This window comes from Chiloscyllium plagiosum, unplaced genomic scaffold (genome assembly GCF_037043375.1).
Source record: "Chiloscyllium plagiosum isolate Xiang-an unplaced genomic scaffold, Cpla_swu_hap1 HiC_scaffold_7, whole genome shotgun sequence".
Classification (NCBI taxonomy): Eukaryota; Metazoa; Chordata; class Chondrichthyes; order Orectolobiformes; family Hemiscylliidae; genus Chiloscyllium; species Chiloscyllium plagiosum.
In genome coordinates, this window is record NW_028270145.1 from 103,455,441 (window position 1) to 103,527,529 (window position 72,089).

Sequence of the window (72,089 nt, forward strand, 5' to 3'; positions counted from 1 at the left end):
TCAGGATGGATGGAACTTGTTTATGTTTGGGGAATAAATGTTAGGTGAGATTTTGGATCCAATAATAGGAATTTTGCTCTGATGTAGGCTGAGCCTAGTTTGGACATGGAGGAACACTAAGGGACAGGAGCATGAATTGAGGCAAAACACCTTATTTGTACTGAATGGTGAGACAGGGTCAAAGGGTATCTAGTTCTGCACTTATTTCTTGTCTTATTAGCATGAAATTCCTTAAATAGAACAGAATCATTGAAGCATTCAACATATCTTACCCTTGTTAGCTTTAGAATTTTTTTTTGCAAGTGATAACAGATCTATCTCTTGCTATTCCTTTAGATGTGTTGGTGTCAGTGATGAAACTCAAAATCTAACCAATAGTTTTACAGGTAGCACTATACTGATAGTGGGAGATTCAGCGATCGTCATGTCATTGAATGTCAAGAGGTGGTAGTTAGATTCTCTTCTGTTGGAGATTGACATTGCCTGGTATAAAGGTTAGTTGCTACTTACCACCCCAAACCTGAATGTTTGTAGAATCATAGAATCCCTACAGTCTGGAAACAAGTCATTTAGCTCAACATGTCCACACCAACCATCCAAGGAGTAACCCATCCCAACTCTATTACTCTAGATTTACCCTGAGCTAATGCCTCTAACCTACATACCCCTGAACTCTATGGGCAACTTAATATGACCAACTCATCTAATCTGCACATCTTTGGATTATGGGAAGGAACCGGAGCACCCGGAGAGAATCCACACAGCCAGTTGCCCAAAGCCAAAATCGAAACCAGGTCCCTGGTACTGTCAGGCAGCAGTGCTAACCACTGAGCCACTGTGCTGCCCCAGACCCTGTCCAGGCCTTGCCAAGTCTCCCAATAAAAGTAAAATGACTTCATCCCAAAGATGCACAGTGTGGAATACAATTACATAACATTACTTGCAGGTATTAAATTATGTCAGTGATCATGATTTGGAGATGCTGGTGTTGGACTGGGGTGTACAAATTTCAAAATCACACAACACCAGGTTATAGTCCAACAGGTTTATTTGGAAGCACTAGTTTTCAGAGCGCTGCTCTTTCATCAGATGGTTGGACCAGTGATCCGAAAGCTAGTGTGCTTCCAATTAAATCTGTTGGACTATAACCTGGTGATGTATGATTTTTAACTATGTCAGTGATGAAGATATTGGACACCTGGTTTGATTATTGCAGGACATTACCTAATCATCTCCATTCTGGATTGGAATAATATTAATGTTGGCAGCCTTGAAACTGTCAAAGTTAATTATCTACTCAAGTCTCCCATTGGGCCTGAACTCTACTATCCCCCACCTCAGGGAAGAAACCATATCAAGATATCAATCCTGATAACAGCACAACTGGAAATTAAACAAAGCACTTGTCCAAGAAATACATGAACTCCAACACAAAATATTCTAGTGCATAGGCAAGTGCTGGGTGATATATCTCTGTAATACCAATGTTAATAGTGAACACTGACCTAATGTTGCAAAAATGGACCAATGTATACCAGAGGGAATGGTCCTTGCAGAAGGCTGATAAGCGAGGGGAGGAGAATATGTGTTCAGTGATAGCATCTCACAGGAATGGTAGCCAATGATCCTTTGGATGCTGGTGGGGGTGTGAGTACAGGGAGGATACGATCGGTATTGGGAATGGGAATTAATTAAATGCAAACTTGCTTTCAAGGAAGCAAGGCAAAGGTATCAATTTACAAGGCGTAACTGCAATTGTGATATTTTGTATTGAACCTCACTAATTTATTATGCACTTCTAAATTTGGAGTGTGCGATCCTGAACTTTGCATCGAACTAGGTTTTTTCTTATAATTCAAGCCTTTCCAAAGTGAATAACTTAACGGAGTCATTAAAAAAAATAAAGTTCAAAATCAAACAAAAAACACAACATGCCATTTCCAACAGGACCACAAATAGTTCCTGGTCTGAATGCATAAAGCCAATGCAACATAACTTGCTTCTTTTCATATTTGAGTTCCTCCCTCAATAGTCAATCCATCCACTGTACCACAAGGACACTCTCGACCTGAAGGTAGTCAAGCTGTACAGTAATTATTGGTGGGACTACCTGTGCCACTCACTTCTCTATTTACTTCTTCAACAGAGACAGTTCAAAGAAGGTTCAGTAGGATGATCCCTGGTATCGAAGGATTGTCTTATGAACAGACTAAACAAGTTGGGCCTCTTTTCATATGAGAAAGTGAGCACTGCAGATGCTGGAGTGTCAGAGCCAAAATGTGTGGCAGTGGCAAAGATTAACAGATCAAGTAGCATCCAAGGAGCAGGAGTGAGGATGTTTCGGGCGTAGGCTCTTCATCCATTCATCGGAGTATAAAAGAATGAAACGTGACATTATGGAAACCTGTCGGTCTCTTAAGGGGTTAGTCAGGGTAAATGCTGAGAGGTTCTTTTCCCCCATGGAAGAATCTAGGACCAGTGGGCATAGTCTCAGAATAAAGAGTTGACAATTTAAGACTGATATGAGGAAGAATTTCTTCTCTCAGAGGATTGTGAGTCTTTGGAGCTCTTTACCACAGAGAGCAGTGCAGGCAGAGTCTTGTGTATGTTTAAGGCTGAGATAGATAGATATTTGGTGAGTAGGGGAATCAAGAGTTATGGGGAATTGGTAGGAAATTGAACATGAAGAACATCGGAATCAGTCATGATCTCATTGAATGGTTGAACAGGTCCAAAGGGTTGAATCCTGTTCCCATTTCCTATGTTAGGGTCTTATAGAAAATACTGCAGGAAATGATTTATTTGCCTGTCATTTCACTGTCTCCATGAGAATTTCAAAATGGCACCTCCAATGCTTCATATCAGGACAGAATTGTATAGATCTAGAACTCATTACCGATAAAGGGGGTACAAAGAGATATAATAATAATTTTACAAAGTAAGTTAGATACTGACATAGGATGCACAGTGATTTTTACAAGGTCAAGATTAGAGTGGTGCTGGAAAAGCACAGCAGGTCAGACAGCATCCGAGGAGCAGGAAAGTCTTCAGTGCATCTCATCCATGTCCCGCACCTCCGCCCTCAAACATTACCCTCCAACCGCAACAAGGACAGAACCCCTCTGGTCCTCACCTTCCACCCCACCAACCTCCCCATAAACCGCATCATCCACCGACACTTCCACCACCTACAAACGGACCTCGTCACCAAGGATTTATTTCCCTCCCCACCTCAATCCATTTTCTGTAAAGACCATTCCCTCTGTGACTATCTGGTCAGGTCCACGCCCCCCAACAACCCACCCTCTCCTCTTGGCACCTTTCCCTGCCACTGCAGGAATTATAAAACCTGTGCCCACACCTCCTCCCTCACCTCCATCCAAGGCACCAAAGGAGCCTTCCACATCCATCCAAGTTTCACCTGCACATCCACAAATACCATTTAGTTTGTCCGTTGCTCCTGATGCGGTCCCCTCTACATTGGGGAGACAGGATGCCTTCTTGCAGAGCACTTTAGGGAACATCTTTGGGACATCTGCGCCAATCAACCCCACTGCCCCGTGGCTGAAAATTTCAACACCCCCTCCCACTCTGCCAAGGAAATGCCGGTCCTGGGCCTCCTCCACCGCTGCTCCCTCACCACCTAACGCCTGGAGGAAGAACACCTCATCTTCTGCCTCAGAGCACCTCAACCCCAGGGCATCAATGTGTACTTGACCAATTTCCTCATTTCCCTCCCCCCACCTTACTCCAGTTCCAACCTGCCAGCTCAGCACCATCCTCATGGCTTGTCCTATCTGTCAATCTTCCTTCCCACCTATCCACTCCACCCCGTCTTCTCCAACCTATCACCTTCACCCCCACCTCTATTCACCTATTGCACTCTTAGCTACCTTCTCTCCAGTCCCACCCCCTCCCATTTATCTTCCCACCCCCGAGAATCCCAGCCTCTATTCCTGATGAAGGGCTTTCGCCCGAAACGTCGATTTTCCTGCTCCTTGGATGCTGCCTGACTGGATGTGCTTTTCCACCGCCACCCTAATCTTGACTCTGATCTCAAGCATCTGCAGTCCTCACTCTCGCCTTGTTACAAGGCAAGACCTGATGGTCCTCATAAAATAAGAGTTCCCTGATTGGGGCTGTTAATCTGGTCCAATCAGGGATCCCTGGCTGACAGATAAGAACAGGAGTGTGTGGAGTGCATCATTTCTCCCTCCAACTCTATTTTGATTTAGTCCCTACCCTCCCCCTCACTGTTTTGATCACACAGCACTGCCCTTTGATGTGAAGGGCACTGCTTGTCACTGGCCACCCGGGTGTTTTCCTATCTTCCTGGTGGTGTAATTTGAATAAAGATTCATGCACTTTGTGTCTTTCACTGTGTCTCACACGTATACACACACACCATGGGTGCTGGGGATAAAATAAGCACTACCGCACTTAGGTGGTAGTGTGGGGGTTAAAGAAGAAAAAAAAAAGAAAAAAAAAAGAACAGGAGTGTCTAGGCCAATAACCAGCTCGGAGGAAAGCGGCCCGGGTAGTCCGATCAGTACGCAGGGTGACTAGGAGCTGGGTGGTCCACGACCAGCCTGGAGGAAAGCAGGTCTGGAGAGGGTCGGTCAGTATGCAGGGCGGCCAGAGACCAGAAGGCTGGCGACTGTCCTGCAGGAAGGCTAGCCAAGGACGGTTTGATCAGTATGCGGAGGGGTGTCAGGTATTTGTTATTAGCTATATTGGGTCTGTGTTCAATGCACTATTTCTCATTCAATTGGACTGTCTTGTCTGTGTTTGTTATTGTTATCTTTGTGATGAATGAAAGTGGGATTTGAGGTTTGTCCTCATCTCCCTGAAAACTGGTTGAACGATGGGCTTTGGGGTTTGGCTTTGCTGCCCTTTCCCCAGTATATAGTGAGTTTTTTTGTGAACTGCTGCTTTCTGTTTATTGTTAACTGTATTTTGTACAGTTTAATAAAATAAAGAAAAAAGGAACAGGAGTGTCAATTCTTGGGTAAACTGAGACTTTAGCCCTGATCATTTCGCATGCTAAAAGTGAGCATTCAATCTATTATTTCACACTTTAATTACTCGAAGCTGGACTACAAGTCATCAAACCATTTAGTGAAAAGAAAGAAACCCAATGATTAAGTTTAGAATTTTGTTTTTATTTAATTCCCAAGTCAATTAATTTATGCAAAATTACAGGAATGGTCACAAAGCAGAAAAACCTGTCATTAACTGCAAATGTTGTGAACTTGGAACCCAAGTGGAAATGCAACATCTGGTTGATTGAAATCATTGTAACCAAAACAAAAGGAGTTTCAGACATCCTGTTCACTTTGAACGCTGGCTCGGAGGCAGCTTGGATCAGTGTCAAGGACTCTCGACAGATAAATACAGGGTGACTTGGCATTGGGATGCTGGCCTCTGCAGAGTCCTTTTAATATATATTTGCAAAGCAATAAACACAGAGCCGCGGAGTTAGAATTAATTGGGACAGTTCTTTCAAACAGTCAGCAAAATTATATGATTTAGGATGGACAAAGTTACAAATCACACAACACCAGGTTATAGTCCAACAGGTTTAATTGGAAGCACTAGCTTTCGGAGCGCCGCTCACGCACTCCACAACCACCTGATGAAGGAGCGGCGCTCCGAAAACTACTGGTTCCAATTAAACCTGTTGGACTATAACCTGGTGTTGTGTGATTTGTAGCAAAATTACAATGAGCTAAATGATTCTCTTCTGTACTGTACCATTAAAGTCAATAAGTCATAGAGTCCTCCAGCAGGGAGACAGGCCTTTTGGCCCAAACTGGTCCATGCTGACCAAAATGTCCATCCACACTAACCCTATTTCCCTGCACTTGGCCCATATCCTTCTGAACTTTCCATGTATTTGCCTAAATGCCTTTTAAATGTTGTTAATGTACCCGCCTCAATCATTTCCACTGGCAGCTCATTCCATACGCGTACCACCACTGGGTATCAAAGTTGCCCCTCAGTTTCCCATTTATTCTTCCCCCTCTAACCTTAAACTGCTGCCCTCTAGTCCTTGCTTCACCAACCCTGGGAAAAAGACTGAGTGTATTCACCCAATCCATGCCTCTCATAATCTTATACACGTCTATAAGATCGCTCCTCAGCCTCCTATGCTCGAAAGAAAAAGGTCCTAGCTTGTCTAACCTCTCCTGATATCTCAGACCCTTGAGTCCTGGCACATCCTTGTAAACTTCTTCAGCACCCTTTCAAATTTAATAACATTATTGCTATAGCAAGGTGACCAGAACTGAAAACTATATTCCAAGTGTAGCCTCACCAAAGTCTTGCACAACTGCAACATAACTACCTAACTTCAATATTCAGCACTCTGGACTGATGAAGGCCAGTGTGCCAAAAGCCGTTTTTGCTGCCCTGTCTACCTGTGACTCCACTTTCAAAGAACTGTGTACTTGAACTCTAAAGTTCTGCTATTCCATTACATTCCTTAAGGCCCTATTATTCCACACTGTAAGGAATCTAAACTAAAATTACCTACCACGGATGTGAAGCTCACTGGTCTATAGTTCTCAGGCTTTTCTTTGCAGCCCTTCTTGAATCAGGGCACAATATTCGCTAACTTCCAATCTTTTTGGACCTCACCTCTGGCTAATGATGATGCAAAAATATCATCCAGGGACCCCACAATTTCTTCTCTAGCCTCTTGCAGTGTTCTTGGATATATCTGGTCAGGATCAGGAGATTTATCCATCTTCATACATTTGAATACATCCAACACCTCCTCTATTGTGAAACAGATTGTCCCCAAAATATGACCACTAGCTTCCCAAGTTCCGAAATCTTCATATCATTCTCCATGGTAAACACAGAGGAGAAATATTCATTGAGGACCTCGTCTATCTCCTGTGATTCATGTTCACTTTAGTCCTTGAGGGGTCCTTTTCTCTCTCTCGTTATTCATTTTCCTTTAATGTGCTGAATGTGCCTCTTTGGATTCACCCTAATCTTCTCAGTCAAGGCTATCTCGTGACTCCTTTTCACCCTCCTGACTTCCTTCTTCAGTAAACTCCTGTATCCCATCTATACCTCCAAGGATTCCCTTGATCCCAGCTACTTGTACCTGAGCCAAGCCTCCTTTTTTCTGGTCAAAGCCTCAATATCTCTTGTCATCCAGGGTTCCCTATTCTTGTCAACCTTGCCTTTCATCCTCACAGGAACATATAGACCTTGAACTCTAACTATCTCACTTTTTAAGGCCTCCCACTTACCAGAAGTCCCTTTGCCTGCAAACAAACTGCTCCAATCAACCCCCGCAAGCTCCTGTCTAATTCCATCAAAATTCACCTTGCCCTAGTTTAGAACTTGAACTTGTGGATGACCATTTTAAAATTAATCGAACTCTGGTCACTGGTCCCAAAGTGTTCCCTCGCTGTCACCTCTGTCACCTGTTCTGCCCTATTTCCCAAGAGTAGGTCAAGTTTTGCCCCTTCCCGAGTAGGGCCCTCTATCTCCTGCTTGAGCAAACTTACCTGAGTGCACTTAACAAATTCCACCCCATCTAAGCCATTAACTCTATGGTAGTCCCAATCTATATTAGGAAAACTAAAATTCTGGACGATGACAACCCTTTTGCAACTCTCCCAGTTTTCCTGCATATTTGTTCCTCTAATTCCCATTGACAATCTGAGGGCCTATAGTACAACCTCAATAATGTCACCATCCCTTTCTTATTTCTTAGTTTCACCCACAAAGCCTCACTGGATGACCCTCTAGTTATTTTGTTTCTGATTACTGCTGTGATACTCGCCTTAATCAAAAATGCAACTCCCCCTCCCCTCCTTCCATCACCTCTGTCTCGCCTAAAGCACCAGTACCCTGGAACATTAAGCTGTCAACCCTGTCTCTCCCTTAGCCATGTTTCTGTAATGGCTATAATATTCCAATCCAAAGTACCTATCCACACCCTGAGTTCATTGGTATTATCTGTCAGTCCTCTCACATTGGAATAGTTGCAATTTAATCCAATTCACATTCCTTGCTCCCTGTGGTGTTCCAGCCTGACCTGTCTCTTTATTTTATTATTTCTAATTATCATATCTGTTTTCAGCATCACACATGCCTCTCTGCTGTTGAGGATCCCACCACCCTGCCAATCTAGTTTAAACCCTCCTTTGTAGCCTAGGCAAACCTGGCCACCAAGATATTGGTCCCCCTCCTGTTCAGATGGAACCTGTCTCTCTTGAACAGGTCACCTCTGCCCCAGAAAAGATCTCAATGATCTAAAAATCTGAATCACTATCCCCTACATCAATTCTTCAGCCACACATTCATCTGCCTGTTCTTACCCTCACTAGCACATGGCACTGGAAGTAATCTGAAGATTACCACCAACAAGGTTCTGGTTTTTAGTTTTATTGTAGCTCTCTATAATCACTCCGCAGGACCTTATCCCCATTTCTATCTATAAATATGTATATGTATATAAATATTAATCTAATGTATGTGGAGTACTTGCTTCTGAGAGAATTAGCTCATTATAACTGTGCAAACCATTTTTTAAGGGGAAGACAATATGACTTTCTGCATGTCATATGTTGCCATCAATAATACTTGGGAGCATAGGGGCAGGAGTAAGCTCTTCATCTCTTCATCTCTTCCAGGAGGAGAAAGTGAGGACTGCAGATGCTGGAGATTAGAGTCGAGAGTGTGGTGCTAGAAAAGCACAGCAGGTTCAGGCAGCATCCGAGGAGCAGGAGAATTGACATTTTGGGCATAAGCTCTTCATCGGGAATGAAGCTTGTGGGCCAGGGGGCTGAGAGAAAAATGGGAGGGGTTGGGGGTAAGGTAGCTGAACATGCAATAGGTGATAGATTGGAGAGGAGGGTAGATTGGATAGATGGGAAAGATGATAGACAGGTCAAGAGGGCTGTGCCGAATTGGAGGTTTAGGACTAGGATAAGGTTGGGGGGGAGGGGGGGTGGGTGGGAAATGAGGAAACTGGTAAATCCTGTGTAGTAGCAGGGCCCTAACGTGGAAGATGAGGCGTTCTTCCTCCAGGCGTCGCATGGTTAGGAGTTGGCGATGGAGGAGGCTCAGGACCTGCATGTCCTTGGTGGAGTGGAAGGGGGAGTTAAAGTGTTCAGCCACGGGGTGTTGGTGTTGTTTGGTGTGGGTGTCCCAGGGATGTTCTCTGAAACAATCAGCAAGTTGGTGTCCTGTCTCCCTGATGTAGAGGAGACCACATTCGATGCAGTAGAATCATAGAGATGTACGGCATGGAAACAGACCCTTCGGTCCAACCCATCCATGCCGACCAGATACCTTAACACAATCTAGTCCCACCTGCCAACACCTAGCCCATATCCTTCCAAACCCTTCCTATTCATATACCCATCCAGAAACCTTTTAAATGTTGCAATTGTACTAGCCTCCACCACTTCCTGTGGCAGCTTATTCCATACACGTACCACCCTCAGCGTGAAAAAATTGCCCTTTAGGTCTCTTTTATATCTTTCCCCTCTCTGCCTAAACCTATGCCCTCTAGTTCTGGATTCCCTGACCCCAGGGAAAAAACTTTGCCTATTTACTCTATCTGCAAACTTACTAACTGTACCTCTTACGCTCACATCCAAATCATTTATGTAAATGACAAAATGTAGAGGACCCAACACCAATCCTTGTAGCATTCCACTGGTCACAGGTCTCCCGTCTGAAAAACAACCCTCCACCACTACCCTCTGTCTCTACCTTTGAGCCAGTTCTGTATCCAAATGGTTAGTTCTCCCTGTATTCCATGAGATCTAACCTTGCTAACCAGTGTCCCATGGGGAACCTTGTCGAACACCTTACTGAGTCCATGTAGATCACACCTACCGCTCTGTCCTCATCAATCCTCTTTGTTACTTCTTCAAAATACTCAATCAAATTTGTGAGACATGACTTCCCATGCACAAAGTCATGTTGACTATCCCTAATCAGTCCTTGCCTTTCCAAATACATGTACACCCTGTCCCTCAGGACTCCTTCCAACAAGTTGCCCACCACTTGACATCAGGCTCACTGGTCTATAGTTCCCCAGCAATCACTTCTCTAGCTTCCTACAGAGTTCTAGAGTACACCTGATCAGGTCCTTGGGATTTATCCACCTTTGAGGAGAAAGTAAGGACTGCAGATGCTGGAGACCAGAATTGAAAAGTGTGGTGCTGGAAAAGCACAGCAGGCCAGGCAGCATCCGAGGAGCAGGAGAATCGACATTTCGGGCATAAGCCTTCCTGAAGAAGGGCTTATGCCGAAACATCGATTCTCCTGCTCCTCGGATGCTGCCTGGCCTGCTGCGCTTTTCCAGCACCACATTTTTCAACATTTATCCACCTTTACCCATTTTAAGACATCCAGCACTTCCTCCTCTGTAATATGGACATTTTGCAAGGTGTCATCATCTATTTTCCTACAGTCTATATCTTCCATATCCTTTTCCACAGTAAATACTGATGCAAAATACTCGTTTAGTATCTACCCCATTTTCTGCAGCTCCGCACAAAGGCCGCCTTGCTAATATTTGAGGTGCCCTATCCTCTCCCTAGTTATACTTTTGTCCTTAATGTATTTGTAAAAAAATCTTTGGATTCTCCTTAATTCTATTTCCCAATGCTATCTCATGTCCCCTTTTGGCCCTCCTGATTTCCCTCTTAAGTATACTCCTACTTCCTTTATACTCTTCTATGGATTCACTCGATCTATCCTGTCTGTACCTTACATATGCTTCATTCCTTTTCTTAACCAAAGCCTCAATTTTTTCAGTCTTCCAGCATTCCCTACACCTACCCGCCTTTCCTTTCACCCTAACAGGAATATACTTTCTCTGGATTCTTGTAATCTCATTTCTGAAGGCTTCCCATTTTCCAGCCGTGCCTTCACCTGCGAACATCTGCCCACAATCAGCTTTTGAAAGCTCTTGTCTAATACCGTCAAAATTGGCCTTTCTCCAATTTAGAACTTCAACTTTTCGATCTGGTCTATCCTTTTACACCACTATTTTAAATCTAATGGAATTATGGTCGCTGGTCCCAAAGTGCTCCCGCACTGACACCTCAGTCACCTGCCCTGCCTTATTTCCCAAGAGTAGGTCAAGTTTTGCACCTTCTCTGGTAGGTACATCCACATACTGAATCAGAAAATTTTCTTGTGCACACTTAACAAATTCCTCTCCATCTAAACACTATGGCAGTCCCAGTCAATGTTTGGAAAGTTAAAATCCCCTACCATAACCACCCATTTATTCTTACAGTAAATGACAATGGTGGTGGTACAGGTACATTTCTGTCAGATATGGAAGGATTCTTTGAGGCCTTGGATGGAGGGAAGGGGAGAAGTTTGGGCACAGGTTTTACATCTTCCCGTGGTGGCAGGGGAAGGTGCCAGTAGTGGGGTGTGGTCTGGTCGGGGCGTGGGTCTGACAAGGGAGTCACGGAGAGAGTGGTCTCTCCGAAACGCTGATGGGGTAGGAAGAAAAATACAACCTTCATGGTGGGGTCTGTTTGTAGGCAGCAGAACTGGCGGAGGATGATACAATGTGGACGGAGGTTGGTGGAGGTTGGTGAGGATTCTGTCCTTGTTGTGTTGGGAGGGGTGGGGTTCAAGGGCAGGGGCACAGGAAATGGAGGAGATGCGCTGGAGGGCATCGTCGACAATGTGGGAAGGGAAATTGCAGTCTATGAAGAAGGAGGCTATCTGGGATTTTCTATAGTGGAATCGATCATCTTGGGAACAGATGCAACAGAGGCGGAGGCGTTGGGAATAAAGGATGGCATTCTGATAGGAGGCAGGATGGGAGTAGGTATAGACCAGGTAGCTGTGTGAGTCGGTGAGTTTGTAGTAGATGTCCGTGATTGGTCGAGATGGAGAGTTCCAAGAAGTGGAGGGAGGTGTCCGAGCCAGTCCAAGTCTTCATTCCTTCCAGCCCATTCTGCTGCTGATAAGGACATGGCTGATGTTTGGTCTGTGGTAGAGAATTCAATTGATTTACAACTGTCTGAGAGAGAAAACAAACTTAGTCCTCTTCCTTGGAGTGCAGGTTCAGAGTTTCTTGAAAGTAGAGTCACAGGTAGATAAGATAGTGAAGAAGTCATTTGGTATGCTTGCTTGTATTGATCAGAGCATTGAGTATAGGAGTTGGGAGGTCATGCTGAGGCTATACAGGACATTGGTTAGACCACTTTTGGAATATTGTGAGGAATTTTGGTCTCCTACCTATCGGAAGGATGTTGTGAAACTTGAAAGGGTTAAGAAAAGACGCACAAGGATGTTGCCAGGGTTGGAGGATTTGAGCTATAGAGAGATGCTGAACAGGCTGGGGCTGTTTTCCCCAGACAGTCAGAGGCTGAGGGGTGACCTTATAGAGGTTTACAAAATCATGAGAGGCATGGATAAGGTAAATAAATAAGGTCTTTTCCCTTGGGTGGGGGAGTCCAGAACTAGAGGGCATAGGTTTAGGGTGAGAGGGGAAAGATATAAAAGGGACCTAAGGGGCAACTTTTTCACACAGAGGGTAGTATGTATATGGAATGAGCTGCCAAAGGAAGTGGTGGAGGCTGGTACAATTACAACTTTTAAAAGACGTTTGGATGGTTATATAAATAGAAAGAGTTTACAGTGATATGGGCTAAGTGCTGGCAAGTGGGACTGTATTAGATTAGGATATCTAATATATGGACAAGTTAGACTAAGGGGTCTGTTTCCGTGCTGTACATCTCTATGATTCAATGACTCTATGAATCTGTCTTGAAAGGGAGACTAGGAGAAAGTGAGGACTGCGGATCCTGGAGATCAGAGTCGAAGGTGATTCCTGATGAAGGGCTTATGCCCAAAACGTCGATTCTCCTGCTCCTTGGATGCTGTCTGACTTGCTGTGCTTTTCCAGCACCACACTCTTCAATCTTGAAAGGAGGACGTCTTACTCTTAAAATATGACCCGTAATTCTAGACAATGAGACTCCAGCTTATAATATGCATTGTGTTGTACATATTTCCTGACATTGATGTATAGAAAAAAGGCATTGAGAGAGGAAATGTGCAGGCATATTTTTAACTTTACACAGCAGACACAGCTTCAAGCAGTAATCAGAATTGTTTTTGCTGTCGGAATGAGCAATATCACTGTGCTGCAGAAACATTCTACTTACTACAGCAGGTTTTAGATCCAGACAATCATGGAATCAGTGACTGCCCTTTCTGTGTGACACTTTCCACTGAATACAAAAATATTATGACAAGCATTTCAGGCTGGGAATACGTGTACAAGGTAGGATTTAGAACAGTTTCCATCTCCATTTGGCAATTTGTTACTTCTAAAAGTTACATTGCTGTTTTGGCAGTGTGTGGGCTGTTGCAGTTATGAGATTTGTAACATTATTGTGCTCTAGAATTGTATCCATAAATTTAAAGGAGAAATGAAGTGTATCATGTGACCTGTTTTGCAATCTGTTAGAAGGGGTTTAGATTTTTGATTGGGACAAAGATACAAGATATTTACACTTGGAAATATTGGCAACATCCTGTGTATCATCAACGAAGACTCTGTCCCAAAGATGATCTGTTGAAAATTGTTGAAAAGGTGATGTGTTGAAAATTACCGGGTTGTAAGCTGTTGGTCTTTCTGTCCATTTATTTGCAAAATAAAAGAGACTTGGTCTTGAAGTGAAAGCTCATTGACACTTCTGCCTTGATCCAAGACTATGTTTGGATATTTTCCAAATTGAAAATGGTCTAATGAATGAACAAAGTCAACAGCTTAAGATGTCCTTAAGCCACCTGCTCTTTCCAGAGAAAGAAAAAAGGTGGTTTTGGTCCATAGCCCTTAATGTTTGGAAAATCTGGTTCTCAACAGGTTATGGGATATCTGCAATAGGCTAATAGTTGCCTCCCAAATCTTTCTGCAATTTTCTATTTTACAGATCAAAGAGTCAGTGAAGAGGATGCCACAATGTGCTTCAAGTCTCTCTCCTCAAAGTCTTCTCATAGAATTATACATTCCTGACAGTATGAAAGCAGGCCATTCAGCCCATCGAGTCCACACCAACCCTCTGAAGAGCATCCCACCCAGACTCATTCCCCCTCCTCACCCTGCTTTTCCCATGGCTAAACCATGTAGTCTGTACATCCCTGGATAACAAGGCAATTTAACATGGCCGATCTGCTGAATCTACACATCTTTGGATTTTAGGAAGGAAACCAGAGCACCTGGAGGAAACCCACGCAGACACGGGGAGAATGTGAAAACTCCACACAGGCAGTCACCCAATTTTGGAATCAAATTGGGGTCCCTGACGCTGTGAAACAGCAGTGCTAACCTCTTATCTACCATGCCACCTCAGTATTCTCAGTACACATTCCTCAGTACACATTTACAAATATCAGTATGCTTGGCTACCTTGTAAAAGCTGAAAAACTGGACTCCAAACACTTTCCAAAGAATCAAATCCAGGTAGATTGTAACCAGAACTAAATTGCTACCAACAGTCTACAGCTGTCAGTGGATGCATATGTATATGGGAAACCATGGGATGTTATCAATTTCTATCTTTTATTTTCAGAGCCTTGGCTCACTGGGGTCTTTCCTCCCCTTTTGCCCTTTTCCTTTTCAAAGAAGCATAATTTATGCAGAGACTGTTGTATTGTTTGTGTGTTTCTTCTTTTGGGAGTAAGGGGACATAGAATCTAAAATACAAGAGCAGGGATGTACTGTTGAAGCTGTGTAAAGTTCTGGTCAAACTGCATTTGCAATATTGTGTCAGTTTTGGGTCCTATGGTTGAGAAAGAATGTGTTGGCCTTGGAGGTGCTCCAGAAGGAGTTTACAAGAATGATTCTGGGAATGAAAGGCATGTCATTTAAGTTGCTGTTGAGGACTCTGGGTCAGTACTTGATGGAGTTTAGGAGGATGAGGGGAGATCTCTTTGAAACTTACAGAATATTTATGTTCGACAAGATCCCCTCATGGTAGAATCATCCAGAAGATTAACATGGGATCCATGGTGACGTGAATTCAGAATTGGCTCACCCATAGAAGGCAGAGGGTAGTGGCGAAAGGGTATTTTTTTGGCCAGAAGTCTGTGACTTGTGGTATTCTGCAGTGATCCGTACTGGGACTGCTGCTGGTTATGACATTTATAAATGACTTGGATGAAAGTGGGAATGGGTGGGTTTATGAGTTTGCAGATGATACAAAGATCAGCTGAGTTGTGGATATTGTGAAGGTTGTCAAAAGATCCAACGGGATGCAGATTAGTTACAGATATGGGCAGAGAAATGGCACATGGAGTTTAATCCAGTTAAGTGTGAGGTGCTGCACTTTGGAACATCAAATGTTAAGAAAAAGTATACAGTTAATGACAGGACCCTGAACAGCATTGGTGTTCAAATCCATAGTTCCCTGAAAATGGTCACACGAGTAGGTAGGGTGGTAAAGAAGATATATGGCATGCTTGTCTTCATTGGTCAAGGAATTGCATACGGGAGTCAAGATGTCATGTTGCAGCTTTATAAAACTTTGGTTAGGCCACACTTAGAGTATTGTGTTCAGTTCTAGTCGCTACATTACAGGAAGAGTGTGGAGCCTTTGGAGAGGGTGCAGAGGAGGTTTACCAGGATGCTACTGGGATTAGAGGGTATGAACTATAAGGTGAGGCTAGAAAAACTCAGGTTGTTTTCTCTGGAACTGCAGAGGCTGAGGGGAGACTTGATAGAAGTCTATAAAATTATGAGATGCATAGATAGGGTCGATGGTCAGAATCTTCTTCCCAGAGTTGAAATGTCCAAAAGTGGGGAGCATGTAATGAAGGTGAGAGGGGAAAAGTTCAAAGGAGATGTGAGGGGCAAGTTTTTATACAGAGAATGTAAGGGGTCTGGAATGTGCTGCCAGTGGTGATGGTGGAGGCATATACGATAGAGGTGATTAAGGGACTTTTAGATCAGCACATGAATATGCAAGGATTGGAGGGATATGAACCAAGGGCAGGCCTAAGGGATTAGTTTAATTTGGTGTCATGGTTTGGCACAACATAGTGGTTATGGTGGGGCATTTTAACTTTCCAAACATAGACTGGGTCTGTCATAGTGTTAACAGTCTGAATGGAGAGAAATTTGTTAAGTGTGTACAAGATAATTTTGTGATTCAGTGTGTAGATGTACCAACTAGAGAAGTGCAACCCCAGGGCATCAATGTGGACTTCAACAGTTTCCTCATTTCCCCTTCCCCCACCTCACCCTAGTTCCAAACTTCCAGCTCAGCACTGTCCCCATGACTTGTCCTATCTGCCTATCTTCCTTTCCACCTATCCACTCCACCCTCCTTCCTGACCTATCACTTCATCCCCTCGCCCACTTACCTATTGTACTCTATGCTAGTTTCTTCCCACCCCCACCCTCCTCTAGCTTATCTCTCCACGCTTCAGGCTCTCTGCCTTTATTCCTGATTAAGGGCTTTTGCCCGAAATGTCGATTTTGCTGCTCCTCGGATGCTGCCTGAACTGCTGTGCTCTTCCAGCACCACTAATCCAAAATCTGGTTTCCAGCATCTGCAGTCATTGCTTTTACCAAGGTGCTAAACTTGACCTACTCTTGGGAAAAAGGTTGGGCAAGTGACTGAGGTGTCAGTGAGGAGGCACTTTGGGGCCAGTGACCATAAATGTAATAGTTTTAAAATAGTGATGGAAAAGTATAGATCGGATCTAATATTGGAGGAAACCAATTGTGGCAGCATTAGACAAGAACTTTCAAAAGCTGATTGGGGGCAGATATTCGCAGATAAAGGGAGACTTGAAAAATGGGAAGCTTTCAAAAATAAGATAATGAGATTCCAGAGACAGTATGTTGCTATCAGGGTGAAGGGAAAGGCTGGCAGATATAGGGAACACTGGATGAATTGTAGAGAAATCGAGGGTTTGGTCAAGAAAAAAATGAAGCAGATGTCAGGCATAGACAGCAGGGATTGAGTGAATCCTTCGAAGCTTATAAAGGCAGTAGGAGTATACTTAAGTGGAAAATCAGGAGGGCAAAAAGGGGACGTGAGAAAACTTTGGCAAATAGGGTTAAGGACAATCCAAAGGGACTCTACTAAAGCATGAAGGACAAAAGAGCAACAAGGGAGAGATAGGACCGCTTAAAGATTAGCAAATTCACCTATATGTGCCACCATAGGAGATGGGTGAGATACGAATTGAGTATTTTGCATCAGTGTTTACTGTGAAGAAGGACATGGAAGATAGATAGAATGGGGAAATAAATAGCAGCATCTTGAAAATCGACCATATTACAGGGGAGGAGGTGCTGGCTGTCCTACTTGATGTCCTAAAATGTATAAAGCTGACTAAATCCCCGGGACCTGATCAAGTGTACCCTAGAACTCGACAAGAAGCGAGGGAATTCCAGCTAAGGATTGCTGGGCCTCTTGCTGAAATATTTGTATCATCGATAACTACAGGTAAGGTGCTGAAAGATTAGGGGTTGGCTAACGTGGGGCCATTATTTAAGTAAGGTAGTAAGGAAAAGCCAGAAACTTAACCAGTTCCCTCATTTCCCCTCCCCGCACCTTACCCCAGTTCCAACCTTCCAGCTCAGCACTGTCCTCATGACCTGTCCTACCTGCCTATCTCCCTTCCCACCTATGCGCTCCACCCTCCTCTCTGACCTATCACCTCCATCCCCACCCCCATTCATCTATTGTACTTTTTGCTACATTCTCCCCAGCCCCCCCCACCCTTACCTCTCCACCCTGGAGGCTCCCTGCCTCCATTCCTGATGAAGGGCTGTTGCCCGAAACTTCGATTTTCCTGCTCCTCGGATGCTGCCTGACCTGCTGTGCTTTTCCAGCACCACTCTAATCTAAACTTTGGTTCCCAGCATCAACAGTTCTCACTTTTGCCGAGGAAAAGCCAGAGAATTATAGCTCAGTGAGCCTGAAATAACCACTGGCAAGTTGTTGGAAAGAATCCTGAGGGTCAGAATTTACATGTATTTGGAAGGGCAAGGACTGATTAGGGATAGTCAAGATGTGTATGGGAAATCATGTCTCACAAAATTGATTGAGTTTTTTGAATAAGTAATAAAGAGGATCGATGAGAGCAGAGTGGTGGACGTGATCTATATAGACTTTAGTAAGGCGTTTGACGAGGTTCCCGATGGGTAATTGGTTAGCAAGGTTAGATCTCATGGAATACAGGGAGACATAGCCATTTGGCAAAGACCTGGTTTGAAGACAGAAGACAGAAGCTGGTGGTGGATGGTTGCTTTTCAGACTGGAGGCCTGTGACCAGCAGTGTGCCACAAGGATTGATGCCAGGTCCACTGTTTTTCATCATTTATATAAATGATTTGAATGTGAATATAGGAGGTATGGTTAGTGAGTTTGCAGATGACACCAAAGTTGGTGGTGTAGTGGACAGCGAAGAAGGTTACCTCAGAGTACAATGGAATATTGATCGGATTGGCCAATTGGCTGAGGAGGAACAGATGGAGTTTAATTTGAGATGTTGCATTTTCAAAAGCCAAACCGGGCAGGAACTATATACTTAATGATAAGGTCCTGGGGAGTGTTGCTGAACAAAGAGACCTTGTAGTGCAGGTTCATAGAGCCTTGAAAGTCCCAGATTGACAGGATAATGAAGAAGGCATTTGGTATGCTTACCTTTACCGGTCAGAGCATTGAGTATAGAATTGGGTGATCATGTTGGGGCTGTACAGGACATTGATTAGGCGACTTTTGGAATACTGCAATTCTGGTCTCCCTAGAATAGGAAAGATTGTTGTGAAACTTGAGTGGGTTCAACAACTATTTACAAGGATGTTGCCAGGGTTGGAGAGTTTGAGCTGTAGGGAGAGGTTGAATAGGCTGGGACTACTTTATTTGAAGTATCGGAGCTGAGGGGTGACCTTATAATGGTTTGTAAAATCATGAGGGGCATCGATAGGGTGATTCACCAATTTCTTTTCCCCAGGAAGGGGGGAGTCCAAAAATAGAAGGCATAGGTTTAAAATGAAAGGAGTAAGATTTAATAGGGACCTCAGGGGCAACATTTTCCTGCAGAGGATGGTGCATGCATGGAATGAAATACCAGAGGAAGTGGTGGGGGCTGATACAGTTGCGACGTTTAAAAGACATCTGGATGGGTATGTGAATAGGAAGGGCTTAAAGGGATATGGGTCAAATGCTGCTAAACGGGACTAAACCTATTTAGGATATCTATTCGGCGTAGACGAGTTGGAGTTAAGGGTCTGTTTCCATGTTGTCCAGCTCTATGTGTCTATGATTCTGGGAAAATTAAAAGAATTTTAATTCAACAATGTTAAATTAATGGTGATATTTTAGTCATTTGTTACAACAAAAATGTAAGAAGTTGTAATGTCATTCTTTCAACTCTTGAAGTTACCTGTCTCTACGTAGATTGCAGCAGAGCAAAACAGAGGAAATTAGAGCAAATAGACGATTAAAAAACCATCCACTCCTGAACAAGAAGGAAGAAGTAGCTTGCGTTTTATATAACACTATATCATGTCTAACTGTTGCCATGACATTGACCGCCTCAACCTGCCCATCCCTCTCACCCACTCCAACCTCACCCTCACAAAGCACAGCCCTCCACTCCCTCTGCTCCAATCCCAACCTCACCATTAAACCACCGGACAAGGGTTGTTGGGTGGGGGGAAGTGTGTGCACAATAGTAGTTTGGCACACTGACCACAACACCACAGAAGCCAGGCGCTAACTTACCACCTGCTGACGCCCCCTCAACCACGACTGCAACTCCCATCACCAAACTATCATCTCCCAGACCATCCACAACCAAGCTTCACAAACCTGACTGCACCAGTCGAGCCATCAGCATCTCCTGCTCCTGACCACCAAACCTATCTCCTCATATCTTGACACCATCCTGTCCCCCCTTGATCCAGGAACTGCCCACACCCATTCGGGACACCACCCACACCCTCCACCTCCTCCATAACTTTTGTTTCCCCAGTCCCCAATGCCTCATCTTCACCATGGACATCCAGTCCCAATACATGTCCATCTGCCATGGCAAAGGCCTCCAAGCCCTCCATTTCTTCCTCTCCTGCCGATCCAACTTGTACCCCTCCACTGACAGACGCATTCCATTGGATGAACTGGTCCTCATCCTCAACTATTTCTCCTTCAAGTCCTCCCACTTCCTTCAGATCAAAGGGGTAGCCATGCGCACCCGCATAGGCCCCAGCTATGCCTGCTTCATCATTGGGTACGTAGAATACTCCATTTTCTGCAGCTACACTGGCATCATTCCACATCTTTTCCTCCGCTGCATTTTGATGGCTGTATCAGTGCCACCTCATTCTCCCACGCAGAGGTTGAACAGTTCATCAATTTCACGAACGCCTTCTACCCTGACCTCAAGTTCACTTGGACCATCTCAGACACCTCTTCCCTTTCTTGGACCTCTCCATCTCCATCTCCAGTGACTGACTCTATACAGACATCTACTTCAAACCCATCGACTCTTACAGCTACCTGGACTACACCTCGCCACTCCTCCTCCTGTAAAAATACTATTCCTTACTCACAATTCCTCTGCCTCCACCATATCTGCTCCCAGAAGGAGCAATTCCACTCCAGGACATCCCAGATGGCCTCCTATTTCAAGGGACTCAATATCCCCTCTTATGTGGTCACAATGCCCTCCAACTCATCTCCTCCACTTCCTGCATGTCCACCCTTGAACCACGCCCCTCCAACCAAAACAAGGATAAAAACTTCATCGTCCTGACATTCCACCCCACTGATCTCCAGATGCAATGCACTATTCTCCACCATTTCCGCCACCTACAACCAGAGATATATTTCCCTCCCCATCCCTACCAGCATTCCACAGAGACCACTCGCTCCGCGACTCCCTCATTAGCTTCACATTCCCCACCAATCCACCTTTCATTCTTGGTAGCTTCCCTCACCACCATAAGAATGTAAAACCTGTGCCCACACCTCCCCCCTCACCTCTGCCCAAGGCCACAAGGGATCCTTCCACATCCAGCAGAGATTTTCCTGTATATCCAAACACCTCATCTCCTGTGTCCGTTGCTCTCGATGTGGTCTCCTCTTCATCAGGGAGGCAGGATGCCAACTTGTGGAAAGTTTCAGGGACTATCTCTGAGACGCAAGCACTAAACAGCCCCACCATCCTGTGGCCAACCACTTTAACTCCCCCTCCCAAACGCTAAGGACTTGCAAATCCTGGGCCTCCTCCACTGCCAAATTCAAGCCACCTGATCTCTGGAGGAAGAATGCTTCACCTTCCATCTTGGGACCCTCCAACCATCGGTATCAATATCGATTTCACCAGTTTCCCCATTTCCCCTGCCCCTCATCATTCCAGATACAACCCTCCAACTCAGCACTGCTATCTTGAATTTTCCTATTTGTCATCTTTCTTCCCATCTATCTGCTCCACCCTCCCCTCTGACCTATCACCATCATAAGACCATAACACCATAAGACATAGGAGTGGAAGTAAGGCCATTCAGCCCATTGAATTCATTCCGCCATTTAATCATGGCTGATGGGCGTTTCAACTCCACTTACCTGCATTCTCCCCGTAGCCCTTAATTCCTTGTGACATCAAGAATTTATCAATCTCTGTCTTGAAGACATTTAGTGTCCCAGCCTCCACTGCGCTCTGCGGCAATGAATTCCACAGGCCCACCACTCTCTGGCTGAAGAAATGTCTCCGCATTTCTGTTCTGAATTGACCCCCTCTAATTTTAAGACTGTGCCCACGGGTCCTAGTCTCCCCACCTAATGGAAACAATTTCCTAGCGTCCACCCTTTCCAAGGCACGTATTATCTTGTAAGTTTCTATTAGGTCTCCCCTTAACCTTCTAAACTCCAATGAATAAAATCCCAGGATCCTCAGCTGTTCCTCGTATGTTAGACCTACCATTCCAGGGATCATCCATGTGAATCTCCGCTGGACACGCTCCAGTGCCAGTATGTCCTTCCTGAGGTGTGGGGCCCAAAACTGGACATAGTACTCCAAACGGAGCCTAACCAGAGCTTTATAAAGTCTCAGTAGCACATAGCTGCTTTTATATTCCAACCCACTTGAGATAAATGATAACATTGCTTTCTTAATCATGGGTTCAACCTGCATGTTTACCTTTAGAGAATCCTTGACTAGCACTCCCAGATCCCTTTGTACTTTGGCTTTATGAATTTTCTCACCGTTTAGAAAGTAGTCCATGCTTGTATTCTTTTTTTCAAAGTGCAAGACCTCGCATTTGCTCACATTGAACTTCATCAGCCATTTCCTGGACCACTCTCCCAAACTGTCTAGATCCTTCTGCAGCCTCCCCACTTCCTCAGTACTACCTGCCTGTCCACCTAACTTCATATCATCGGCAAACTTCACTAGAATGCCCCCAGTCTCTTCATCCAGATCATTAATATATAACGTGAACAGCTGCGGCCCCAACACTGAACCCTGCGGGACACCGCTCGTCACCGGCTGCCATTCCGAAAAAGAACCTTTTATCCCAACTCTCTGCCTTCTGTCAGACAGCCAATCCTCAATCCATGCCAGTAGCTCACCTCGAACACCATGGGCCCTCACCTTACTCAGCAGCCTCCCGTGTGGCACCTTATCAAAGGCCTTTTGGAAGTCTAGATAGACCACATCCACTGGGTTTCCCTGGTCTAACCTACTTGTCACCTCTTCAAAGAATTCCAACAGGTTTGTCAGGCACGACCTCCCCTTATTAAATCCATTTTGACTTGTTCTAATCCGACCATGCTCTTCAAAGAATTTAGAAACCTCATCCTTAACGATGAATTCTAGAATTTTACCAACAACCGAGGTTAGGCTAATTGGCCTATAATTTTCCATCTTTTGTCTTGATCCTTTCTTGAACAATGGGGTTACAACAGTGGTCTTCCAATCATCCAGGACTTTCCCTGACTCCAGTGACTTTTGAAAGATCTCAACCAACACCTCCGCTATTTCCTCAGCCACCTCCCTCAGAACTCTAGGATGTAGCCCATCGGGGCCAGGAGATTTGTCAATTTTAAGACCTTTTAGCTTTTCTAGCACTATCTCTTTTGAAATGGCAGCCATACTCAACTCAGCCTCCTGACTCCCTTTAATTGTTGGGATACTACTCATTACTACTCATGTCTTTCACTGTGAAGACTGACACAAAGTACTTATTAAATTCTCCAGCTATTTCCTTATCTCCCATCACTAGACTTCCAGCATCAGTTTGAAGTGGCCCAATGTCTACTTTTGCCTGTCGTTTGTTTCTAATGTATTAAAAGAAACTTTTCCTATCATTTCTAATATTACTGGCTAGCCTACCTTCATATTTGATCCTCTCCTTCCTTATTTCTCTCATTGTTATCCTCTGTTTGTTTTTGTAGCCTTCCCAATCTTCTGATTTCCCAGTGCTCTTGGCCACTTTATAGGATCTCTCTTTTTCTTTGATACATTTCCTGATTTCCTTTGTCAGCCATGGCTGTCTAATCCCTCTGCGGATAATCTTTCTTTTCTTGGGGATGAACCTCTGTACTGTGTCCTCAATTATACCCACAAACTCCTGCCATTTTTGCTCTACTGTCTTCCCTGCTAGGCTCTGCTTCCAGTCAATTTTCATCAGTTCCTCTCTCATGCCCTCATAATTACCTTTGTTTAACTGTAACACCATTACATCCGATTTTGCCTTCTCTCTTTCAAACTGCAGACTGAACTCTACCATATAATGATCGCTGCTTCCTAAGTGTTCCCTTACTTTAAGATCTTTTATAAAGTCTGGTTCATTGTATAGCACTAGGTCCAAAATAGCCTGCTCCCTTGTGGGCTCCATGACATGCTGTTCCAAAAAGCCATCCTGTAAGCCTTCCAAGAATTCCATTTCTTTGGATCCACTGGCAACATTATTTACCCAGTCCACCCGCATATTGAAGTCCCCCATGATCACCGTGACCTTGTCTTTCTGACATGCTTTTTCTATTTCCCGGTACATGTTGCGCCTCTGGTCCTGACCACTGTTAGGAGGTCTGTACATAACTCCCATTACTCCCATTACTCCCATTACTCCCCACCTCCATCTACCTATTGCTTTCCCAGCTACCTTCCCCAGCCCATTCCCCACCTCCTATTTATCTCTCAGCCCCCTTTCTCCCCCAACATTCCTGATGAAGACTTATGCCCAAAACGTCAACTCTCCTGCTTCTCGGATGCTGCCTGACCAGCTGTGCTTTTCCAGCAAAAACATTTTGGACTCTAATCTCCAGCATCTACAGTCCTCACCTTCTCTCCATGTGTTTATAACTGGTTAATTTGGAGAGGTTATTAATGTAGTTGAGGGAAGATTGTCAGTCAGAACACTAGGATGGGACCCTCCTCTCATTCATCAAAGTGCATCAGCATCAAATTCACATCCCTTTGAGCAGGCATGTTTGATATCTTGCAGTCAGTCATGATTTAATATTTGCCTCAAAATCAAAAGATTGTGGTTTCAGATTGAGCTTCAGGCATGTCAATTTTATGCTGACACGTATGTGATGTTCCAGGAGTGCTGGACGTGCTGTTGTTTCCCAGTGGGTTGGTAAACTGGGACCCTGTCTGAGTAATGTAAAAACAGGAGTTGCCCTTCAAGCCTGTCCAACATCTGATGACATCTGTAGCCTAACTCCATATACCTGCCTCTGGTCCATTTCCCTTCCTGATCAGGTGTCTGTGAGAAAAAGCTCTTTATCATTGAAGTGGGGGAATGCTTACTTTTTATCATGCAACAAATATCAGTAACTTATACTTAACTCATTTCTGATTTTGGGAATATGCTGTCTGCAAATTGGTTACTGCAATTCCATAGCATATGAGTGACTGCACTTCAAAGATGCATTGTTAGGTCTAACATCCTATTATGAAAGCCCCCTTTTAGAATTTATGCATTCTCCTATCTGTTAATTTCCTCCCTCTCCAATCCCCTTTGTATTCCCAAGTAACAACGTTATGGAAATACTTGCTTATCTTTCAGTCTGGCTGTCCAGCTTTTTGTTTCAGCATTTCCTGTTTGCGTTTTCCCAACTATTGTATACCTGGCTTATGTAACAGCCAGCAACGTACTCACAAAGTTTAATCATTGCTGACAATACATGTGAAACACATCGGCCAATTTTTCTGGACAGCAAAATTCCTGTTACAGCCCTGCAATTGTTCTCAGGCAGTCTGTCCTAATGATGCGGTAAGGGCATGAACATGACATTGAAGTACAATTACTGAAAATGTGTTGCTGGAAAAGCGCAGAAGGTCAGGCAGCATCCAAGGAGCAGGAGAATCGACGTTTCGGGCATGAGCCCTTCTTCAGGAATGAGGAAAGTGTGTCCAGCAGGCTAAGATAAAAGGTAGGGAGGAGGGACTTGGGGGAGGGGCGTTGGAAATGTGATAGGTGAAAGGAGGTCAAGGTGAGGGTGATAGGCCGGAGTGGGGGTGGGCGCGGAGAGGTCAGGAAGAAGATTGCAGGTTAGGAAGGTGGTGCTGAGTTCGAGGGATTTGACTCAGACAAGGTGGGGGGAGGGGAAATGAGGAAACTGGAGAAATCTGAGTTCATCCCTTGTGGTTGGAGGGTTCCTAGGCGGAAGATGAGGCGCTCTTCCTCCAACCGTTGTGTTGCTATGGTCTGGCAATGGAGGAGTCCAAGGACCTGCATGTCCTTGGTGGAGTGGGAGGGGGAGTTGAAGTGTTGAGCCACGGGGTGGTTGGGTTGGTTGGTCCGGGTGTCCCAGAGGTGTTCTCTGAAACGTTCCGCAAGTAGGCGGCCTGTCTCCCCAATATAGAGGAGGCTACATCGGGTGCAGCGGATGCAATAAATGATGTGTGTGGAGGTGCAGGTGAATTTGTGGTGGATATGGAAGTATCCCTTGGGGCCTTGGAGGGAAGTAAGGGGGGAGGTGTGGGCGCAAGTTTTGCATTTCTTGCGGTTGCAGGGGAAGGTGCCGGGAGTGGAGGTTGGGTTGGTGGGGAGTGTGGATCTGACAAGGGAGTCATGGAGGGAGTGGTCTTTTTGGAATGCTGATAGGGGAGGGGAGGGAAATATATCCTTGGTGGTGGGGTCCGTTTGGAGGTGGCGGAAATGACGGCGGATGATACGCTGTATATGGAGTTTGGTGGGGTGGTAGGTGAGGACCAGTGGGGTTCTGTCCTGGTGGCAGTTGGAGGGGCGGGGCTCAAGGGCGGAGAAGCATGAAGTGGAGGAGATGCGGTGGAGGGCATCGTCGATCACGTCTGGGGGGAAATTGCGGTCTTTGAAGAAGGAGGCCATCTGGGTTGTACGGTATTGGAACTGGTCCTCCTGGGAGCAGATGCGGCGGAGACGAAGGAATTGGGAATATGGGATGGCGTTTTTACAGGTGGCAGGGCGGGAGGAGTTGTAGTCTAGGTAGCTGTGGGAGTCGGTCGGTTTATAGTAAATGTCCGTGTTGATTCGGTCGCCCGAGATAGAAATGGAAAGGTCTAGGAAGGGGAGGGAGGAGTCTGAGACAGTCCAGGTGAATTTGAGGTCGGGGTGGAAGGTGTTAGTAAAGTGGATGAACTGTTCAACCTCCTCGTGGGAGCACGAGGCAGCGCCGATACAGTCATTGATGTAGCGGAGGAAAAGGTGGGGGGTGGTGCCAGTGTAGCTGCGGAAGATGGACTGTTCCACATATCCTACGAAGAGGCAGGCATAGCTGGGGCCCATGCGGGTGCCCATGGCTACTCCTTTGGTTTGGAGGAAGTGGGAGGATTGGAAAGAGAAGTTGTTCAGGGTGAGGACCAGTTCAGTCAGTCGAAGGAGGGTGTCGAAGGAAGAAGCTCTCTTCCTCCCTCTACAAGGAAGAAGCTCTCTTCCTCCCTCTACAAGTCTCCAGCATCTGCACTCCTCACTTACGCCATTGAAGTATAATTCCCTTGTTACTCTTCAAATTGTGTTATAGCAGCATTTGCACCCATCTGAGAGGGCCTTGATCTCATCCCAAAGACAGAACCTCAAGCACTGTAGCATTACTATATTAGAATGTCAACCTGGATCTTGGGCTCATGACTCTGTTGTGAGTCATGTTTCTAGGACCTTTTAACTCAAAGAACATAGTGCAAATGGGGAGCCACAGCTGACAGGAATGACACCTTGAATGACCACGACGCTGTGTGCCTTTTACTTCCCTTTACCATAAACATGAGAGAATGCTAATTTCCCTTTATCACTTGTTCACAGTTTACAGGCAGCAAATGAAGCCCATCCCACATTACTTTTGAGCGGGAGATGGAGAGCCATCAGATTATCTTGTATCACTGCCACTGAATTCACCACAAAGATGAAATGGAGAACTGTGAGTCCGCAACATGTGATGGAAGTTTTGTAAAGTTATCGCAATAATTCCTCTCAATTAACCTGCTCTCTGAGCTATATTTATAACAAAGACTCATGACACCATTAGTTTTAAGTAAAGGAGGAATAATTATTTATTGCTAATGAAAAGTACTTTACAATTTCTAGGAATGGTAATCTTACTAACTCCCAAATCCATGTACTTCTTACCGGGATTATTATCCCAAATCCCCTATTTTTTCATGAAGCCAGCATTTAAACCTGACAGTCCAGGAGTTGGGAGGTCATGTTGCAGCTGTACAGGACATTGGTTAGGCCACTGTTGGAATATTGTGTGCAATTCTGGTCTCCTTCCTATCGGAAAGATGTTGCAAAACTTGAAGGGTTCAGAAAAGATTTACAAGGATGTTGCCAAGGTTGGAGGATTGTAACTTCTCTTACTGGTCATTTTAGTGCCTATTGTGTACCTATTTACTACCCGCTCAGCTTTGCTGGATTTTCTACAGTACAGGAGAGATAGATCAGTGGCCAATCCTAATCCCGATTGAGTTCTGCTGTCCCCAGGGCCGATTCCCCAGCAGGAGTACAGTTATGCATGGACTGAATCATGAAACTTATACAGAATCCCTATCTTTTTTGATCATTTAAAAAAATTTGGTAAGTTGGATACAAAAGTGGCTTGGTCGCAGAAGACAGGATAGTTGTGGAGGAGTGTTTTTCTGACCAGAGGTCTGTGATTGGCAGTGTTACATAAGGATCAGTGTTAAGATCTCTGTTGTCTGTAATTTCTATATATGCATGATTTGGATGGAAATGTAGGTAAAAAAAATTTGCAAATGTCATGAAAATTGGTGGAGTTCTGAATAGAAGGGAAATTTGTCAAAGGGTACAGTTAGATCAGTTAGATCACTGGGCAGAGAAATGGCAGCTGGAGTTTAATCCAAACGAGTGTGAGATTATGCATTTTGGGAGGTCAAATGCAAGTAGAAAGTATACAGTGAATGGCAGAACTCTTAGGAGCATTGATATCCAGAGGGATTTTGGTGTGCGAGTCCATAAGTATCTGAAAGTGGCAACCCAAGTGGATAAGGTGATAAAAAAGGTATATGGCATGTTTAGCCTTCTTTGGTTGGGGCATTGAATATCAGAGTTGGCAAGTCACATTGCAGCTGTATAAGATTGTCCTTCAGTCATGTTTGGAGTATTGTATTTAGTTCTGGTTGCCACACTGTAGAAACAATGTGGAGACTTTAGACAGGTTTAATAAGATGTTATCTGTGTTGGAGTTTTATTTTAGCTATTGGTTGGACAAACTCGATTGTTTTTGTGATAGCATTGGAAGCTGAAGGGCAACCTGACAGAAGCTTAAAACATTATGAGAGACATGAATGGGGTGGATAATCGGAGTCTTTTTCCCAGGGTGGAAATGTCAAATACTATGGAGCATAGGTTTAAGGTGAAAGGGGGGTGTCACAAAGCTAGCCCCTTTCTTTTTCTAAAAGCTGTTCCTTGGCTCAAGGAGACTGTCCTTGATTTTTTTCAGAAGGGCAATAAACTGGGCCGAAGTCCAATAGTCTGGTTTGGTACAGAGATGAAAAGGATTTTGAGAGGCCTTTTATTTATATGTAAACAGATGAGACTTCAGGCCAAAGTGGTCATGTTTTAGTAGTGACCTCAAAAATGAAAGGGGAGTGGTCAGCTCTCTAGCTGAGCAGTTTAGTTCGGTCTTGAACTGGTGAGGAGTTCAACAGTGAGCTGTATAGAAACTCCCTCTATAAATATTTCTGCTCTTCAACATCAACCTGTGGTCCATTTATTTTGGGTTTTAAAGGGAGTTTGCTTATTGGGACTGTTGCGTGTATTTGGAACAGCATAACTAAGTCTAGTTTGGATAGACTGAGTTCTGTAGGGGCTCTTTGCGTTTCATTGTGTAATTTTGTGAATAAATTTCTGTCTTTTTTAAACCTGGTAGTCAACCTCGCTAACTTACTCCGGATAATTTTCACTGTACACTTACTGATACAAATTGCAATGTTATGGTCTGAGCTGCCTGCCTAAGAGTGTTTTGAGTGGTCTGGCCTAGTCCATGACAGGGGAAAGTTTGAAACAGATGTCAAGGCAACTTTTCTATGTAGACATTGGTAGGTGCCGCAATGCACTGCCAGGGGAGGTTGTAGAAGCAGATATGATAACTTTTAAAAAGTATTCAGACAAACATATAAACAGGCAGGGAATAGGGGGGTACAGATCATGTGTGGGTAGATGGGATTATTTAGAATGGCAACAAGATCAGCACAGAAGGGCCTGTTCCAGAGCTGTACTGTCTATGTTCTGTGTTAGGCGTTTGTTGTAGAAGGCAAAGTTAGAAAGAACAGATAGAATTATAAAACCTGCTAGGCCATTTCAGTGAGTGGTTAAGAAACAACCTCATTGCTGTGAATTTGGAATCACATCACCAAGTAATGAATGCAGACTTCCTTCTTTTAAGGACATAAATGTACCAGATTTGTTTTTAGAATAATCAGTGCTGAGCCTTATTGAAACTATAGATATTTTTCATTTCAGATTTGTTTAATTGACCACAGTTGAGTTTCTGGCTATGTTTCTTTTCCCACATACAATAATTGTGTCAAGCCATCTGTCTTTTGTCTAGGAGAAAGCGAGGACTGCTGATGCTGGAGATTAGAGTCGAGAGTGTGGTGCTGGAAAAGCGCAGCAGGTCAGGGAGCATCTGGGGAGCTGTCTGACCTGCGTCTGTCTTTTGTCTATCTCAGCGATGAATAAGTGTGTGTGTGTGTGTGAGAGAGAGAATTTGGAGTTTTTAATGGGGCATTGTTTAAGTTGCATAATAGTAGAATAGTTTCTTTCTCATCTCTTTTCTCTATCATTTATTAAAGTTGTGTGTTACAGTAAATAGAATTATTTGCTGATAATGACAAAAGTTGGTGTGAATTGCTTTTGTACTGAACAGCAGTCAGGCAAATTTTGTGAATCTTGATAGTCTCATTGGGACTTCATATATTTTGTAGCAGCTTGGGGAAAAAATGGTGCCTGATTACTGGAGAACTCTTTCCAGATATGTCATAAGTAGAGTTCAGTCCAATAAAGGGCCAGCCCTTCCAGTCAGACCCTGATCCAAATTCCCCCACCCATCCCAATAGACCTGAACACCCTCCATCTCACTGCAGGACCTGGCCCAAACTAAACGAGGACTATGGATTTTAAAAGTTAGAGCCAGACTTTTCAGGACTGAAATTAGGAAAAATATTTACGTACAAAGTGTGATTGAAATTTGGATATCACTTCTGCAAAAATAATTTGATGTTAGATTATTTGCTAATTTTTAAATTCAGATTGGCAGATTTTATGGAAACATAGATAATGTGGAAACATAGAATAAATTTGGATCAATTATGATCTCATTGAAAGAGACAGAAGGGATAAAATGGCCTCCACCTGTCCCTAAGTGATTATATATTGAACAAAATAAAGCTGTCTGTCAAATTGAAAACTGAGTGGAACAGAATTCCACATTATGTTTAGTTTTTAATCTACTAAAATCTGGTTCGGCAATTAATAGCCTTGAAATATTTACAAAATCATGGAGCTTAACATCTTGTGTGTATTTGATTTCTTTACTCATTCACAAGATGTGGACAGGCTAACATTTGTTGTTTGCTCCTAAGTGCCCAGAGAGCAACTACATTGCTGTGGGTCTGCAGTCACACCTCGGCCAGACGAGGTTAGGGTGGCAGATGTCCTACCTAACAGGCCATTAATATTTCCTAACAATCAACATAGTCAACATTAGAATTTTAATTACAGATTTTTATTGAATTCAAATTCCATCATCTGCTATGGTGGGATTTGAACCCAGGTCTCCAAAACATTACCTCGGTCTTCATATTAATGCCACAAGGCCATCACCTTCCCTGTATGTTGCTGCACCATTTTTCTTACTCTCATTTATAAGTGAATATATCATGTCCAAAAGTTCATGATTACACTTTTATTGCCATTAATTAAATATTGTCATTTATGTTTTTTGTTAATTAAATGTCAGAGAATTTCAATTAACTTCCACTGATAGAACATTAACTAAGTCGCCTCTTGATCATGTCCTACAGATCACGGTGTCTGTCTATCTCAAGTTTCTTCTCTCCAGTTATCTGCTGTTCTGTAATTTTGCTTGTCTAATTATTCATTAGCATCCCCCAGGTGGGTATATTTTTGTTAAAGCAAAAGTATTAAAGGTCATAGCCAAAAGCAGGTGTATGGAGTTAGGCCATGATTTCACTGAATGGCGGAACAGGCTCGAGGGATTGACTTGCCTACTCCTGCTCCTACGTTCTCATGTTCCCTTGACCTGGGCTCCTACCAAAGCATTTCTGCACCTGTACTATCCAATCCCTTCATTGATTTAAATCTCTCAGTTAGATTACCTCAACATTCGAAACTTAAGTGGATACAAGTCACATTTGCATATGTTTACAATTTAACCCTTCATGCACTGGTATCATTGTTTGTGTACTGTTACCATAGAACCATAGAAATGCTACAGTACAAAAGGTTGTACAGGACATTGATGAGGCCATATTTGGAATACTGTGTACAGTTCTGGTCGCTCTGCGAGTGGAAGGATATTATTAAATGGGAGAGCATGCAGAAAAGGTGCACAAAGATGTTGCTGGGTTGAAGGGTTTGAATTATAAGGAGAGGCTGGTTAGGCTAGAACATGTTTCACTGGAACATAGGAGGTTGAGAGGAGACCTTATAGAGGTTTCTAAAATCATGAGGGTCATAGATCAGGTGAATAGCAAAGATCTTTTCCCTAGGGTAAGGCAGTTAAAAACTAAGGGCATAATGTTAAAGTGGGAGAAGAAAGATTTAAGAGGGACCTGAGGGGCAACGTTTTTACACAAGGATGATTCGTATCTGGAATGAGCTGCCAGAGGAAGGATGCAGGGACAGTTACAACATTTAAAAAATATTTGGACAAGTACATGAATAGGAAAGGTTTAGAGGGATTTGGGCCAAATGCAGGCAAATGGGACTCGTTTAGTTTGGTAAACTTGGCCTGCATGGACGAGTTGGACGTACGGGTTTGTTTCAATGCTGTGACACTATGATTCTATGATCCAAAGATACCTTTTCTAATCCCATCTTCCTGCAAACAGCTTATAGTTCTGCAGTTTACAGTACTTGAGGTGCAGATCAAGGTGCTTTTTACAAGAGTTTAGAGTCTCTGTTTCTACCACCAACTCAACCAGTGAAATCCAGACACTCACCACCTTCTGTATAAACTAGATTTTCCTCATGCCCCCTCTTACCCTCTGCCTCTTAGCTTGAATCTATGAGCCCTGTTAATTGAACTCTCTGCCAAAGGAAACAGGTTCCTCCTGTCTATTCTATCTCTACCCCTCACAATTATATATACCTCCATCATGTCACCCCTCGGCCTTCACTGTTCAAAGATAAACAATGCCAAACTCTCTAATCCCCGCCTGTAGCCAAAGTTCTCCAGCATTCTAGTTAATCTTCTCTGCCCTCTCTCCAGAGCAATTACATCATTCCTGTAATGTGATGACCAGAACTGCTCACAATGCTCCAGGAGTAGCCTTACCATTGTCTTATAGAGTTTATCATTTCTGCCTACTTTTGTATTCTATATCTCTGCCATTGAACTGCGAACTTTAAGAACTTCTGCACTTGCACAGCAATATCTCTCAGTTAATCTATCCTCAGTACAGTCCCTAAAATTGTGTATTCCCTTTTATGTTTAACCTCCTTAAATACATTAACTCACACTTAAAAGAGTTGAACTCCAAGGTCTTTTCCAAGGCCATTACATCTCTTAATATTTGGTGCTTAAAAATGAAAACTCTTACCCCTGAAATATTTTGCCCTGCTCTAGTTGAAGCATTAATTCTTCATGAACAATTTTGCTTGAGAAAATAACAGAATGTGGAGGGATTATGATTACACCTTATATTACTTTACTGACCAGAAGGAGGCAGTGTTGACCCATTGGACCTGAGATGGCTCTTTGAAAAACCTATTTGTCCCACTCACCTTCTCTTTCCCCTTTTCCATATCTTTTTTCTTTCCCAGTGTTTAACCTATTCCTCTTGAAAATTACTTTCCCCATTCTTCAAGCTGTGCATTTCAGGCCACAACCCTAAAGAAATAAGTATCTGAGGATAGTAACCTCAGTGATGCTCTGAGATGGACATTGGAGCTTGGACTGTCCCTATCTCTGGTTCCTCCACCAGAGATAGGAATGATCAGGAATGCTGGTCATTCCTATCAAAAGATCAGCAAAAAATGAGAGTGTCACCACCTGTGATAATGAGCAGCTTCTGTTGTGACTTTCTTGGACATCCACCTTATGAAACTAGCCAGAAATTAATAGGCTGTGGATAATTGGGGCCCATGTGTTTAAGTAACCTGGGTAATATTTTCTGCTGGAAAAGCGCAGCAGGTCAGGCAGCATCCAAGGAGCAAGAGAATCGACGTTTCGGGCATAAGCCCTGAAGAAGGGCTTATGCCCGAAACGTCAATTCTTCTTCTCCTTGGATGCTGCCTGACCTGCTGCGCTTTTCCAGCAACACATTTTTCAGCTCTGATCTCCAGCATCTGCAGTCCTCACTTTCTCCTAATATTTTCTGCTACATCAAGAGATGACCGAATATTCTCTACTTACCTTGCTGCAGCAACAACACTCAAGGATCTCACCACACTGTGAATAGGCACCCCATCGATCATTTTCAACCTTTACTCCCTCCACTACTAGCAGCAGTGTGCACCTTTTAGAAGAGGCACTACAACAATTCACCAGTTTCCCTTGACAGAAACTTCCAAACCCACAGCCACTTCCCTCTAGAAGGATGAGGGCAACAGATGCATGGGAACATCACTGTCTGCAAGTTCCTCTCCAAGCCACTCAGCTGACTTAGAGATATATCATCATTCCTTCACCGTTATTGGGTTTAAGTGTTTTGCCTCCTTCCCCCACAGCACTCAGTGTGTGTCTACCCCATCATAGATTGCACTGTTTCAAGAATGACCTTCTCAAGAGCAATTCGAGATTGGCAACAAATGCTGGTCTAACCAATGATGCCCACATGCCCACTAATAAAATAAATAAAACCCGTTGAAGTCTGCTCTCAATTAAAATAGGTTAATGAACTTGAAATAGAATGGTATACATCCACTTCCTTTTGAGTCTTTTACAGACTGATAAGGGCTGCTTTAGCTGTCTAACCCATCTCAGAAAACTGTGTTAAGACAACCATCAATCATACCAATTTGATCTGTGAAATGTAATAGCCTCAGCAGTAAATCTCATTCTGTTCTCTAACATTGGTGCCAGCTGTGACAAGAGTTTGGACCCCAGTGCCACTATGCATTATTCAACATAACCTTTCTTCTCACTCCTCTGTATTTCAGTTGTGTCTTTATTAATTCCTTGCCTGGCATCAAATGTCACTTTATTTTAAAAAGGCCTTATCTTTTATCGGAGATTTTCTAATGTGGCATTTGCAGGAGTCCAATAGGGGTTGCTTAGCGAAGTTTGGCAGTTTTCCATTAAATTCAGTCTCGTTGCACACCCTAAAGTGTATTGTGTCCTGATGTCTGGCTGCCTGTGAATGCGAGTTAAAGTCAACATATTTCATAGTGTTTACTTTCAGCAATTCTTTATCACCCGTTGACTCCCAAATTGCCACTAACTGATATATGCCAACACATATTTAAATGAGCAAAAATTTATAATTGCATCTGCCTTATGATATTTACACAGAGTGCAGAATCTTACAGCAGAGAAAAAGGCCAGTTGGACCTCTATACCTGTGATTTCTCCTTGAAAACAGCTATCCAATTTTTAAATAAAAGCTGAAAGAACTGGGGACGTTGTAAATCGGAGACAAAAATAGAAATTACTGGCAAAGCTCAGCAGATCTGACAGCACCTAAGGAGAGAGATCAGCATTTATGTTTCAGGTCAAAAGGCTCTTCCTCAAACCTCTGATTTCTCCCTCCAGATGCAGCCAGACCTGCTGAACCTTTCCAGAAATTTCTATTTTTGTATCTGATTTCTCCCACTTCTTGCTTTTTTTCTTATGACCAGCAAATTTCCACAAAAATATATATTTTCTTTGAGGAAGTTGCAATTGAATCTTTGTCTGCCATCCTTGCGAGAAGTTTATTCTAAAACATAACATCTCAGTACCTTTTGTAAAGAAGTCTCATAAAAGAAAATTGCATTTAAGGACTTGACACTATCATAATCTTTTGGAACGCTTTTGTAAATGTTATTGATTATGAGTTTGCTTATAGATTGTAATGTGTTACAAAAACTTCCATTGAAATCAATTCCATTCATAACGCTATCAGAAATTTTATTGATTCCATGAAGATCGATATTCAACTATTGCAAGATTGGAATTTTGAGATTTTGCAGCTGAGACAGTTCAGTTGCTCACAGGTAAATAGTTGTGTTGTGTCTCACAGTCAGTGTGCAGCTGGTGCAGCATGTTAGTGTATCTTTAAGAGATTTGCTCATGATATCATCACCGTATTATTGCATGTGACCTAAGGATATAAGGATTTCATACTCAATCTTGTTTCTGGTAACCTGTTTTTAGATTAGATTCCCTACAGTGTGGAAACAGGCTCTTCGGCCCAACAAGTTCACACCGACCCTCCGAAGAGTAACCCACCCAGTCCTATTTCCCTCTGACTAATGCACATAACACTACGGGCAATTTAGCATGGCCAATTCACCTGACCTACACGTCTTTGGGTTGTGGGAGGAAACCGGAGCACCCAGAGGAAACCCGCACAGACACGGGGAGAATGTGCAGACTCCACACAGACAGTCGGACGAAGCTGGAATCGAACCTGGGACCCTGGTGCTGTGAGGCAGCAGTGCTAACCACTGAGCCACCCCTGAAGCAGGGCATGTTATTGAAAGCATATTTTCTGATGTAACTATTAAATAGAATATAATGGCTAACTGTCAGAAATGTCAGTTGAGTTCCTTAATATAATGCTACCCACGATAATTTTCTTATGTTATGGAGATAACATGCACATGACTGTATTAGTCAAAATGCCCAGCTGGAGGCAAAATCACATCAGTAAACAATTGGAATTGTGTTGTGCACTATAGACCCAGATTCTTCACCGATATTTTCAATTTTCAATCTTGTGATCATGCAGTCAGGGCAAGAATTTGATCAAGATTAAAGTGGTGCTGGAAAAGTACAGCAGGTCAGGCAGCATCCAAGGAGCAGGAAAATCGACGTTTCGGGCAAAAGCCCTTCCTCAGGAAAGCCATTCATCGGGCTTTTGCCCAAAACGTCAATTTTCCTGCTCCTCGGATGCTGCCTGATGTGCCGTGCTTTTCCAGCGCCACTCTAATCTTGACTCTAATCTCCAGCATCTCAGCATCTGCAGAGCCCACTTTCACCAAGAATTTGATCATGCAGCATACTCAGGACAAAAGCATTCCCACACAAATTCATTGAAGATTTTGTTGCAAATCCTTTTGGGAATTTTGATTTCAGAGTTATTTGAAGAATTTGAATTAATTAGAGATACTTCCAGCATGTCCACACATGGGGTCAACACAAAGCAAATTGAAGACAAAGTGGACAAAGTAAGATACTGCTGAGTCTACCCTTACTGAGAATTGGGATTCTGCCTCTTCTACTTCTGTTTTAAGTGTGGTAGTAACACAGACTAATAACTATACCAGAAATACTTTATTGGTTGTGAAACATTTTGCAAAATGAGCCAAATAAAGTGCTAATATAGGTGTAACTTGCCAAATATTGGTCGGATTTATAATTGTTACATGTACAAAGGTACAGTGTAAAGTTTTGTTTTCTGTGCAGTACAAGCAGATCATAACAGACAAAGATCATGGGGTGATAGAACAGAGCAAGGAATACAGTGCTACGGCTACAGAGAAGGTGCACAAAAAGCAAGGTCAACATTAGATTTGAAATTTGAGAGAACATAAGAAATAGGAGCAGGAGTAGGCCACCTGGCCCATCGAGCCTGCTCTGTCATTCAATAAGATCATGGCTGATGTTTCATGCACTCAGAACCACTTACCCGCCTGCTCACCAGAAGTCTTAATTCCTTTGCAATTCAAAGGTCTATCTTTTCCTGAAAACATTCAATGAGGTAGCCTCACCTGCTTCACTGGGCAGGGAATTCCACAGATTCACAACCCTTTGGATGCAGTAGTTCCTCCTCAGCTCAGTCTTAAATATGCTCCGGCCTTATTTTGAGTTTATGCCCCCTAGTTCTAATTTTTCCCTCTGTGAATACCTATCTATACTATCCTATCTATTCCTTTCTCAATTTATATGTTTCTGCAAGATCCCCCGCCTGATTCTTCTAAATTTCCGGGAACAAGATGGGCTTGAACCTGCTGGTATTTGTGTTTAAGTTTTTTTATCATCTGCCTGATGTAAGAGGCTGGAAGAGATTGTAACCGGGGTGGAAGGGATCTTTGATGAAGGAGGCTGCTTTTCAGCAGCAATGAGTAGTGCAGATGAAATGAATATTGAAACAAAAGAAACAGGAACATTAATGGACTAAACTGCCCCTTGACTGAATGTTGATATTCAACATGATTGGAGCCAAACTCTGCCTCAACTTCACCTTCTCACCCTTTGCCCATAATCACTTGAATCTCTTGTAACTCTAGCTATTATTTATTTTTTAAAAACTGGAAACTCGCATGAAGCAAAGCCATTGCAGAAAACTGCAATGTTTTCTTCTTTGTGATCCATAGTCCACATTTTAAAAAAAAGATACTGAACAATTGTCTTCTTCATTTCCGATTACATAATCTACAATAGTTCTGTTTGCATTAGGAGCAAATACTGACACCAGGAAGGGGCTGACAAGACACTTAGCATATCTGAGGAAGCTAATGAGCAATTAACATCACTTTTCATCAGTTTGATTTTGATAAACCGATGAGCCAACAATTTTCACAAATGTAAAGGGCAAGGTCATGAGAGAGAGTCAATACAATGATTTGAGAAAAAGATGAGATCAAGAGGAATTAAATAGAAGCTTTGTATTTTTGGCAGCAATTGTAGATTAGATTACTTACAGTGTGGAAACAGGCCCTTCGGCCCAACAAGTCCACACCGACCCGCCGAAGCGCAACCCACCCATACCCCTACATTTACCCCTTACCTAACACTACGGGCAATTTCAGCATGGCCAATTCACCTGACCTGCACATCTTTGGACTGTGGGAGGAAACCGGAGCACCCGGAGGAAACCCACGCAGACACGGGGAGAACGTGCAAACTCCACACAGTTAGTCGCCTGAGGCGGGAATTGAACCCGGGTCTCTGGCGCTGTGAGGCAGCAGTGCTAACCACTGTTTCCACACTGTAAGTAATCTAATCTAATCTAATCTAATTGTAGATTGGCCTTAATTCCAATAAACCAATGAACAGCCAATGGTCAAATTTGTTGCAATATCAACTAGACCTAAGTGAACAGTTAAAGCTAATAGATTTTTGGTAGATTTGAAACATGAAGGATGAAACTTCAGTCAGAATCCTTGTGGAGTGAGTCAGAGCCAGAGGCAGTTGATGAGGAACATGATGTGACAGTGAAAATGTGTCTTGAAAATACTTTGTTAAACACCAGCAGTGACAATGATGCTTTACGTCAGTTTCAGAATTTCCAGTTTGCAAGCTCCAGCTGCCTCCTCTTTACCATGAACATGCAATCCCTTTCCATGTCCATCTCCCATCAGGATGGCCTCGGGGTCTCCACTTGTTCTTGGTAAAAAAGACCTGAACCATCCCCATCCACCACCAGCCTCCTCCACCTGAGCGAGCTCATCCTCACTTTGAGCAACTTTTCTTTAAACTCCTCCCACATTCTTCAGGTCAGAGGAGTGGCCATGGGTATCTGTATGGCCCCTAGTTATGCCTGTCTCTTTGTGGGGTATGTGGAACATTCTTTGTTCCAGTCCTACTATGGTCCCCACCCACAATCTTTCTCCAGTGCATTGATGACATCAACAGTAATGCTTCCCTCTCTCATTTGAAATTGGGATTTATCAAATTCACTTCAAATTTCCACCCTGATCTCACCTTGACCTGGTCCATCTCTGACTCCTCCCTTCCCTTCCATGACATCTCTGTTTCCATTTCTGGGGTTAGGTTGGCCATCAATATCTGACACAAACCCACTGACTCCCACAGTTACCTTGATTATGATCTTCACATCCTGCTTCCTGTGAAGACCCTATTCCATTCACCCAGTTTCTCCGAGTCCATTGCATCTTTTCCAGTAAGGCCAGCTTCTCCAAAGGTCCCTCTGAAATATCCTCCTTCTTCCTCAATTAAGGATCCCCCACCACTGTGGTCGACTGGAGGTTCAGCTGTGTCCAACCCACCACCTGCACTTTGGCCCTCACGCTTTCTCATCCCTCCAGCAAAAGCAACACAGTCCCCCTGCCCTAACTTACAACCCTATCAGTGCCTACATCCAAAGGATCACTAGTCACCATTTCCACCACATCCAGTGAGATGCTACCACATAACCCCCTCCCCTCCTTTGTCAGCCTTCCACAGGGATTGTGTCCTCCTGGACAGCTGCTCCATTCCTCTTCCACTCCTAACATCTTCTGAAACCCCGTCCCATTTATCTCTCCACCCTGGAGGCTCCCTGCCTCATTCCTGATTAAGGGCTTTTGCCGAAACGTCGATTTTCCTGCTTCTCGGATGCTGCCTGACCTGCTGTGCTTTTCCAGCACCATAGAGTCATAGAGTCATAGAGATGTACAGCATGGAAACAGACCCTTCGGTCCAACCCGTCCATGCCGACCAGATATCCCAACCCAATCTAGTCCCACCTGCCAGCACCCAGCCCATATCCTTCCAAACCCTTCCTATTCATATACCCATCCAAATGCCTCTTAAATGTTGCAATCGTACCAGCCTCTACCACATCCTCTGGTAGCTCATTCCATACACGTACCACTCTCTGTGTGAAAAAGTTGCCTCTTAGGTCTCTTTTATATCTTTCCCCTCTCACCTTAAACCTATGCTCTCTAGTTCTGAACTCCCCGACCCCAGGGAAAATACTTTGTCAATTTATCCTCTAATCTTGACTCTGATCTCCAGCATCTGCAGTCCTCACTTTCACCTATCTTCTGAAACCCTCAAGGCATTTTCCTATGCAATCTCAGAAGGTGTAATATTTGCCCACTTACTTCCTCCATCCTCACTATCCAAGGTCTCAGACATATCTTCCAGATGAAGCAGCACTTACCCTGCATTTTACTCAATTTAATCTCCTGTATTCATTGCTCACAATGGGTTCTCGTCTACATTGGGGAAATGAAGCCTTACACTGAGTAACCGCTTCACAAGTCACCTATATTCTGTCCGCAAAAATGACCCTGAGCGTCCTAGTGCCTGCCATTTCAACAACCCACCCTACTCCCTGGCCAACATCTCTGTCTCAGGCCTACTGCAGTGCTCCCATGAAGCTCAGTGCAAGATGGAAGAACAACACCTCATTTCCTGCTTGGGAATTCTGCAGCCCTCAGGACTCAATATTGAGTTCAACAATTTTGAGGTCTGAGCATCCTCTCCCATGTCCTTATCCCATCCTCCATCAGGCCTTATCATCTCACAGGCTGCTACTCCAAACAACACGTTGTCAGCCACTGATGGTTCCATTAGCCGCTGTTGATTCTCCCAGGTTGGCCTTTACCCATTCCTTTCTTGGTCCTGTTTGCTCTTTCTCTGGGCTTCGTCTTCACCCATCGTTTGCTCCTCTCCCCTCCCCCACCCCATCTTCAGCACATAAGTGCCATAAGACCATAAGACATAGGAGTGGAAGTAAGGCCATTCGGCCCATTGAGTCCACTCCACCATTCAATCATGGCTGATGCGCATTTCAGCTCCACTTACCAGCGTACTCCCCGTAGCCCTTAATTCCTCTAGACAACAAGAATCTATCAATCTCGGCCTTGAAGATATTTAGCGTCCTGGCTTCCACTGCACTCCGTAGCAATGAATTCCACAGGCCCACCACTCTCTGGCTGAAGAAATGTCTCCGCATTTCTGTTCTGAAATGACCCCCTCTAATTCTAAGGCTGTGTCCACGGGTCCTAGTCTCCTCGTCTAACGGAAACAATTTCCTAGCATCCACCTTTTCCAAGCCATGTATTATTTTGTACGTCTCTATTAAGTCTCCCCTTAATCTTCTAAACTCCAACGAATACAATCCCAGTATCCTCAGCCGTTCCTCATATGTTAGACCTGTCATTCCAGGGATCATCCGTGTGAATCTCCGCTGGACACGTTCAAGTGCCAGTATGTCCTTCCTGAGGTGTGGGGCCCAAAACTGGACACAGTACTCCAAATGGGGCCTAACCAGAGCTTTATAAAGTCTTAGTAGTACATCTCTGCTTTTATATTCCAACCCTCTTGAGATAAGAGACAACATTGCATTCGCTTTCTTAATCACGGACTCAACCTGCATGTTTACCTTTAGAGAATCCTCGACTAGCACTCCCAGATCCCTTTGTGCTTTGGCTTTATTAATTTTCTCACCATTTAGAAAGTAGTCTATGCTTTTATTCTTTTTGCCAAAGTGCAAGACCTCGCACTTGCTCACGTTAAATTCCATCAGCCATTTCCTGGACCACTCTCCCAACCTGTCTAGATCCTTCTGTAGCCTCCCCACCTCCTCAGTACTACCTGCCTGTCCACCTAACTTCGTATCATCGGCAAACTTTGCTAGAATTCCCCCGGTTCCCTCATCCAAATCATTAATATATAATGCGAACAGCTGTGGCCCCAGCACCGAACCTTGCGGGACACCGCTCGTCACTGGCTGCCATTCTGAAAAAGAACCTTTTATCCCAATTCTCTGCATTCTGTCAGACTGCCAATCCTCAATCCATCCCAGCAGCTCACCTCAAACACCATGGGCCCTCACCTTGCTCAGCAGCCTCCCGTGTGGCACCTTATCAAAGGCCTTTTGAAAGTCTAGATAGACCACATCCACTGGGTTTCCCTGGTCTAACCTACTTGTTACCTCTTCAAAAAATTCCAACAGGTTTGTCAGACATGACCTCCCTTTACTAAATCCATGTTGATTTGTTCTAATCAGACTCTGCTCTTCCAAGAATTTAGAAACCTCATCCTTAATGATGGATTCTAGAATTTTACCAACAACCGAGGTTAAGCTGATTGGCCTATAATTTTCCATCTTTTGCCTTGATCCTTTCTTGAACAAGGGGGTTACAACAGCCATCTTCCAATCATCCGGGACCTTTCCTGACTCCAGTGACTCTTGAAAGATCTCAACCAATGCCTCTGCTATTTCCTCAGCCACCTCTCTCAGAACTCTAGGGTGTATCCCATCGGGGCCAGGAGATTTATCAATTTTAAGACTTTTTAACTTTTCTAGCACTATCTCTTTCGTAATGGCAACCATACTCAACTCAGCCCCGTGACACCCTTTAATTTTTGGGATATTACTCATGTCTTCCACTGTGAAAACTGACGCAAAGTACTTGTTAAGTTCTCCTGCTATTTCCTTATCTCCCATCACTAGGCTTCCTGCGTCAGTTTGAAGTGGCCCAATGTCTACTTTTGCCTGTCGTTTGTTTCTTATGTACTGAAAGAAACTTTTACTATTATTTCTAATATTACTGGCTAGCCTACCTTTATATTTGATCCTCTCATTTCTTATTACACTCTTTGTTATCCTCTGTTTGCTTTTGTATCCTTCACAATCTTCTGATTTCCCACTGTTCTTAGCCACTTTATAGGATCTCTCTTTTTCTTTAATACATTTCCTGACTTCCTTTGTCAGCCAAGGTTGTCTAATCCCTCCCCGGTTAATCTTTCTTTTCTTGGGAATGAACCTCTGTACAGTGTCCTCAATTATACCTACAACTCCTGCCATTTTTGCTCTACTGTCTTCCCGGTTAGCCTCTGCTTCCAGTCTATTTTAGTCAGTTCCTCTCTCATGCCCTCATAATTATCTTTATTCAACTGTAACACCATTACATCCGATTTTGCCTTCTCCCTTTCAAACTCCAGACTGAACTCTACCATATTATGGTCGCTACTTCCTAAGGGTTCCCTTACTTTAAGATCTTTTATAGAGTCTGGTCACATATGCTACATTACTCTCAGCTACTATCAGTTTTGAAGCTAGAACCGAGGTGTTAACTCTGCTTTGTTTCCACAGATGCCACCAGATCAGCTGACTTTTTCCAGCAATTTCTGTTTTCGTTTTTTACTCATTTCCTTGCTGATTAGTTGTTGGCTTATGCTCCAACTCAGCGCTTGAGCACATAACCTAGGCTGATCCATCAGTACTGTTTTAAAGGTCCCACCTTTTGGATAATATGTTGGACTGAGCTCGCCACTGGCCTTTCAGATGGACTTCTGAAGATTGTCGAAGAATATGCAGAAAAGTAGAGCTGAGGATTAAAACCAGATCAAGCATGGGCAGACTGAAAGGACAGTTTAGGTCTCCTCTTGTCCTGTGTTCCTATGGCATAAAAGATCAGTTGGTGCAACTTAAAAAGTAATTAGGAGAGCCCTCCCCACTAACCAGGCCACCATTTATCTCTCATTCAATCAACATCACTAATAAACATAAGAACATAAGAAATAGGGGCAGGAGAGCGCAATCTGGTCTGTCAGTCCTGCTCTGCCACTCATGGCTGATCTTTTCATGGACTCAGCCGCACTTACACATCCACTCACCGTGACCCTTAGTTCCCTTACTATTCAAAAACCTATTTGTCTTTGTGTTAAAAACGAAGTACAGGAAGTCCTTGGGTTATGAACGAGTTCCATTTTAAAGTCTGTTCGTAAGTTGAATTTGTATATAAGTTGGAACCGTTACATATGGTTCACATCTAGCCTCAATTAGTCAAATGTTTGCCTTAGTATACAGTCTATATTTTATTTAACTAGCCTCAACTGTTTCACCAGGCAGAGAATTTCAGAGATTCTCAACCCTTTGGGTGAAGATGTTCCTCCTCAACTCAGTCATGAATCTGCTCCCCCTTATTTTAAGGTTGTCTGCCCATGGAAACAACCTCCCTCCTTATATCTTATCTATTCCCTTCATAATCTTATATGTTTCGATGTGATTCCCTCCTCACTCATTTAAATTCCATCTCAGTCTACTCAATCTCTCCTCATAAACCTTCTCACTCAATTGTGGAATCGAACTAGTGAACCTCCTCTGCACCCCCTTCAGTAACAGTACATCCTTTCTCAAGTAAGGAGACCAAAACTGCACATAGTACTCCAGGTGTGGCCTCACCAGCATGCTATCCAGCTGCAGCATAAACATATTGATTGAAATTTTGCAGGGCCTCAGGCACTGTTCTGGTTGTTCAGGTTTGAAGCACTTAGCCCAGCAGGTGGACTCTCTGGAAGAACAGATCAATCACCTATCTACATCTTTAATCTGCCTCTACATTTAACCTCGAATAACTACAGAGTTCAACCTAAAGCCAGGCTAATCATCAAACTTCTAGAGATGTACAACCCTTACTTTTTCTGGGTTTACAGTTCGTTCATCTATCCTCATTCCAGATGAAGGGCTTAAGCCCAAAACGTCAACTCTCCTGCTCCTCGGATGCTGCCTGACCGGCTGTGCTTTTCCAGCACCACACTCTTTGACTCTGTGTCCAATTTGTGTGCGCGCCTGTGGGAAAGTTGAAGCACTTATTATTTTTCTTAGGGTAAGGTACTTACAGTAAGAAAACCTGGCTGTTTGTGAATTCCTAATAACAGCACATAAACACCTCTTCAAATGGCAAGTATATCCTTTGTATAGTTGAGAGTGTCGTGCTGGACACAGAAGAAACTTCGGGTTTCAGAGCTTTTCGGATTTTGCGATTCTGGATAAAGAATTGTGTACCTCTACCCTTTGGCCTGTTTCTCAGTTATTCAAAGGATGAGGGTTTCAGTGGCCAGGCCAACATTTATTGCCCATCACTAATTGTCCACAGGGCAGTTAACAGTCAACCATATTACTGTCGCTATGGAGTCACATGTAGGCCAAACCAGGTAAGGATGACAGTTTCCTTTTCTGAAGGACATTCGTGAACTGGATGAGTATTTTCCTGACAATCGACAATGGATTCATGGTCATCATTAGACTACTAATTCCAAATATGTATTGATTTTAAATTTCACCATCTGATATGGTGGGATTCAAACCCAGGTTCTTAGAGCATTACTTGGGTCCCTGGATTAACAGTCAAGTGATAAAACCATCAGGTTTGTTAGTCAAGAATCTCTCTCCCCTCGTCTTAAAAATAGTCAATTTCTTCATTGCCACAGAAGGGAAGAAAGTTCCAAAGACTCACAACTCTTACAGAGAAAAACAAAACTCTTCCTCTCAGACCTAAATGGAAGATGTCTTAGTTTTAGCCATACCCCCTAATTCTAGACTCTCCCACAAGAGTGGCTACGAAAAAAGTGAATTCCGATGCATTTTATGATGGAATACTCATGTCCCAGAAGCCTCTTATGATAACAATTGAATGAAAGTATTTGCATGTTTGTTGTGAACAGGTCAACCTTTCTGTGAAAATGGCGGCAAAGGAATTTTATTATAAAATGTTGAATATATGTATACTCATCTATAATAATAATATCAAGAAGATTCTTCTAATTTACTAATTCCAGCCTAATCTGTTTTTTACTACTTATGTGTTGTTGTTAAAATAGTCAAGAAAATTGAATGCATACTTGCAAAGGAAATGAAGCACAGGGTTCTGGTAATGAAAGGAATTTATTGTGTTGGTTACAGATTCAATGGGCTGAATGGCCTCATTATGTACTGCATGATTCTATAATTGAGAACCCAATGAATTTATCCCTATCACACAGTACAGGGAATAGTTGGAGCACGTTGGTATTGTTCCCATTAAAAAAGGACTCTCCTTCACTTGGATTGTGAGACTGTCTTTCTGATCTTCCAATGTAACAGTTCCCAAGGAGTCTGTCACTGGTGTCAGTGGAAATGGTTACACAATTCAATGAAATTGTTCCCTTTTATCAATGATTAAGACATCAGTCAGCAATTGCAAAAATGAATCTCATGGCTGACTACACTCTAACCTTGGTAAAAACAATGACTGCAGATGCCCAAAACGTCGATTTTACTGCTCCTCAGCTCAGCACTGTCCCCATGACTTGTCCTACCTGCCTATCTTCTTTTCCACCTATCCAATCCACCCTCCTCCCTGACCTATCACCTTCATCCCCTCCCCCACTCACCTATTGTATTCTATGCTACTTTCTCTTCATCCCCACCCTCCTCTCATTTATCTCTCCACCCTTCAGGCACTCTGCCTGTATTCCTGAAATGTCCATTTTACTGCTCCTCAGATTCTGCCTGAACTGCTGTGCTTTTCCAGCACCACTCTAATCTTCTCATGTACTGTTACAATACTCTCTGATCCTGTTGTCAAACGCATGTCTCTTAAATGAGAAATCTGGCAGATGGCTTTTCTAAGATATCTCTCCATTATCACATTATATATGGAGAATATACAATGTCGGCAATGACAGTGGTAGATCCAGCTTTAAGCACACATGAATTTCTGCCAGTTGATCAAGCAAGTTATCAAGGGGAAACAAAAGTGACAGTGAAGGGTGACCATATGTTCACATCCCACAATGAGACCTGGTGAAATTTGAATTCAACTGATAAAAGAATCATCAGGAATCATTTGGGCTTTTGCCTGAAATGTCGATTTTCCTGCTCCTCAGATGCTGCCTGATCTGCCGTGCTTTTCCAGCACCACTCTAATCTAGACTCTGGTTTCCAGCATCTGCAGTCCTTGTTTTTACCTGCATTGTGAAATGGCCTAGAAAGCATCTCAGTTTAAGGACAAAAGGACATGGACCACAAGAGCTGGTCCTGTTAAAATCAAAAGACTCACACAAGGGAAAGTCTTCGGCTATGCAGAAACAGACCTAGCCAGAACATTAAATCTAAGTTACCCTCCACTCCTGTGCTGGGAGCATGTCTTTCACAGATGGTAAACTAAACATCCAACTATTCTCTCAGCTCGATGCAAAATATCCCAGGACAGCATCTAAAGAAAAGAGAGGGAGGCCAACATTTGTTGCTCAACTATTACATATATCCAATTGAATAAACAGAATTTACTAGAAATAACCATAGAAATGTGTTAAAGTTTCAGGTCACTGACCATTCAACAAATTATATTATCTGGTTATTGACTATAAAGATCTTTGAGATGTTCTGAGGTTGTGAACTCAGAAGCCCTACAACACAGAAATAGGCCATTCAGCCCATCAAGTGCACACTGATCCGCCAAAGAACATTCCACCACATCCTGTAACCCTGTATTTCCCATTGCTAATCCATGTAGCCTGCACACTGCAGACCATTTAGCATGGCCAATCCACCCAGCCTGCATATGTTTGGACTATGTGAGGAAGCGGGAGCACCGGGAGGGAACCCACATAGATAGTTGCCTGAGGGTGGAATCAGACCCAGGTCCCAGGTGCTGTGAGGCAGCATTGCTAACCACTGTGCCACCTGATGCTAAAGAAATGGAAGCCTTACTTGTTTTTTTTTTAAATTTGGCTTTGTGCAGACCCGTGAAAAATGGATCTGGCAGGAATACTTCATCAGAGCTTGCATATTTCCCAGGACTGACCATGGTGGAGATGACAGCTCATGTGCAATCTGCTGGATTTTGTAACATTAAAACTATCTTTCATGCCTCTGCCAGCAAAGTTAATGGGATAACAGACAAAAATCTATTTTCTTGTATCCCCTGAAGGAATGCAAGAAGAACATTAAAGACATTTTCAACTGCCTCAGAGAAACATCAATTTTCATTTCTTATGGTAAAGTGGCTCAAAGCACTTTGTAGGAGAGAGTAAACAGAAAATTTCAATACTAGGCCATAAGGTGATATTAGAACATAGAACAATACAATGCAGAACAGGCCTTTCGGCCCTTGATTGCGCCAAACTGTGAATTATTCTCAGCTCGTCCACCTACACTATCCCAAAATCATCCATGTGCTTATCTAAGGATTGTTTACATGTCTCTAATGAGGCTGAGTTGACTACATTAGCAGGTAGGGCATTCCATGCCCTTACCACTCTCTGTGTAAAGAACCTGCCTCTGTCCTAAACCTATCACCCCTCAATTTGTAGTTATGCCCTCTCGTACATGCTAACATCATCATCCTAGGAAAAAGACTTTCACTGTCTACCCTATCTAATCCTCTGATCATCTTGTAAGTCTCTATCAAATCCCTTCTTAGCCTTCTTCTTGCCAATGAGAACAGGTTCAAGTCTCTCAGCCTTCCCTCCAGACTAGGCAACATCCTGGTAAATCTCCTCTGCACCTTTTCCAATGCTTCCACATCCTTCCTGAAATATGGCGACCAGAACTGTACACAATATTCCAAGTGTGGCTGCACCAGCATTTTGTATAGTTGCAGCATGATATTGCGGCTCCAGAACTCAATCCCTCTACAAATGAAACCTAACACACCATATGCCTTCTTAACAGCACTATCCACGTGGATGGCAACTTTCAGGGATCTATGTACATGAATTCCAAGATCCCTCTGCATATCCACCCTACCAAGAATCTTTCCATTGATCCAGTATTCTGCCTTCCTGTTATTCTTCCCAAAGTGCATCACCTCACATTTAGCTGCATTGAACTCCATTTGCCACCTCTCAGCCCAATTCTGCAGTTTATCCAAGTCCCCTTGCAACCTGTAACATTCTTTCACACTGTCCACTATTCCACCGATGTTAGTGTCATCTGTAAATTTACTAATGCATCCACCTGTGCCTGCGTCTAAGTCACTTACAAAAATGACAAACAGCAGTGGTCCCAAAACAGATCCTTGTGGCACACCACTAGTAACCGGACTCCAGGCTGCATTTTTTCCATCAACCACCACTCGCTGCCTTCTTTCAGAAAGCCAGTTTCTAATCCAGTTTCTTTTCAAACGGGTAGCCTCTCACTTAGTCAAATAATAGGTTTGAAGGCAACAGTGAGATACTGCTGTTGAGGAAGATCTGAAATAAAAACAGAAAGTGTTGGAGAAACTCAGCAGATCTAGCAGCAACCGTAGAGTGAAAGCCGAATTAACATTTTGAATCCAAAACTACTTTTCTTCATTACTCAGTTTTCAAACTGGATTTGAAACGTTAACCCTGTTTCTCCTGTGCACAGGTGCTACCTGACCTGCTGAGTTTCTCCAACACTGTCTATTATTAAAGTTTTAAGAGATGTTTTAAAGAAAAGGAGAGAGAACTGCAATGACAAGGGATCTAGGGAGGATCTCAATAAGAGTACAAGTTCTTGTAACATTGCACCACTGCAATGACCAGGTCTTTGTTAATTGAACAAATTTACACATGGGCTGCTGACAGATGTATGGGATGTCTGTGTTCAGAAACCATTGTACAAGTAAGGGCTAGCAGCTTTAGAGGGCTGTCTCCAGATGTAAGAGCAGTCTTTAATGTTTTATTCGGCTTTAATACTGTAGCTGTTTCAGTTCAGCTAAATGCAACACACAATTAGCTTTGCCTGTCTAATCATAGGAATAGGTTGTGTACTTATCAAGATAAAGAAAGCAATTATATTTCTATTAAATGTCATTTCAAACTCAGACACTGCTATAAAGTAGAAAATGTAACAATCACTTTTGAAATAAGAAGGTCCCCTGAAAAACAATGTGATAATGATCAGATAATCTTCCTTTATGCCGGGTTTTTGGGATAAGTGTTGGCTAGTATTCGGAGAAAACGCCTGCTCTACTTAGAGTCAGAGACTCATAGTAATGTACAGCATGGAAACAGACCCTTTGGTCCAACTCATTCATGACAACCAGATACCCTAAATGAATATAGTCCCATTTGCCAGCATTTAGCCAATATCCCTCTGAACCCTTCCTATTCATAGATTCATCCAGATGCCTTTTAAATGTTGTAATTGTACTAGCCTCCACCACTTCCTCTGGCAGTTCATTACATAAACGAACAACCTTCTGCGTAAAAAAGGTTGCCTCTCAGCTCCCTTTTATATCTTTGCCCATTCACCTTAAATCTATGCCCTTTAGCTTAAGATTCATGTACTCTGTGAAAAAGACCTTGACTATTCAACCTATCCACGCCTCTCGTCATTTTATAAACCTCTATAAGGTCACCCTTCAGCCCTCGACACTCCAGGAAAAATAGCCCCAGCTTCTTTATGTAGCTCAAACCCTCCATAACTGGCAACATACTTGTAAATCATTCTGAACCATTCCAAGTTTCACAATATCCTTCCGATAGCAGGGAGACCAGAATTTTTCTTCAAAGCTGTGCGATTAATTTGTTTGCTGAGAGGCTGAGTTCTGAAAATAGTCACCAGACTCAAGAAGTTAACTCTGTTCTCTCTTCACTGATGCTGCAAGACCAACTATCCAGCAATTTCTGTTGCTGTTTCCTCAGAGGCAGGGTGAGATCTCAGATTAGCATTTCATCTAATAGATGGTACCTCCAACAGACTAGTGCATCATAAGACCATAAGACATAGGAGCCGATGAAGGTCATTAAGCTCATCAATCTTCTCCACCATTCAGTGAGATCATGGCTGATTTGATAACCCTAAATTTCTCATCCTTAGTACCACACTTGGCATGATATACTTTGTGTTCAATTTCCTGCAGTGGGATGTCAAACACACAAAATAGTCTCTGAAATGCAAGTTGCTGACTTACATTCAAATGAATGGGTATGATTAATTGTTATTTCAATTTCTACATTTTTCTAACAACTTTGCCCTGCAGCTATTTAACACCTTACCATTTGAATATATTTACGGCATTTATTGCAAATGTTGAGCATTCTAGAATTGATGCTATAGGTTTTAATAAGGTATTGGTTGGATTTTAATGTGCATAAGGCTTTGAGTCTGGAATCGGTTGGAAAGGCATACAAAACCGGAGAGATTAGGAAACATGGATTTGCATGTATTAATCAATCACCAGAGTAACTTTAACAGAGTTGTTTGGTTTTAAATGTTGAATCCTAAGTTCGAGGGTTTTCTGAGATTCTTGAAGTTTGTCAGTGAAGGCATGTACATAATGGCACAGAGAAATGTCTAGTAAATACTCAGTAGTCATCATGTGCTTTTATGCCTATATATTGTCAAGGATGTGTCTGAGGTTACTTTAGACAATTCGAGTCTTATGTAGAAACATAAAAAGTCTTGCTTCAAAATCTTGCCCATCCTGACAGACACTGCTAAAAAGAAGTTATCCAGTGTTACGACATGGGGTAAACTCCTCTGCCAATGTAAACCCGACACAGAGAAGCTCCTCTCGCGTTGTAATTTGTTAAATTTCGAGAGATAAAAGAACTATCCCAGATTTCACTATTTAAAGTAAAAATTAACAATTTTATTCTTTAAGTCCAACAGAGAACATTAAAACCACAAATATTTGCAAGTCCTTTCTCTTGAACCTATCTTTTGCCTCCCACTCTAAGTACTGATCAGATAAATTCCTTCGTACATTTACAGCAAATCACCTTCAAACCCATTGTTCTCTTGGAAAGTCAGACCTTTTCCATAGATTTCTGTACGTCAGCTTCAGTCTTCTGCTGCACAAATTTCTTACATACAGCTACCTGTCAGAGAGTTATTCTACTGGCTGTCTTTACTTTTGAGTGCTCTTTGCTGCTCTCCCCCTAACTGTTCAAAATGTCCAATTTAGACCCCAAATCTTCAGATCATTTCATTAGTTTGATGTCATCGCAAACAGTAAGATTCAATTTCAATTGGATTTTGGTATCTGGGACATAATTTAAACTGTTTGGCCGAATCTGAATTTGTTTTTTGTTCCATGGCAATGAAACTTCAGTTATTTGTTTCAACCAAATGTTGCATTTTAAATTTTTTCAGCATACTCTGTGCTTTCAGTCAGTCCTTATCAGCTTCCTCTCTCTCTTAAAGGTACAGTACACCTATACCTTCATAACATCCAGACATGGTGCCATTTTTCAGCTCTTGATTCTTAGTCTGTACGTTACATAACCTTAAATTCATGCCTGTACATTTTTTAACTACACTGAAGGCTTTTATGTATGTTAACATTACAAGCTGTGCCCTTCAAAAAATAAACTGTTCTTATCCATCAGACAGGGTTCCCTGATTGGACCAGGTTAACAGTTGCAATCAGGGAACTTATATTCTAATCATTATAATCACAACATGAGATTCACAATAGAACCCAAACAGAATATAATAAATCTAATTCTAGTTCTAATTCCAATTCCATTCTATTTCTAATTCTAAACAACATCCCTAATGTCATTGATAAGAACATAAGAAATTGGAACAGGAGTTGGCCATTCAGCCCATCAAGCCTGCTGTGTCATTCAATAAGATTGTGATTGATGTCATTGTTGCCTCAACTCATTCTTTTCGTGTTGAATCTTTTGGCTCCCTTGACAATTAAAAATCTTTGTTAAGATTTTCTTACATTATATTCCAGCTGCCAGGTTTTGCCTTCGCACTTAACTGTCAGCTGTACAAGATAATGTGGGTCTTCCTAGTGAAATAACTCTACAGAGGCCGGTACCCTGTCACTAAGCCACCCTTTATTTGTTGATAGAGATTCCTGACACTGATCCAGCTTCCTCAGAGTCAGCTCTCAGAGTGAACAGCATGTCTGACACTCCTAGGCAAAAGTGAGGATGCTGAAAACCAGAGTTTAGATCAGAGTGGTGCTGGAAAAGCACAGCAGGTCAGGCAGCATCCGAGGAGCAGGAAAATCGACGTTTCGAGCAAAAGCCCTTTAGCCCTTCACCTGTCTGACACTCCTGTTTAAGTCTGTCAGCCAAGGCTCCCTGATGGGACCAGATTAACAGCCCCAATCAGGGAACTCATATTGCATGAAGTCCACCTAGCTGACCTCATTACAATCACTGCACTACACTCACAATGGGATCCAAATAGCAGAGAAGCAATTGAGATAACTTACATTAGCAGAAGAAATTTGTTTCAAATTGTCAACAAATCTATAACTATACATTTTCCATTTTGATCTATAATGAAGAGCATTTAGCAAGAATCAAGAGTGGACAGGTAAAACTAATTGCTAAATTTCAGGCTTCAGTAAAGTTTCCTTATTGCATTCTGAAGTTCAGATCTGAGGAGTTTCCAGGCCACTGTAGTTGAGATTCCTTGGTTCGTATATTGCTGGAAACATTAGCACAAGTAAACCAGTTGAACAGTTAAGCAGGAAATATTTGAGGTAGAGGTTAGCCATGATCTTATTGAATGGACTGGCAGATTTGAGATGTTGCAAGGTCTCATCCTGTTGTTGCTTCCTATATAATGAAGAAAAGCTTAGAAACACAAGTGAGACTGGTTCGACTGAGAAGAAATTTCTGCTTCACTAAAATACTGAGAATGGGCCTTATCACATTTCTTGCAAAAAGTCTTCAAATATTTTGCATACAATGAAAATTTGTGTTATGCAATTATTTGCTGACACAGCAGCCTTGTTATTGATTAGCACAATTCAAATTTGTCACATTTAATCTCTGCAATTTTTATCCAAGATTTTTTTTTAAAACTTGACATTCATCGTTGTGCTGAAACAGTTTTGTTTTAATTTCAGGTTAAGATTTTCACACTCTCCTCAAAATCAGACAAATGACTGAAACCTGTATCTAAAACTGACGACGAGAATTAACTCCAGCCTGCCGGTGAAACTGCTCAATCTGAGACAAAGTGCAGGCACTCACAGGAGAATGTGTTCCTACATTGGCATGGCACTTTCTGGTTAACATAGCCATTAGGGTAAGAGGTTTCTGTGAAAACAGACCACTGAAGAAACCTTCAAGCAGACAGACTTTTCATCTACAGACCTTGGTCAGTTGCCTAGCTAACATGCTCAAGTCCACAGGCAAAAATCAATGTGGCTGTTTAATGGTATCAATTATCCATTAAAACTCAGCCTAGTAATGACTGGGTGCCACATCCAGTAGTCAGTCCTTCACAGCTTTATCGATGTTGGGTATTGCCAAATGATTTTAGCCGATGGCAATCGACAGAAGGGAGAACTCCTTAACCGATGTTTGTCTGCATTATTCAGGCTCACATTTAGGAGCATGATTATTCCTTTAATAATCTATTGAATTATCTCCATTTTTGATCAGATACCAATTCCAACACAATGATTAAGGTTTAATGTCTGGCAGCAAATATATTTTCATCATGAATTTATAACATGAATTTTTAACTTAAGATTCAAAAATGATATCTTTTTAATGCAGGTGGATTGATGCGGCAAAAGTGTAACTCAATATCTGATATCTGATTTGTTGAGGATTGTTAGCATTTCCTGTTTATGTTTCAGATTTCCAGCGTCCACAAATATTTTGTCTAATTGAATATTAGTTTGTAAGTTTATGGCAAGTTGTTTTCTCAGGTAAACTGGCAAGATAAAATTTATGATAGAAATTTAGAATTTTATGAATATTCTGCATGAGCAAATTGCTTTGCTTTCAGAAAAGGAAATGGTTATGGTGAAGTAGCAATCACCTTATGTTTTGACACAGTAACCCACTAAGTGTAGTGACTTCATGCTATTTTCCATTTTCCAGTTTATGTGCAATGGACCAAAATTCAAAAAGAACCATTTGTTCCAAGTGACAAAGTACATGGCAAAGAGCTTTGGTATTGACACAATATCGATCTAGAGTATGATTCACACTTCAGTCTTCTTTACAAATTCAAACCGGAGAGATCCTGTAATCAAATCCTGAAAGACATTTGTTTGAAAAGGAGGGAAAATACAAATCTGACAGTTGCAGCCCAGTCAGCTTCCTGTCAATTGTGAAAAAATGCATAGAAATAATCCGGGAGAAAGCTGTAAACTACAGGGTGGCATAGTGGTGTTGCCTCACAATGCCTGGGACTTGGGTTTGATTCTACCCTTGGGTGACTGTGTGGCATTTGCACATTCCCTCCTGTGTCTGTGTGGGTTTCCTCTGGTTTCCCCCCACAGTCCAAAGATATGAAAGTTTGGTGGATTTTCCACTGGAAATACAAGGATGGGATGGGGTTAATATTTTTTGAAGGATCGGTGTAGAGTCAATGAGCTGCTTCCACACTGTAAGGATTCAATGATTCACCTGTATGTGCACAGATAAATAAAGAAGGGTCATAGACAATTTTTAAATAGTAAATTGAGGGACCTCCTGACCTCAATACAGCCTTGGTTCAAACATAGACAAAAAAGCTGAATTCCAGAAGTGAGGTGAGAAAGACAGCTATTGACACCAAGGCTGCATTTGTCATCAAGGAAGCGTAGCAAAACTTAAAAAACTGGGCACCTGGGGACACACTTTCCAGTGGTTAGAGTCATACCTGACACATAGTAAGATGGTTGTTGTTGTTGGAGGTCAGTCATCTCAGCTCCAGGACATCTGTGCAGGAGTTTCTCAGGGTAGTGTCCTAGACCCAGCCACCTTCAGCTACTTCATCAATGACCTTCCCTCCATAATTATATCAGAAGTGGGGATATTCACTGATGATTGCACAATCTTCAGCAGCATTCATTATTCCTCAGACACTGAAGCAATCCATGTCCAAATGCAACAGCCTCCGGACAATGTCCAGGACTGGGCTGACAAGTGGCAAGTAACATTTATGCCACACAAATCCCAGGCTATTACCATCACCAATAAGAGAAAATCTAACCCCTTGACATTCAATGGTGTTACCACCACAGAATCCTTCACTATCAACATGCAAGGAGTTACCATTGATCAGAAACTCAACTGGACTCACCACATAAATACAGTGACTACAAAAGCAGGTCAGAGGCTAGAAATACTGCGGCGAGTAACTCACCTCCCAATTTCAGAAAGTCTGTCCATCATCTACAAGGCACAAGTCATAGTGTGATGGAATACCTCTCCCCACTTGCCTGGATTAGTGCATCTCCAACAACACTCAAGAAGCTTGACATTATCAAGGACAAAGCAACCAACTTGATTCGCACCACATCCACAAGCATCCACTCCCTCCACCATCAACATTCGGTAGCAGCTGTGTATACTACCTACAAAATGCATACAGAGATTCACTAAAGATCCTCAGACAGCACCTTCCAAACCCACAACCACTTCCATCTAGATGAACAAAGGCAGCAGGTACGTGGGAACATCACCACCTGCAAGTTGGGGTGGTATGGTGGCACTGTGGTTAGCACTGCTACCTCACAGTGCCAGAGACCCAGGTTCGATTCCAGCCTCAGGTGACTGTGTGGAGCTTACACGTTCTCCCCACATGTCTACGTGGGTTTCCACCGGATGCTCTGGTTTCCACCCACAGTCCAAGGATGTGTACATTAGATGTATTGGCCATGCTAAATTGCCAGGAGTGTGTAGGTTAGGTGTGTTAGTTGGGGGGAAATGTAGGACAATAGGGTAAGGGTATGGGTCTGGGTGGGTTACTCTTTAGAGGGTTGGTGTGGACTTGTTGGGCCACAAGGCCTGTTTCCATGCTATAGGGATTCTTTAAAAAAAAGGTTCCTGTCCAAGCCATGCACCATCCTGACTTAGAAATATATCACAGTTCCTTCACTGTCACTGGGTCAAAATCTTGGAATTTCCTCCCTAATGGCATCCTTTTGTGTCAACTCATAGCAGGTGGACTGCAACGGTTCAAGAAAGCAGCTCATCACCATCTTCTCAACTAGGGATGGGCAACAAATGCTAACCAGCCAACGATGCCATATCCCACAAAATGACATTTTTTAAAAATTGCGTTTGACTAACTTGATTGAGCTTTTTGATGAGGGAACAGAGAGGTAGTTGGGGGCCATGCAGTTGATCTCCGATAGAACAGAAAGTATACTTAATTTTTGCTTCACCCACCTCCCCAATAAAAACACAGTTTGAAAAGATTTTGTCCTTTTCTGGGATGTGAACATTGCTGCCCAAAGCCAGCATTGTTACTAGTTACTTCGAACTGAAGAGCTTGCACATTCATTTCAGGAGGTAATAAAGAGCTAATTGCATTGCTGTACGTCTGGAGTCTCATGTAAGTGAGAACAGCTTTGTATGGCACGTTACCTTCCCCAAGGGGCATCAGAAAACCAGATGGGTTTTCAAACAGCAACTAATGATAGATTCACAGTTACCATTACTAAGACCAACTTTTTGTACCTCCCAGATTTAGTAATTGAACTTAAATTCCACAGTTGCTGTGGTAAGGTTTGGACCTAGTGCCTAGAATGTTAACAGGGGCCTCTGGATTACTACTTCAGTGATACTGCCATATCAGTACTATGGTACTACCTTCAAGTGAAATCACAGTTAGGGGAAACTAAAGTTAAAATGTGAGACTTGAGATTCAGGAATTAATTCCATCAGATTAATAAGCACAAAGAGACATTTTGTGATGAAATGTTTCAGTGCATTTATGTAAATATGGCTATACTATTAGGGTCTATTTAAACCTGCAGACTCAAATAGGGTGAATGACTTGCTTCCAGTCTGTACTATTTTAAGATTATAGAGGTTGGATAGCCTCTGTAATACAGAATCATACCAGTAACGTAGTTCAAATCCCACACTGGTTAAGGTTCCAATGAAGGATTCTCCTTCTCAACTTATTCCCTTCACCAGTCATCTCTTTCTAATGAGGGATCAGCCCTCGGGACTGATAAGACTATGGTAACTTTGTCTTATAAAGTATTCAGAGTAGGTTCCCGACAATGTGGAAAAAGGCCTTTTGGCCCAACAAGTCCACATTGACCTTCCGAAGAGTGACCCACCCAGACTGATTTCTCGACATTTACCTTTGACTCATGTTCCTAACACTATGGGCAATTTAGCATGGCCAATTCACCTGACCTGCCCATCTTTTTGGAACATGGAAGGAAACCGGAGCACTTGGAGGAAACCCACACAGACACGGGGGGAAAAATTCAAATTTCAGATTTTTCAATATTTGTGTAATAGTGATGATTACTTTTTTTAAAAACAACTAGGACAGAGAGTTCTTCTGGAACAGTGATTTAATCCAGTTTGTGGTTTATGATAGGTGTGTAAACAATGGAGACCTCTCGCTTGCTTTGGCTCAGGACAATCAAGGATTGATTTTAAGTTAGAAATCCCAGAAACTGAAAGCTTTAGGACAGTTCACAAAATGGGTGATTGGATCAGAAGCAAATGTAGAAATGACTTGAGCATAGTTTAGGGAGAGCAACATTATCTCAATGGAAATGTTTAACTTGTAGAATTCATAAAGTCCCTACAGTGGGGAAGCATGCCATTCAGCCCATCAAGTTCACATTGATCCTCCGAAAGGCATCCTATCCAGACCCACCCATACATTTCCTGTGGCTTATCCACCTAGCCTGCACATTCGCGGACACTGTGGGCAATTTAGCATGGCCAATTCACCTAACCTGCACATCTTTGGACTGTGGGAGGAAACCAGAGCACCAAGAGAAAACCAAAGCAGACACAGGGAGAATATGCAAAGTCCACACAGACAGTCACCTGAGGCTGGGATTGAACCTGAGTCCCTCACCACTGAGTTACTGTCCCACGCTTTGTGAACTTCCAGACCAAGAGTGTTTGGTTAGAATCAGAAAGTTATTAGAAACTAAGAAAGACTGAGTTCCTAATTCTGTGAGTATTCATATAAGAAGACTTTCAAGTTCACAGGAAAGAGCTGGGGTGAATCTGTTAAATTGAATTGAAAAGTAAAGTCTGGAGGGGAAATTTATCTAGATTTGTGATTTTATAAAGGCTAGTATCAGGAAACAGGGTAAGACTTTGTTTTGTTGTTTTTCAAGGTCTTTCAAATTGTGCTATATTTTGACTATTGAAAAGATAGGCAGGTGGGTAGGGGAGTGGTTGCCTTATTAGTAAGAAATGGAATTAAAACAATAGTAAGGAACAAATTAGGGTCAGGTGGTGTAGAATCTGTGTGGGTAGAATTGAGAAACTGCAATGGTCAAAAAATCATAGTTGGAGTTATGTACAGGCCTCCAAACAGTAGTCAGGAGCTGGGGCACAAGATACATCAGGTGATAGAAAAGATTTGTCAAAAAGGCAAAGTTACGGTGATCAGTTGGGTTTCAATATGCAGGATAAACTGGGAAAATCACCCTGGTAGGGGATTGAAAGAAAAGGAATTTGTGGAATGTCTACAAGATGGCTTTTTGGAACAGCTTGTAGTGGAGCCCATTAAGGAACAGGCAATAGTGGATTTAATGTTGTGCAATGAGTTGATAAGGGAGCTTAAGGTGAAGGAACCCTTAGGAGGCAGTGCTTATGATATGAAGAGAGGGAGAAGGTAGAATCAGAGGTAACAGTACTACAGCTGAACAAAGGCAACTACAGAGGCATGAGGGAGGAGCTGGGTAGAATTGACTGGGAGAGGGACAGTGAAACAGCAATGATAGGAGTTTCTGGGAGTAATTCAGGAAACACAGCAGAGATTCATCCCAAGGGAAAAGAAGCATGGTACTGGGAGGAGGAGGAGGCAACCATGGCTGACTAGGGAAGTCAGGCATAGCATAAAAGCAAAAGATAAAGAATATAATGTGGCGAAAGGCAATGGGAAACCAGAGGATTGGGAAACTTACAAAGACGAACAGAGGGCATAAAAAAAAAGAAATAAGGAAGCAGAAGATTCAATATGAGTGTAAACTAGCCAATAATGTAAAGGAAGACTGTAAGTTAAAAATCACACAACACCAGGTTATAGTCCAACAGATTTAATTGGAAGCACACTAGCTTTCGGAGCGACGCTCCTTCATCAGGTGATAGTGGAGGACATAATTGTAAGGCACAGAATTTATAGCAAGAATTTACAGTGTGATGTAACTGAAATTATACATTGAAAAATACCTTGATTGTCTGTTGAGTCAACAGACAATCAAGGTATTTTTCAATGTATAATTTCAGTTACATCACACTGTAAATTCTTGCTATAAATTCTGCGCCTTACAATTGAGCCCTCCACTATCACCTGATGAAGGAGCGTCGCTCCGAAAGCTAGTGTGCTTCCAATTAAACCTGTTGGACTATAAACTGGTGTTGTGTGATTTTTAACTTTGTACACCACAGTCCAACACCGGCATCTCCAAATCATGAAGACTGTAAGTGTTTCTTTAGATATGTAACGGGCAAAAGAGAGGTAAAGGTGGGCATTGGGCTAATGGAAAATGATGCTGGAGAGATAGTAGTGGGGAACAAGGAAATGACTGAAGAACTTAATAATTACTTTCTGACAGTCTTCACAGTGGAAGACATGGTTAATATCGCAAAAATTCAAAAGAGTGAGGGGGCAGAATTGAGTTTGGTGGCCATCAGTAAGGACAAGTAAAACTGAATGAGCCGAAGTTGGATCAATTACCTGGACCAGATGGACTACTCCCCAGTGTCCTAACTGAAGAGATAGTGAAGGTTTTAACGGTGATATTTCAGAAATTGCTAGGATCAGTAAGGGTCCCAGGTGACAGGGAAATCATGACACTCCTGTTTAAAAAGGGAGTAAGGCAAAAGATAGAAAATTATGGACCGATTAGCTGAACCTCGGTTGTGGTAAGATCCTGGAATCTATTGTGAAGGATGTGATTTATGAATACTTTGAAGTGTATGGTAAAAAAGCTCAAAGTCAGCATATTTTCATCAAGGGGAGGTCATTCCTGACAAACCTTCTAGAATTCTTTGAGGAAATAATGAGGAGGTTAGATCAAGGAAAGCCAATGAATATTATCTACTCGGACTTTGACAAGGTGCCACACAGGAGGCTACTGAGTAAGATATGGGCTCATGGTGTCAAAGACAAGATGCTAACATGGATAGAAGCTTGGCTGTCTGGCAGAATGCAGAGTGTGGGTATAAAAGTGGATTTCTCAGTGATAAGTGGTGTTCTGCAAGGCTCAGTGTTGGGACCACAACTTTTCACTTTATACACGAGCAATCTAGATGAAAGAACGGAGGGCATTCTGACTATGTTTGCAGACTATGTACAAAGATAGGCAGAGGGATGGTCAGCATTTAGGAGGCAGGGAGGCTGCAGAAGGAATTGGACAGGTTAGAAGGGTTGGCAAAGATTAGATTAGATTAGATTAGATTGCTTACAATGTGGAAACAGGCCCTTCGGCCCAACAAGTCCACACCGCCCCGGCGAAGCGCAACCCACCCATACCCCTACATTTACCCCTTACCTAACACTACGGGCAATTTAGCATGGCCAATTCACCAGACCTGCACATCTTTGGACTATGGGAGGAAACCGGAGCACCCGGAGGAAACCCAGGCAGACACGGGGAGAACGTGCAAACTCCACACAGTCAGTCGCCTGAGACGGGAATTGAACCCGGGTCTCTGGCGCTGTGAGGCAGCAGTGCTAACCACTGTGCCACCGTGCCGCCCATGGCAAAGAAGTGACAGATGGAGTAAAACATGGAAAAATGTGAGGTGGTGCACTTTGGTAGGAAGAATAGAGGCATGGACTATTTTTTTAAATGAGGAGAAAATTCAGAATTCTGAAATGCAAAGAGACTTGAGAGTTATAGAACATAGAACATAGAACATTGCAGCACAGTACAGGCCCTTCGGCCCTCGATGTTGCACCACCTTTGAAACCAATCTGAAGCTCATCTAACCTACACTATTCCATTCTCATCCATATGCCAATCCAATGATCATTTAAATGCCCATAAATTTGGTGAGTCTACAACAGTTGCAGACAGTGTGTTCCACATCCCTTGTTCTCTCTGAGTAAATAATCTACCTCTGACAACTGTTCTATATCTATCACCCCTCAATTTAAAGCTATGTTCCCTTGTGCTCGCCAAGATCATCCGAGGAAAAAAGCTCTCATAGACCACCCAATCTAACCCTCTGATTATCTTATATGTCTCTATTAAGTCACCTCTCATCCTTCTTCTCTCTAACGAAAACAGCCTCAAGTCCCTCAACTTTTCCTTGTAAGACCTTCCCTCCATACCAGGCAACATCCTAGTAAATCTCCTCTGCACCCTTTCCATAGCTTCCACATCTTTCCTATAATGCGGTGACCAGAACAGCATGCAAACTCCAAGTGCAGCCGCACCAGAGTTTTGTACAGCTGCAGCATGACTTCATGGTTCTGAAACTCAATCCCTTTACTAATAAAAGCTAACATACCATGTGCCTTCTTAACAGCCCTATCGACCTGGGTGGCAACTTTGAGGGATCTATGTACATGGACATTAGGATCTCTATGTTCATCTACACTACCAAGACTCTTACCTTTAGCCCACTACTCTGCATTCCTATTACTCTTTCCAAAGTGGATCACCTCACACTTTTCTGCGTAAAACTCCATTTGCCACCTCTAAGCCCAGCTCTGCAGCTTATCTATGTCTCTCTGTAACCTGCAACATCTTTCAGGACTATCCACAACTCCACTGACTTTAGTGTCATCTGCAAATTTACTAACCCATCCTTCTATGCCCTCATCTAGGTTATTTATAAAAATGGCAAACAGCAGTGGCCCCAAAACACATCCTTGCGGTACAACACTAGTAAGTGAACTCCAGGATGAACATTTCCCATCAATCACTACCCTCTGTCTTCTTTCAGCAAGTCAATTTCTGATCCAAACCACTAAATTGCCCTCAATCCCATGCCTCCCAATTTTGTGCAGTAGTCTACCATGGGGAACCTTATCAGACTTCTTACTGAAATCCTTATACACCACATCAACCACTTTACCCTCATCTACCTGTTTGGTTACCTTCTCAAATAACTCAATAAGGTTTGTGAGGCACAACCTACCCTTCACAAAACTATGTTGACTATCCCTAATCAACTTATTCTTATCGAGATGATAATAAATCCTATCTCTTATAACCTTTTTCAACACTTTCCCATAACTTAAGTAAGGCTCACAGGTCTATAATTACCAGGGCTATCTCTATTCCCCTTCTTGAACAAGGGAACAAAATTTGCTATCTTCCAGTCTTCTGGCACTATTCCTGAAGACAATGATGACATTAAAAACCAATGCTAAAGGCTTGGCAATCTCCTCCCTGACTTCCCAGAAAATCCTAGGATAAATCCCATCTAGCCCAGTGGATTTATAAATTTTCATACTTTCCAGAATTTCTAACTCCTCCTCCTTGTGAACCTGAATCCCATCTAGCCTAGTAGCCAGTTTATCAGTATTTTTCTCAACAACATTGTCCTTTCTCAATGTGAATACTGATGAAAAATATTCATTTAGTATTTCCCCTATCTCCTCTGACTCCACGTACAACTTCCCACTACTTAGATTAGATTAGATTAGATTAGATTATTTACAGTGTGGAACAGGCCCTTCGGCCCAACAAGTCCACACCGCCCCGCCGAAGCGCCACCCACCCATACCCCTACATTTACCTCTTACCTAACACTACGGGCAATTTAGCATGGCCAATTCACCTGGCCTGCACATCTTTGGATTGTGGGAGGAAACCGGAGCACCCGGAGGAAACCCACGCAGACACGGGGAGAATGTGCAAACTCCACACAGTCAGTCGCCTGAGGCGGGAATTGAACCCGGGTCTCTGGCGCTGCGAGGCAGCAGTGCTAACCACTGTGCCACCGTGCCGCCCACCACTGTCCTTGATTGACCCTAATCTAACTCTAGTCATTATTTTATCCCTTATATTCCTATAGAAAGCTTTAAGGGTTTTCCATAATCCTATCTGCCAACAACTTTTCATGTCTCCTCCTTGCTTGTCTTAGTTCTCTCTTTAGGTCTTTCCTGGCTACATTGTAACTCTCAATTGCCCTAACTGAGCCTTCACTACTCATCCTAACATAAACCTTCTTCTTCCTCTTGACAAGAGATTCAATTTCCATTGTAAACCATGGCTCCTGCGCTGGACAACTTCTTCCCTGTCTGACAGGTACACACTTATCAAAGACACGCAGTAGCTGCTCCTTGAATAAACTCTCCATTTCTATTGTGCCCATGCCCTGCAGCTTCCTTCCCCATCCTAAATCTTGACTAATCACATCTTAATTGCCTTTCCCCCAGCTGTAGCTCTTGTCCTCCAGTGTATTCTTATCACTTTGCATCACTTTGCAAGGTAAACATAACTGAATTGTGGTCACTATCACCAGAGTGCTCACCTACCTCCAAGTCTATTACCTGGCCAGGTTCGTTGTCCAGTACCAAATCTCATGTGGCCTCGTTCCTTGTTGGCCTGTCTACATGCTGTGTCAGGAAACTATCCTGCATAAAATGACAAAAACTGACCCATCTAAAGTACTTGAACTATAGTATTCCCAGTCAATACTTGAAAAGTTAAAGTCCCCAAAAACAAATACCCTGTCAGTCCCACTCCTATCGAGTATCATCTTTGCTCTCCTTTCCTCTACATTTCTGGAACTATTTGGAGGCCTATAGAAAACTCCCAAAAGGGTGACCTCTCCTTTCCTGTTCCTAACCTCAGCACATACTACCTCAGTTTACGAGTCCTCAAATGTCTTTTCTGCCACCATACTACTGTCCTTGACTAACAATGCCATACCTCTTTTAGTACCTTATCTGTTCTTACTGAAACATTTAAATCCTGGAACTTATAACAACTATTCCTGCCCGCGCTCTGTCCATGTCTCTAAAATGGCCACAACATCGAAATCCCAGATACCAACCCATGCTCAAGTTCACCCGTCTTATTCCGGATGCTCCTGGCATCGAAATAGACACACTTCAAACCAACCTTTTGCTTGCCGATGCGCTCTTGCAACCCTGAAACCTTATTTCAGACCTCCCTACTCTCAACCTCCTTTGTACTCAAACTATGATTTAGGTTTCCTTCCCCCGATGGATTAGTTTAAACCCACCCAAAGAGCATTAGCAAATTTCCCCCCAGGCTATTGATACCCCTCTGGATCAGGTGAAGACAATCCTGTTTGTAGAAGTCCCAACTACCCCAGAAAGACCCCCAATTATCCAAGAATCCAAAACCCTCCCTCCTGCACCATCCCTGTGGCCACTTGCCTCGCTAGTATGTGCCGCGGGTAACAAACCAGAGATAACAACTCTGTTTGTCCTAGCTCTTAGCTTCCACCCTAGCTCCCTGAATTTCTGCCCTAAATCCCCATCTCTCTTCCTACCTATGTTGTTGGTGCCTATGTGGACCATGATTTGGGGCTGCTCCCCTTCCCCGCAAGGATCCCGAAAACATGATCAGAGACATCACGAACACTGGCACCTGGGAGGCAACACACCAACTGTGAGTTTCTTTTGTTCCCACAGAACCTCCTGTCTGTCCCCCTAACTATGGAGTCCTCAATGACTGATGCTCTACTCCTCTTCCCCCTTCACATCTGAGCAACAGGGACAGACTCTATGCCAAAGACCTGTGCCCCATTGCTTACCATGGTAAGTCCCCCCCCCCTCCAAAATGGTGTACCTGGCATTGAGGGGAACAGCCACAGGGTATCTCTGCACTGCCTGCTAGTTCCCTTTCCGTCCCCATCTACCTTCTTCTTGTACTTGAGGTTTGACTACCTCCATGTAACTCCTGTCAATAACCTTCTCTGCTTCTGAATGAGCCTTCTAAAGTTCATCCAGCTCCAGTTCCAGCTCCAGTTCCCTAACGCAACTTTCGAGTAACTGAAGTTGGGTGCACTTCCCGCAGAGGAAGTCAGCAGGGACACTGGTGGTGTTCTGCAGGAGGAACATTCAACTGTCTAGTCTCGTCCAGGATTCTCTCAAGGTATACTTGCAGGTTGAGTCAGTAGTTAGGAAGGCAAATGCAATGATGGTATTTATTTTGAGAGGACTTGAATGTAAATGAAGTACTTGATGTACTTCTGAGGCTCTATAAGACTCTGGGAGAAAGTGAGGACTGCAGATTCTGGAGATCGGAGCTGAGGGATGAACTCAGATTTCTCCAGTTTCCTCATTTCCCCTCCCACCATCTTGTCTCAGTCCCAACCCTCGAACTCAGCACCACCTTCCTAACCTGCAATCTTCTTCCTGACCTCTCCGCCCCCACCCCCACTCCGGCCTATCACCCTCACCTTATCACCCTCACCTTAACTTCCTTCCACCTATCGCATTTCTAACGCCCCTCCCCCAAGTCCCTCCTCCTTACCTTTTATCTTAGCCTGCTTGGCTCACTTTCCTCATTCCTGAAGAAGGGCTCATGCCCGAAACGTCAATTCACCTGCTCCTTGGATGCTGCCTGACCTGCTGCGCTTTTCCAGCAACACATTTTCAGCTCTATTAGGCTCTGGTCAGACACTTGGAGTATTGTGCATAGTTTGGGCCCCAAAGCTCAGAAAGGATGTACTGGCCCTGGAGTATGTTCAGAAGAGGTTCATGCAAATGGTTCCAGGAATGAAAAGCCTAAGATATGAGGAACCTTTGATGACTCTGGGTATATTCTCGATGGAGTTTAGAAGGATGAGGGGGGATCCAGTTGAAATATACAGAATACTGAATGGCCTGGACAGAATAGATGTTAGGAAGATGTTTCCATTGGTAGGAGAGACTAGAACCTGAGGGCACAGCCTTAGTTCTTTTAGAAAACCTTTTAGAATGGAGATAAGGAGAAACTTCTTCAACCAAAGAGTGGTGAATCGATGGAATTCATGTCACTGAAGGCTGCGGAAGCCAGGTCATTGAGTATATTTAAGACTGAGATAGATAGTTCTTGAATATCAAGGATTTCAAGTGTCATGGGAAGAAAGCGGGGGAATGGGGCTGAGAAACTTATCAGCCATGATTTAATGATGGAGCAGACTTGATGGGCTGAATGGCTTAGATGCAGGAATAATGTTCCCGATGGTGGAGAAGTCCAGAATCAAGGGTCATTGACAATGATCAGGCGTGAATCCCTTTTCAGACTGAGATGAGGAGAATTTTCTTCACTTGAGAGAGGGGTGAGTCTGTGGAATGCACTCCCACACAAAGTGATTGAGGCCAAAACATTATGCGTTTTCAGGTTGGGTTTAGATTTCTTTCTTTTAGCGAAATGATCGAGGGATATGGGGGGAGGGTGGGTTTAGACTATTGAGCTCAATGGTCAGTCATGCTCAAAATGAATGGAAGAGCAGACTCAACAGGTCAAAGGGTCAAAGGATCAATGGGTCAATGGGTTAAAGGGTGCCTTCTTTGATGTTTCTATGTTCCTGTTACCATCAGCTAGGGTCAGAACAGGTTTGACAGTGGTGCTTGTACTGACCAAAGGTCTTGATAGGGCAAATAAAAGGAAAATATATTTTTTCTCATGTGAAAGATAGCAAAAAGGGATTGTTCATTCACATCAGAGCAAAATGCTGCAGATGTTGGTAATCTGAAATGAAAACAATAAGTAATAGAGAAACTCCGCAGATCTGGCAGCATCTGTGGAGAGAGAAACAGAGTTAGTGATTTGAGTCTGACCATCTGTTCTGAAAAGTCCTACTGGACTGGAAACTCTAACTCTATTTCTCTCTCCACAGATGCTGCCAGACTGTTGAGTTTCTCCAGCATTGTCTGCCTGCACTTTATTAATTTGTAACTTTCTCTCAGTGTGAAGAAAGATGTAAGGTAAAATCTCGTCACATAACATAGCATTGAAGCAACAGATACTTCCCTGGAGGAGACAATGAGGGAGAAATAGTGGCATTATTTGAGGAAATGTTATATATAAAAAAACATGAACTAGGAGGTAAGAAAAGACAATATAAGGATGTAGTAGCAAACTGAGTTAATTTTTGTTTGCTGTAACAAAGAGCTAGCACACAGTTGATTAGCTGAATGGCTTTTCCCTGCAGTACGCCTTGATACTTTATAGAAAAAATGTCTCAACCTAATTAGAGCATTTCTTTCCACAGAGCATAAATAGTGTGTTTTATTATGGAGGCTACTCAACTCTAACCTGCTGTAAACTGCCACTTTGCTACAGAGGGAAGAGCCTTTCAAAATACTTTGAATTCTTAATTATTTTGATACAAAGAAACAGCACAATTGCTAACATTACATTTCATGGAAATATTAGTCAATGTAATTATGATTATTACTGAATCAATCTTGGATAAAAAGACAAGGGCACACAACAATTTTTGTCAAGTTTTTTTTTAATATGATCTATAGAGAGTGCAGTTGTAATGTAAGAATTGTCTATAACAACAATAAACACAAAGAACAATCAGGTTAAAATGGAATGTTGTGGGTGGGAAGCAACTGAAATTTGTAAAGCAAATAAAGGAGGGATTAAAATTATTTGCTTCTCCACCACATTAATTAGAAGATTTTTTTCCAGTTATGAGGTGAAAGTTTCAAACGAAGATTTGATTGCAGCAACTGAGGTATATTGTGTTTCACACATAAACAGCAATTAATTGAGGAAGATGTGAACAACAGGTACCCAGCCAATGGACCTTCTGACAGTTATCCATTAACAAAACTAATGTAATTGTCCACCAGTTCTACTCACCAACTATGGAGTAAAGCTTCCACTTGCTCTGTTGACAGTACTTGTAAAAACATAATTATTGTTAATTTAAAAAGAGGTGCTGCATTTATACATCACATTTTACCATCAACCGATATCTGAAAGCATTTTATAGCCAATGGAGTATCGTAAGATAGGAAATGTGATAGTCAATATATGAAAAGCAATATAAAAGCTGAAAGGACAACATTTGAAATCACAGATCTAATTTCATTAAAGCTATAATGGAGATTCCTTCTTATTATAATTTACTCTTGGCTAGGCCAGAATTTATTGCCCATCCTTAATTGCCCTGGGGCAGTTCAGAGCCAACTACATTGCTCTGTTTCTGAAGCCACATGTAGGTCTGACCAGGTAAGCATGACAGTTAATCAACATTAGTGAACAACATGGGTTTTTCAGACAATCAGCAATAATTTCATGGTTATCGTGGATGAGATGGGATTTTACAACAATGGATATACAGTCACCATTAAATTATCCCTAATTTTTACTGCGTTCAAACTTCACCATCTGGCACGGTTCAGACTTGAACCCACATCCCAGACCAGTAGCCTGGGCCTATGGAGTTACTAGTCCAGTGACATTATCATGACACAACTGCCACCCTTACTACTGCTGACCTTCCAATGCCAAGCTCAGGTGATCCCTCATGGAATATAAACAGTTCTTTTTAATTTCTCATCTAAGTACCATACAGTAGCCAATAGTGACATATACACACATTCAAAATCACCTGTTGGGACTAGCATAAGGTCTCACACAGTAATGTCATGTAGAAGCAAGAAAGCTGTGAACTGAGCCATGACTTAAATACAGTCCAGATGTATGTGAAATAATTTATGAATGATCAGAATTGCAGCACTTGGTAAAGAGCTACCATAGGTCAGACACCATGAGTTGAGGTTAAAACAGTAAATGTACTGAGATATCTATGACTCTTTTCTTTTTCATTTTGAAAGAGGATTTCAACTGGAGTTTTTTTCTGCATCAGAAACCATAAAACTTAGAGAATCCTATGGGTGCGCGCTGTGCTCCTGGGTCAAACATGAAATACATGAAGTTCCATTCCTGATCCGTATGGAATTGGCTGATCTTAGCCAAGATGCAACATGGCTGAGAGAATTGCCTTTAGTCCCATTGCCTCAGGGAGTGAACAAAGCATCTCAGGTTCTTGCTCCTCATACTGGTGGCCTACACCATGGACAATAAGGTAGAGGAGTTGAATTAGGTTATTCATCCCATCAGATCTCCTCTGTTATTTGATCGTTGCTGGTATGTTTCTCAACCCCATTCCCCTGCCTTTTCCCAGGAACCCTTTATCCTCTTACTTCTCAAGGGCATATCTCTGTTTTAAGTAATCAATGACTTGGCCTCCACAACTTTCTGCGGGTTCTGCAGATTCACTCCTGTCTGGCTGAAGAAGTTCTTCCTCATCTCAGTTCTAAAGGGCCTTCCCTTCACTCCAAGGCTGTGCTCTCAGGTCCTAGTTTCTCCTGCTGGTGGGAACATTTTCTCCACATCCACTCTATCCAGGCCTCTCAGTATTCTGTAACTTTCAATGAGATTCCCCCTCATCTTTCTAAACTCTGTTGAGTACAAGCCCAGAGTCCTCAACCAGTACTCATATTACCAGCCCTTCATCCCTGGGATCATTCTTGTCAACTTTCTCTGGACCCCCTTCATGGCCATCCTTTCCTAGATAAGGAGTCCAAAACTGAGCACAGTAAATGCAGTTCTAACCAGAACCTAATACGGCATCAGCACTACATCTCTGCTCTTGTATTCTAGCCCTCTTGAAATGAATATGAGCATTACATTTGCCTTCCTAACTGCCAAGTCAACCTGCATGTTAATCTTAACAGAATCCTGAACTAGGATTCCCGAGTTGCTTTGTGTTCCAGATTTCCAAAGCCTTTCCCCATTTAGGAAATACTCTGCACCACTATTCTTCCTCCCAATGTGCATAACTCATACTTCCCCACATTGTATTCCATTCTTTGCCCAATGTCCTAGTCTTACTACATCCTTTGCAACCTCCCCTTTCCTTAACACTACCTGTGCCTCCACCTATCTTTGTGTCACGTGCAAACTTCGCACTTATACATTGTCCATTTTCTTACCCACAGTGAGTCCCGATCTCTCTGGACTGCTTACTAACATACACTGTGTTGGGCAGCATCTTGATTTTAAAATGCTCCATCTGATGTTCAAATCCCTCCACCCTTTCCTTTCTCTGTAATTTCTTCCAGTCCTACATCTTGATACCCTCTGACCTCCCCCACAAGGGATTTGCAATCCTCCAATCTCATTTAAATTGGAGGTTATGCCTTCAGCTGCCGAGGTGCTGAACTCTGAGGGTCATCTTCCTGAACATCTGTCTACTTGCTGCTGCAAGTCACTCCTTACCAGCTACCACTTCCATCAAGTTGGTGGTCACGTAACTTTTTATGCTTTTCACGTGGCTTGGTGTCCAAGATTTGTTTGATAATATTCCTTGGTAGTGTCTCAGGACATTTTTCTACAAACGTAAGTGCTTGTGACCCCATGTACGCTGCCCTGTGTGACAGTGAGCTAGGTACAGACTGAGGAAACTACATGTTAGTTCCTGCTCAAAGCTGAGTTACTTGATGATTATTGGAATGCAAGAGAGGAGCTACATTTGTCCTCAGCAGCCTTGTGCTAGATTCAAGGTGGGTGTCTGCGTGAATTCCTCTCTCTTGTTAATGGAATGTGTTTGGACAATAGATGAGGACAGAATGTGATATCACAGCATGATAAAATGGGGTTTATGGATCCATTATGTTGTTTGGCTACAGGAAAAGAATGAAGCCCTGGCACTTAACCATATGATGTCGCTATATCTTCAGAAAGCAGCGATTAATGGTGGGACAGTCACCTGGGCATCCCTCAAAATTATTTGTAGGAGTTTCTGCTTGAAAATGTTGAATAGGATCAGGCTTGATTATAGGGGTCCAATGCTCAATGTCATAGTACAGCATGGTAGACATCCAATTGGCCCATCATGTCTACACTAGCCCTTTGAAGACCAATTCACTTCTCTGGTCATTCATCATGTCCCTGCAATGTTTTCTTTCACATCTAGTTTCCTTTCAAAAGTTGCTATTGAATGCATTAT

The 72,089-nt window shown here is 42.9% G+C and overlaps 1 long non-coding RNA gene across 3 annotated transcripts; it reads left to right on the plus strand.

Annotated features, from left to right (window-relative positions):
• Positions 1–13,186: 13,186 nt before the first annotated feature.
• Positions 13,187–54,606, plus strand: LOC148149674 (uncharacterized). 3 transcript variants are annotated; one of them, XR_015757558.1, is made up of 3 exons: positions 13,187–13,297; positions 27,266–27,380; positions 45,375–45,479. It is a non-coding gene; the product is annotated as an uncharacterized LOC148149674 (long non-coding RNA). The 3 variants fall into 3 exon arrangements; XR_015757556.1 differs by lacking the exons at positions 13,187–13,297; positions 45,375–45,479 and adding exons at positions 25,229–25,418; positions 54,107–54,606; XR_015757557.1 differs by lacking the exons at positions 13,187–13,297; positions 45,375–45,479 and adding exons at positions 25,229–25,418; positions 48,059–48,237.
• Positions 54,607–72,089: the final 17,483 nt, after the last annotated feature.